Genomic DNA, 72,089 nt, shown 5'->3' with positions numbered 1-72,089 from the left:
GACAGTAAAAAGTGTCAGTTTACTTGTACTTAAGTCGGCATTGTGCCTTTTGTATTTAATTCCGATGCAATTTCTGTGTTTCATCGTCAATAAGAAGGTCAGAGGGATACAGTAAACCTGAAGTGAAGCATCGGAATCTATAACTAGTGTCACAGGAATGGTTCAAAGCATAGACACTAAGAAGGGTCAGTTTTCCTATAATTAAGGCGGCATTGTGCCTTTTGTACTTAATTCGGATGCAATTTCTGTGTTTCATCGTCAATAAGATGGTCTGAGGGATACAGTAAACCTGAAGTGAAGCATCGGAATGTATAACTAGTGGCACAGGAATGGTTCAAAACATAGACAGTAAGAAGAGTCAGTCTTCTTGTACTTAAGTCGGCATTGTGCATTTGGTATTTAATTCCGACGCAATTTCTGTGTTTCATCGTCAATAAGAAGGTCAGAGGGTTACAGTAAACTTGAAGTGATGCATTGGAATCTATAATTAGCGTCACAGGAATGTTTCAAAACATAGACAGTAAGAAGAGTCAATCTTCTTGCACTTAAGCCGGCATTGTGCCTTTTGTACTTAATGCCGATGAAATTTCTGTGTTTGATCGTCAACAAGAAGGTCAGAGGGATACAGTAAACCTGAAGTGAAGCAACCGAATCTATAACTAGTGTCACAGGAATGGTGCAAGACATAGACAGTAAGAAGAGTCAATCTTTTTGTACTTAAGTCTTCATTGTGCCTTTCGTATTTAATTCCGATGCAATTTCTGTGTTTCATCGTCAATAAGAAAGTCAGAGGGATACAGTAAACCTGAAGTGAAGCATCGGAATCTATAACTAGTGTCACAGGAATGGTTAAAACATAGACAGTAAGAAAGGTCAGACTTCTTGTACTTAAGTCAGCATTGTGCCATTTGTATTTGATTCCTATGCAATTTCTGTGTGTCATCGTCAATACGAAGGTCAGAGGGATACAGTAGACCTGAAGTGAAGCATCGGAATCTATAACTAGTGTCACAGGAATGGTTCAAAACATAGACAGTAAGAAGAGTCAGTTGTCTTTTACTTAAGTGGGCATTGTGCCTTTTGTATTTAATTCCGATGCAATTTGTGTGTTTCATCGTCAAAAAGAAGGTCAGAGAGATACAGAAAGCCTGAAGTGGTGCATCCGAATCTATAACTAGTGTCACAGGAATGGTCAAAACATAGACAATAAGAAGAGTTTGTTTCTTTGTACTTATGTCGGCATTGTGCCTTTTGTATTTAACTCCGATGCAATATCTGTGTTTCATCGTCAATAAGAAGATCAGAGGGATACAGTAAACCTGAAGTGATGCATCGGAATCTATAACTAGGGTCACAGGAATGGATCAAAACATAAACAGTTAGAAGCGTCAGTTTTCTTGTACTCAAGTCAGCATTGTGCCTTTTCCATTTAATTCCGATGCAATTTCTGTGTTTCATCGTCAATAAGAAGGTCAGGGGGATACAGTAAACCTGAAGTGAAGCATGGGAATCTATAACTAGTGTCACAGGAATGTTTCAAAGCATAGACAATAAGAAGAGTCAGTTTTCTTGCACTTAAGTCGGGATTGTGCCTTTTGTATTTAATTCCGATGCTATTTCTGTGTTTCATCGACAATATGAAGGTCAGAGGGATACAGTATACCTGAAGTGTAGCATCGCAATCTATAACTAGTGTCACAGGAATGGTTCAAAACTTAGACAGTAAGAAGAGTCAGTTTTCTTGTACTTAAGTCAGCATTGTGCCATTTGTATTTGATTCCGATGCAATTTATGTGTTTCATCGTCAATAAGAAGGTCAGAAGGATACAGTAAACCTGAAGTGAAGTATCGGAATCTATAACTAGTGCCATAGTAATGGTCCAAATCATTGACAGTAAGAAGTGTCAGTTTACTTGTACTTAAGTCGGCATTGTGCCTTTTGTATTTAATTCCGATGCAATTTCTGTGTTTCATCGTCAATAAAAAGGTCAGAGGGATACAGTAAACCTGAATTGAACCATCGGAATCTATAACTAGTGTCACAGGAATGTTTCAAACCATATACAGTAAGAAGAGTCAATCTTCTTGTACTTAAGTCGGCATTGTGCCTTTTGTATTTAATTCGGATGCAATTTCTGTGTTTCATCGTCAATAAGAAGGTCTGAGGAATACAGTAAACCTGAAGTGAAGCATCGGAATCTATAACTAGTGTCACCGGAATGGTTCAAAACATAGACAGTAAGAAGTGTCAGTTTACTTGTATATAAGTCGGCATTGTGCCTTTTGTATTTAATTCCGATGCAATTTCTGTGTTTCATCGTCAATAAGAAGGTCAGAGGGATACAGTAAACCTGAAGTGAAGCATCGGAATCTATAACTAGTGTCACAGGAATGGTTCAAAGCATAGACAGTAAGAAGGGTCAGTTTTCTTATAATTAAGTCGGCATTGTGCCTTTTGTATTTAATTCGGATGCAATTTCAGTGTTTCATCGTCAATAAGATGGTCTGAGGGATACAGAAAACCTGAATTGAAGCAACGGAATCTCAAACTAGTGTCACAGGAATGCTTCAAAACACAGACAGTAGGAAAGGTCAGTCTTCTTGTACTTAAGTCGGCATATTGCCTTTTGTATCTAATTCCGATGCAATATCTGTGTCTCATCGTCAATAAAAAGATCAGAGGGATACAGTAAACCTGAAGTGAAGCATCGGACTCTATTTTTAGTGTCACAGGAATGGTTCAGAACATAGACATTAAGAAGAGCCAGTCTTCTTGTACGTGAGTCGGCAATGTGCCTTTTGTATTTAATTCCGATGCAATTTCTGTGTTTCATCGTCAATAAGAAGGTCGGAGGGATGCAGTAAACGTCAAGTGAAGCATCGGAATCTTTAACTAGTGTCACAGGAATGGTTCAAAACATAGACAGTAGGAAGAGTCAGTCTTCTAGTACTTAAGTCGGCGTTGAGCCTTTTGTATTTAATTCCGATGCAATTTCTGTGTTTCATCGTCAATAAGTAGGTCAGAGGGATACAGTAAACCTGAAGTGAAGCATCGGAATCTATAACTAGTGTCACAGGAATGGTTAAACCATAGACAGTAAGACAGGTCAGACTTCTTGTACTTATGTCGGCATTGTACCATTTGGATATTTATTCCGATGCAATATCTGTGTTTCATCGTCTATAAGAAGATCAGAGGGATACAGTAAACCTGAAGTGAAGCATCGGAATCTATAACTAGTGTCACAGGAATGGTTCAAAAAATAAACAGTAAGAAAAGTCAGGTTACTTGTACTTAAGTCGGCATTGTGCCTTTTGTATTTAATTCCGATGCAATTTCTGTGTTTCATCGTCAATAAGAAGGTCAGAGGGATACAGGTAACCTGAAGTGAAGCATCGGAATCTGTAACAAGTGTCACAGGAATGGTTCAAAACATAGACAATAAGAAGAGTCAGTTTTCTTGTACTTAAGCCGGCATTGTGCCCTTTGTATTTAATTCCGATTCTATTTCTGTGTCTCATCGTCAATATGAAGGTCAGAGGGATGCAGTAAACCTGAAGTAAAGCATCGCAATCTATAACTGGTGTCACAGGAATGGTTCAAAACTTAGACAGTAAGAAGAGTCAGTTTCCTACTACTGATGTCGACATAGTGCCTTTTGTATTTAATTCCGATGCAATTTCTGTGTTTCATCGTCAATAAGATGGTCAGAGGGATACAGTAAACCTGAAGTCAAGCATCGGAATCTAAAACTGGTCTCACAGGAATGGTTCAAAGCATAGACAGTAAGAAGATTCAGTTTTCTTGTACTTAACCCGGCTTTGTGCCTTTTCTATTTAAGTCCGATGCAATTTCTGTGTTTCGTCGTCAATTAGAAGGCCCAAGGGATACAGTAAACCTGAAGTGAAGCATCGGAATCTAAAGCCGGTCTCACAGGAAAGGTTCAAATCATAGACACTAAAAAGAGCCAGTCTTCTTGTACTTGAGACGGCATTGTGCCTTTTGTATTTAATTCCGATGCAAATTCTTTGTTTCATCCTCAATAAGACGGTCAGAGGGATACAGTAAACCTGAAGTGAGGCATCGGAATCTATAACTAGTGTCACAGGAATGGTTCATAACATAGACAGTAAGAAGAGTAAGTTTTCTTGTACTAAAGTCGGCATTGTGCCATTTCTATTTAATTCCGATGCAATTTCTGTGCTTCATCGTCAATAAGAGGGTCAGAGGGATACAGTAAACGTGAAGTGAAGCATCGGAATCTATAACTAGTGCCACAGGAATGGTTCAAAACATAGTGAGTAAGAAGAGTCAGTCTTTTTGTACATAAGTCGGCATTGTGCATTTTGTATTTAATTCCGATGCAATCTCTGTGTTTCATCGTCAATAAGAGGATCAGAGGGATACAGTAAACCTGAAGTGAAGCAACGGAATCTATAACTAAAGTCACAGGAATGCTTCAAAACATAGACAGTAAGAAAGGTCAGTCGTCTTGTACTTAAGTCGGCATTGTGCCTTTTGTATCTAATTCCGATGCAATATCTGTGTTTCACCGTCAATAAGAAGATCAGAGGGATACAGTAAACCTGAAGTGAAGCATCGGAATCTATAACTATTGTCACAGGAATGGTTCAAAGCATAGACAGTAACAAGAGCCAGTCTTCTTGTACTTGGGTCGGCATTGTGCGTTTTGTATTTAATTCCGATGCAATATCTGTGTTTCATCGTCAATAAGAAGGTCAGAGGGATGCAGTAAACCAGAAGTGAAGCATCGGAATCTATAACTAGTGCCACAGGAATGGTTCAAAGCATAGACAGTAAGAAGAGCCAGTCTTCTTGTACTTGAGTCGGCAGTGTGCCTTTTGCATTTAATTCCGATGCAATATCTGTGTTTCATCGTCAATAAGAAGGTCAGAGGGATACAGTAAACCTGAAGTGAAGCATCGGAATCTAAAACCGGTCTCACAGGAAAGGTTCAAATCACAGACACTAAAAAGAGTCAGTCTTCTTGTACATATGTCGGCATTCTGCATTTTGTATTTAATTCCGATTCAATTTCTGTGTTTCCTCGTCAATAAGAAGGTCAGAGGGATACAGTAAACCTGAAGTGAAGCATCGGAATCTAAAACCGGTCTCACAGGAAAGGTTCAAAACATAGACAGTAAGAAGAGTCAGTCTTCTTGTACATATGTCGGCATTCTGCATTTTGTATTTAATTTCGATGCAATATCTGTGTTTCATCGTCAATAAGAAGGTCAGAGGGATGCAGTAAACCTGAAGTGAAGCATCGGAATCTATAACTATTGTCACAGGAATGGTTCAAAACATAGACAGTAAGAAGAGCCAGTCTTCTTGTACTTGAGTCGGCATTGTGCCTTTTGTATTTAATTCCGATGCAATATCTGTGTTTCATCGTCAATAAGAAGGTCAGAGGGATGCAGTAAACCTGAAGTGGAGCATCGGAATCTATAACTAGTGTCACAGGAATGTTTCAAAACACAGACAGTAGGAAAGGTCAGTCTTCCTGTACCTAAGTCGGCTTTGTGCCTTTTGTATCTAATTCCGATGCAATATCTGTGTTTCATCGTCAATAAGAAGATCAGAGGGATTCAGTAAACCTGAAGTGAAGCATCGGAATCTATAACTAGTGTCACAGGAATGGTTAAACCATAGACAGTAAGACAGGTCAGACTTCTTGTACTTATGTCGGCATTGTACCATTTGGATATTTATTCCGATGCAATATCTGTGTTTCATCGTCTATAAGAAGATCAGAGGGATACAGTAAACCTGAAGTGAAGCATCGGAATCTATAACTAGTGTCACAGGAATGGTTCAAAAAATAAACAGTAAGAAACGTCAGGTTACTTGTACTTAAGTCGGCATTGTGCCTTTTGTATTTAATTCCGATGCAATTTCTGTGTTTCATCGTCAATAAGAAGGTCAGAGGGATACAGGTAACCTGAAGTGAAGCATCGGAATCTGTAACAAGTGTCACAGGAATGGTTCAAAACATAGACAATAAGAAGAGTCAGTTTTCTTGTACTTAAGCCGGCATTGTGCCCTTTGTATTTAATTCCGATTCTATTTCTGTGTTTCATCGTCATTATGAAGGTCAGAGGGATACAGTAAACCTGAAGTAAAGCATCGCAATCTATAACTGGTGTCACAGGAATGGTTCAAAACTTAGACAGTAAGAAGAGTCAGTTTCCTACTACTGATGTCGACATAGTGCCTTTTGTATTTAATTCCGATGCAATTTCTGTGTTTCATCGTCCATAAGATGGTCAGAGGGATACAGTAAACCTGAAGTGAAGCATCGGAATCTATAACTAGTGTCACAGGAATGGTTCAAAAAATTAACAGTAAGAAACGACAGATTACTTGTACTTAAGTCGGCATTGTGCCTTTCGTATTTAATTCCGATGCAATTTCTGTGTTTCGTCGTCAATAAGAAGGTCAGAGGGATACAGTTAACCTGAAGTGAAGCATCGGAATCTGTAACTGGTGTCACAGGTATGGTTCAAAACATAGACATTAAGAAGAGTCAGTTTTCTTGTACTTAAGATGGCATTGTGCCTTTTGTATTTAATTCCGATGCTATTTCTGTGTTTCATCGTCATTATGAAGGTCAGAGGGATACAGTAAACCTGAAGTAAAGCATCGCAATCTATAACTAGTGTCACAGGAATGGTACAAAGCTTAGACAGTAAGAAGAGTTAGTTTCCTAGTACTTAAGTCGGCATTGTGCTTTTTGTATTTAATTCCGATGCACTTTCTGTGTTTCATCGTCAACAAGACGGTCGGAGGGATACAGTATACCTGAAGTGAAGAATCTGAATCTATAACTAGTGTCACAGGAATTGTTCAAAACATAGACAGTAAGAAAGGTCAGACTTCTTGTACTTAAGACGGCATTGTGCCATTTGGATTTTAATTCCGATGCAATATCTGTGTTTCATCGTCAATATGATGATCAGAGGGATACAGTAAACCTGAAGTGAGTCATCGGAATCTATAACTAGTGTCACAGGAATGGTTCAAAAAATTAACAGTAAGAAACGTCAGATTACTTGTACTTAAGTTGGCATTGTGCCTTTCGTATTTAATTCCGATGCAATTTCTGTGTTTCGTCGTCAATAAGAAGGTCAGAGGGATACAGTTAACCTGAAGTGAAGCAACGGAATCGATAACTAGAGTCGAAGGAATGTTTCAAAACATAGACAGTAAGAGAGGTCAGTCTTCTTGTACTTAAGTCAGCATTGTGCCTTTTGTATCTAATTCCGATGCAATATCTGTGTTTCATAGTCAATATGAAGATCAGAGGGATACAGTAAACCTGAAGTGAGGCATCGGAATCTATAACTAGTGTCACAGGAATGGTTCAAAACATAGAGAGTAAGAAGAGTCAGTCTTTTTGTACGTAAGTCGGCATTGTGCATTTTGTATTTAATTCCGATGCAATCTCTGTGTTTCATCGTCAATAAGAAAGTCAGAGGGATACAGTAAACCTGAAGTGAAGCAACGGAATCTATAACTAAAGTCACAGGAATGCTTCAAAACATAGACAGTAAGAAAGGTCAGTCTTCTTGTACTTAAGTCGGCATTGTTCCTTTCGTATTTAATTCCGATGCAATTTCTGTGTTCCATCGTCAATAAGAAAGTCAGAGGGATACAGTAAACCTGAAGTGAAGCATCGGAATCTATAACTAGTGTCACAGGAATGGTTAAAACATAGACAGTAAGAAAGGTCAGACTTCTTGTACTTAAGTCGGCATTGTGCCTTTTGGATTTTTATTCCGTTGCAATATCTGTGTTTCATCGTCAATAAGAAGATCAGAGGGATACAGTAAACCTAAAGTGAAGCATCGGAATCTATAACTAGGGTCACAGGAATGGTTCAAAACATAAACAGTAAGAAGCGTCAGTTTTCTTGTACTTAAGTCAGCATTGTGCCTTTTCCATTTAATTCCGATGCAATTTCTGTGTTTCATCGTCAATAAGAAGGTCAGGGGGATACAGTAAACCTGAAGTGAAGCATCGGAATCTATAACTAGTGTCACAGGAATGTTTCAAAGCATAGACAATAAGAAGAGTCAGTTTTTTTGTACTTAAGTCGGCATTGTGCATTTGTATTTAATTCCGATGCTATTTCTGTGTTTCATCGCCAATATGAAGGTCAGAGGGATACAGTATACCTGAAGTGAAGCATCGCAATCAATAACTAGTGTCACAGGAATGGTTCAAAACTTAGACAGTAAGAAGAGTCAGTTTTCTTGTACTTAAGTCAGCATTGTGCCATTTGTATTTGATTCCGATGCAATTTCTGTGTTTCATCGTCTATAAGAAGGTCAGAGGGATACAGTAAACCTGAAGTGAAGTATCGGAATCTATAACTAGTGTCACAGGAATGGTTCAAAGCATAGACAGTAAGAAGAGTCAGTTTTCTTGTACTTAAGTCAGCATTGTGCCATTTGTATTTGATTCCGATGCAATTTCAGTGTGTCATCGTCAATACGAAGGTCAGAGGGATACAGTAGACCTGAAGTGAAGCATCGGAATCTATAACTAGTGTCACAGGAATGGTTCAAAACATAGACAGTAAGACGATTCAGTTTAGTTGTACTTAAGTCGGCTTTGTGCCTTTTGTATTGAATTCTGATGCCATTTCTGTGTTTCATCGTCAATAAGAAGGTCAGAGGGATACAGTAACCCTGAAGTGAAGCAAGGGAATCTATATCTAGTGTCACAGGAATGTTTCAAAACATAGACAGTAATAAGAGTCAGTTTTCTTGTACTTAAGCCGGCATTGTGCCTTTTGTATTTAATGCCGATGAAATTTCAGTGTTTGATCGTCAATAAGAAGGTCATAGGGTTACAGTAAACTTGAAGTGAAGTATCGGAATCTATAACTAGTGTCACAGGAATGGTCCAAATCATTGACAGTAAGTAGTGTCAGTTTACTTGTACTTAAGTCGGCATTGTGCTTTTTGTATTTAATTCCGATGCAATTTCTGTGTTTCATCGTCAATAAAAAGGTCAGAGGGGTACAGTAAACTTGAAGTGAAGCATCGGAATCTATAACTAGTGTCACAGGAATGTTTCAAAACACAGACAGTAAGAAGAGTCAGTTGTCTTTTACTTAAGTGGGCATTGTGCCTTTTGTATTTAATTCCGATGCAATTTGTGTGTTTCATCGTCAAAAAGAAGGTCAGTGGGATACTGAAAGCCTGAAGTGAATCATCGGAATCTAGAACTAGTGTCACAGGAATGGTCAAAACATAGACAATAAGAAGAGTTTGTTTCTTTGTACTTAAGTCGGCATTGTGCCTTTTGTATTTAACTCCGATGCAATGTCTGTGTTTCATCGCCTATATGGAGGTCAGAGGGATACAGTAAACCTGAAGTGAAGCATCGGAATCTATAACTAGTGTCACAGGAATTTTTCAAAACATAGACAGTAAGAAGAGTCAGTTTTCTTGTACATATGTCTGCATTGTGCCTATTGTATTTAATTCCGATGCAATTTCTGTGGTTTATCGTCAATAAGAAGGTCAGAGGGATACAATAAACCTGAAGTTAAGTATCGGAATCTATAACTAGTGTCACAGGAAGGGTTCAAAACATAGACAGTAAGTAGAGTCAGTTTTATTGTACATAAGTCGGCATTGTGCCATTTGTATTTAATTACGATGCAATTTCTGTGTTTCTTCGTCAATATAAAGGTCAGAGGGATACAGTAAACCTGAAGTGAAGCATCGGAATCTATAATTACTGTCACAGGAATAGTTAAAACATAGACAATAAGAAGAGTCAGTTTTCTTGTACTTAAGTCGTCATTGTGCCTTTTGTATTTAATTCCGATGCAATTTCTGTGTTTCATCGTCAATAAGAAGGTCAGAGGGATACAGTAAACCTGAAGTGAAGCATCGGAATCTATAACTAGTGTCACAGGAATGGTTCAAAGCATAGACACTAAGAAGGGTCAGTTTTCCTATAATTAAGGCGGCATTGTGCCTTTTGTACTTAATTCGGATGCAATTTCTGTGTTTCATCGTCAATAAGATGGTCTGAGGGATACAGTAAACCTGAAGTGAAGCATAGGAATCTATAACTAGTGGCACAGGAATGGTTCAAAACATAGACAGTAAGAAGAGTCAGTTTTTGCTTGTACTTAAGTTGGCATTGTGCGATTTTTATTTAATTCCGATGCAATTTCTGTATTTCATCGTCAATAAGAAGGTCAGAGGGATACAATAAACCTGAAGTGAGGCATCGGAATCTATAACTAGTGTCACAGGAATGGTTAAAACATAGAAAGTGAGAAGGGTCAGTTTTCTTGTACATAAGTCGGCATTGTGCATTTTGTATTTAATTCCGATGCAATTTCTGTGTGTCATCGTCAATACGAAGGTCAGAGGGTTACAGTAAACTTGAAGTGAAGCATCGGAATCTATAACTAGTGTCACAATAATGGTTCAAAACATAGACAGTAAAAAGTGTCAGTTTACTTGTACTTAAGTCGGCATTGTGCCTTTTGTATTTAATTCCGATGCAATTTCTGTGTTTCATCGTCAATAAGAAGGTCAGAGAGATACAGTAAACCTGAAGTGAAGCATCGGAATCTATAACTAGTGTCACAGGAATGGTTCAAAGCATAGACACTAAGAAGGGTCAGTTTTCCTATAATTAAGGCGGCATTGTGCCTTTTGTACTTAATTCGGATGCAATTTCTGTGTTTCATCGTCAATAAGATGGTCTGAGGGATACAGTAAACCTGAAGTGAAGCATAGGAATCTATAACTAGTGGCACAGGAATGGTTCAAAACATAGACAGTAAGAAGAGTCAGTCTTCTTGAACTTAAGTCGGCATTGTGCATTTGGTATTTAATTCCGACGCAATTTCTGTGTTTCATCGTCAATAAGAAGGTCAGAGGGTTACAGTAAACTTGAAGTGATGCATTGGAATCTATAATTAGCGTCACAGGAATGTTTCAAAACATAGACAGTAAGAAGAGTCAATCTGCTTGTACTTAAGCCGGCATTGTGCCTTTTGTACTTAATGCCGATGAAATTTCTGTGTTTGATCGTCAACAAGAAGGTCAGAGGGATACAGTAAACCTGAAGTGAAGCAACCGAATCTATAACTAGTGTCACAGGAATGGTTCAAAACATAGACAGTAAGAAGAGTCAATCTTTTTGTACTTAAGTCTTCATTGTGCCTTTCGTATTTAATTCCGATGCAATTTCTGTGTTTCATCGTCAATAAGAAAGTCAGAGGGATACAGTAAACCTGAAGTGAAGCATCGGAATCTATAACTAGTGTCACAGGAATTTTTAAAACATAGACAGTAAGAAAGGTCAGACTTCTTGTACTTAAGTCAGCATTGTGCCATTTGTATTTGATTCCGATGCAATTTCTGTGTGTCATCGTCAATACGAAGGTCAGAGGGATACAGTAGACCTGAAGTGAAGCATCGGAATCTATAACTAGTGTCACAGGAATAGTTCAAAACATAGACAGTAAGAAGAGTCAGTTGTCTTTTACTTAAGTGGGCATTGTGCCTTTTGTATTGAATTCCGATGCAATTTGTGTGTTTCATCGTCAAAAAGAAGGTCAGAGAGATACAGAAAGCCTGAAGTGGTGCATCCGAATCTATAACTAGTGTCACAGGAATGGTCAAAACATAGACAATAAGAAGAGTTTGTTTCTTTGTACTTATGTCGGCATTGTGCCTTTTGTATTTAACTCCGATGCAATATCTGTGTTTCATCGTCAATAAGAAGATCAGAGGGATACAGTAAACCTGAAGTGAAGCATCGGAATCTATAACTAGGGTCACAGGAATGGATCAAAACATAAACAGTAAGAAGCGTCAGTTTTCTTGTACTTAAGTCAGCATTGTGCCTTTTCCATTTAATTCCGATGCAATTTCTGTGTTTCATCGTCAATAAGAAGGTCAGGGGGATACAGTAAACCTGAAGTGAAGCATGGGAATCTATAACTAGTGTCACAGGAATGTTTCAAAGCATAGACAATAAGAAGAGTCAGTTTTCTTGTACTTAAGTCGGCATTGTGCATTTTGTATTTAATTCCGATGCAATCTCTGTGTTTCATCGTCAATAAGAAAGTCAGAGGGATACAGTAAACCTGAAGTGAAGCAACGGAATCTATAACTAAAGTCACAGGAATGCTTCAAAACATAGACAGTAAGAAAGGTCAGTCTTCTTGTACTTAAGTCAGCATTGTGCCTTTTGTATCTATTTCCGATGCAATATCTGTGTTTCATCGTAAATAAGAAGATCAGAGGGATACAGTAAACCTGAAGTGAAGCATCGGAATCTATAACTATTGTCACAAGAATGGTTCAAATCATAGACAATAAGAAGAGCCAGTCTTCTTGTACTTGAGTCGGCAGTGTGCCTTTTGTATTTAATTGCGATGCAATATCTGTGTTTCATCGTCAATAAGAAGGTCAGAGGGATACAGTAAACCTGAAGTGAAGCATCGGAATCTATAACTAGTGTCACAGGAGTGGTTCAAAACATAGACAGTAGGAAGAGTCAGTCCTCTAGTACTGAAGTCGGCATTGTGCCTTCTGTATTTAATTCCGATGCAATTTCTGTGTTTCATCGTCAATAAGACGGTCGGAGGGATACAGTAAAAATGAAGTGAAGCATCTGAATCTATAACTAGTGGCATAGGAATGGTTCAAAACATAGGCAGTAAGAAGAGTCAGTTTTCTTGTACTTAAGTCGGCATTGTGCATTTTGTATTTAATTCCGATGCAATTTCTGTGCTTTATTGTCAATAAGAAGGTCTGAGGGATACAGTAAACCTGAAGTGAAGCATCGGAATCTATAACTAGTGTCACAGGAATGGTTCAAAACATAGACAGTAAGAAGAGTCAGTCTTTTTGTACTTAAGTCGGCATTGTGCCTTTCGTATTTAATTCCGATGCAATTTCTGTGTTTCATCGTCAATAAGAAAGTCAGAGGGATACAGTAAACCTGAAGTGAAGCATCGGAATCTATAACTAGTGTCACAGGAATGGTTAAAACATAGACAGTAAGAAAGGTCAGACTTCTTGTACTTAAGTCGGCATTGTGCCTTTTGGATTTTTATTCCGTTGCAATATCTGTGTTTCATCGTCAATAAGAAGATCAGAGGGATACAGTAAACCTAAAGTGAAGCATCGGAATCTATAACTAGGGTCAAAGGAATGGTTCAAAACATAAACAGTAAGAAGCGTCAGTTTTCTTGTACTTAAGTCAGCATTGTGCCTTTTCCATTTAATTCCGATGCAATTTCTGTGTTTCATCGTCAATAAGAAGGTCAGGGGGATACAGTAAACCTGAAGTGAAGCATCGGAATCTATAACTAGTGTCACAGGAATGTTTCAAAGCATAGACAATAAGAAGAGTCAGTTTTTTTGTACTTAAGTCGGCATTGTGCATTTGTATTTAATTCCGATGCTATTTCTGTGTTTCATCGCCAATATGAAGGTCAGAGGGATACAGTATACCTGAAGTGAAGCATCGCAATCAATAACTAGTGTCACAGGAATGGTTCAAAACTTAGACAGTAAGAAGAGTCAGTTTTCTTGTACTTAAGTCAGCATTGTGCCATTTGTATTTGATTCCGATGCAATTTCTGTGTTTCATCGTCTATAAGAAGGTCAGAGGGATACAGTAAACCTGAAGTGAAGTATCGGAATCTATAACTAGTGTCACAGGAATGGTTCAAAGCATAGACAGTAAGAAGAGTCAGTTTTCTTGTACTTAAGTCAGCATTGTGCCATTTGTATTTGATTCCGATGCAATTTCAGTGTGTCATCGTCAATACGAAGGTCAGAGGGATACAGTAGACCTGAAGTGAAGCATCGGAATCTATAACTAGTGTCACAGGAATGGTCCAAATCATTGACAGTAAGAAGTGTCAGTTTACTTGTACTTAAGTCGGCATTGTGCTTTTGTATTTAATTCCGATGCAATTTCTGTGTTTCATCGTCAATAAAAAGGTCAGAGGGGTACAGTAAACTTGAAGTGAAGCATCGGAATCTGTAACTAGTGTCACAGGAATGTTTCAAAACACAGACAGTAAGAAGAGTCAGTTGTCTTTTACTTAAGTGGGCATTGTGCCTTTTGTATTTAATTCCGATGCAATTTGTGTGTTTCATCGTCAAAAAGAAGGTCAGTGGGACACTGAAAGCCTGAAGTGAATCATCGGAATCTATAACTAGTGTCACAGGAATGGTCAAAACATAGACAATAAGAAGAGTTTGTTTCTTTGTACTTAAGTCGGCATTGTGCCTTTTGTATTTAACTCCGATGCAATGTCTGTGTTTCATCGCCTATATGGAGGTCAGAGGGATACAGTAAACCTGAAGTGAAGCATCGGAATCTATAAATAGTGTCACAGGAATTTTTCAAAACATAGACAGTAAGAAGAGTCAGTTTTCTTGTACATATGTCTGCATTGTGCCTATTGTATTTAATTCCGATGCAATTTCTGTGGTTCATCGTCAATAAGAAGGTCAGAGGGATACAATAAACCTGAAGTTAAGTATCGGAATCTATAACTAGTGTCACAGGAAGGGTTCAAAACATAGACAGTAAGTAGAGTCAGTTTTATTGTACATAAGTCGGCATTGTGCCATTTGTATTTAATTACGATGCAATTTCTGTGTTTCTTCGTCAATATAAAGGTCAGAGGGATACAGTAAACCTGAAGTGAAGCATCGGAATCTATAATTACTGTCACAGGAATAGTTAAAACATAGACAATAAGAAGAGTCAGTTTTCTTGTACTTAAGTCGTCATTGTGCCTTTTGTATTTAATTCCGATGGAAATTTGTGTGTCATCGTCAGTACGAAGGTCAGAGGGATACAGTAAACCTGAAGTGAAGCATCGGAATCTATTACTAGTGTCACAGGAATGGTTCAAAACATCGGCAGTTAGAAGAGCCGGTTGTCTTGTACTTAAGTAGGCATTGTGCCTTTTATATTTCATTCCGAAGCAATTTCTGTGTTTCATCGTCAATAAGAAGGTCAGAGGTATACAGTAAACCTGAGGTGAAGTATCGGAATCTATACTAGTGTCACAGGAATGGTTCAAATCATGGACAGTAAGAAAAGTCAGTTTTCTTGTACTTAAGTCGGCATTGTGCCATTTGTATTTAATTCCGATGCAATTTCTGTGTATCATCGTCAATAAGAAGGTCAGAGGGATACAGTAAACCTGAAGTGAAGCATTGGAATCTATACTAGTGTCACAGGAATGGTTCAGAACATAGACAGTAAGAAGAGTCAGTTTTTGCTTGTACTTAAGTTGGCATTGTGCGATTTTTATTTAATTCCGATGCAATTTCTGTATTTCATCGTCAATAAGAAGGTCAGAGGGATACAATAAACCTGAAGTGAGGCATCGGAATCTATAACTAGTGTCACAGGAATGGTTAAAACATAGAAAGTGAGAAGGGTCAGTTTTCTTGTACATAAGTCGGCATTGTGCATTTTGTATTTAATTCCGATGCAATTTCTGTGTGTCATCGTCAATACGAAGGTCAGAGTGATACAGTAAACCTGAAGTGAAGCATCGGAATTTAAAACTAGTGTCACAGGAATGGTTCAAAAAATAGACAGTAAGAGGATTCAGTTTACTTGTACTTAAGTCGGCATTGTGCCTTTTGTATTGAATTCCGATGCAATTTCTGCGTTTCATTGTCAATAAGAAGGTCAGAGGGATACAGTAAACCTGAAGTGAAGCATAGGAATCTATAACTAGTGTCACAGAAATGGTTCAAAACATAGACAGTTAGAAGAGTCAGTCTTCTTGTACTTAAGTCGGCATTGTGCCTTTTGTATTTAATTCCGACGCAATTTTTGTGTTTCATCGTCAATAAGAAGGTCAGAGGGTTACAGTAAACTTGAAGTGAAGCATCGGAATCTATAACTAGTGTCACAATAATGGTTCAAAACATAGACAGTAAAAAGTGTCAGTTTACTTGTACTTAAGTCGGCATTGTGCCTTTTGTATTTAATTCCGATGCAATTTCTGTGTTTCATCGTCAATAAGAAGGTCAGAGGGATACAGTAAACCTGAAGTGAAGCATCGGAATCTATAACTAGTGTCACAGGAATGGTTCAAAGCATAGACACTAAGAAGGGTCAGTTTTCCTATAATTAAGGCGGCATTGTGCCTTTTGTACTTAATTCGGATGCAATTTCTGTGTTTCATCGTCAATAAGATGGTCTGAGGGATACAGTAAACCTGAAGTGAAGCATCGGAATCTATAACTAGTGGCACAGGAATGGTTCAAAACATAGACAGTAAGAAGAGTCAGTCTTCTTGTACTTAAGTCGGCATTGTGCATTTGGTATTTAATTCCGACGCAATTTCTGTGTTTCATCGTCAATAAGAAGGTCAGAGGGTTACAGTAAACTTGAAGTGATGCATTGGAATCTATAATTAGCGTCACAGGAATGTTTCAAAACATAGACAGTAAGAAGAGTCAATCTTCTTGTACTTAAGCCGGCATTGTGCCTTTTGTACTTAATGCCGATGAAATTTCTGTGTTTGATCGTCAACAAGAAGGTCAGAGGGATACAGTAAACCTGAAGTGAAGCAACCGAATCTATAACTAGTGTCACAGGAATGGTTCAAAACATAGACAGTAAGAAGAGTCAATCTTTTTGTACTTAAGTCTTCATTGTGCCTTTCGTATTTAATTCCGATGCAATTTCTGTGTTTCATCGTCAATAAGAAAGTCAGAGGGATACAGTAAACCTGAAGTGAAGCATCGGAATCTATAACTAGTGTCACAGGAATTTTTAAAACATAGACAGTAAGAAAGGTCAGACTTCTTGCACTTAAGTCAGCATTGTGCCATTTGTATTTGATTCCGATGCAATTTCTGTGTGTCATCGTCAATACGAAGGTCAGAGGGATACAGTAGACCTGAAGTGAAGCATCGGAATCTATAACTAGTGTCACAGGAATAGTTCAAAACATAGACAGTAAGAAGAGTCAGTTGTCTTTTACTTAAGTGGGCATTGTGCCTTTTGTATTGAATTCCGATGCAATTTGTGTGTTTCATCGTCAAAAAGAAGGTCAGAGAGATACAGAAAGCCTGAAGTGGTGCATCCGAATCTATAACTAGTGTCACAGGAATGGTCAAAACATAGACAATAAGAAGAGTTTGTTTCTTTGTACTTATGTCGGCATTGTGCCTTTTGTATTTAACTCCGATGCAATATCTGTGTTTCATCGTCAATAAGAAGATCAGAGGGATACAGTAAACCTGAAGTGAAGCATCGGAATCTATAACTAGTGTCACAGGAATGGTTCAAAGCATAGACAGTAAGAAGGGTCAGTTTTCTTATAATTAAGTCGGCATTGTGCCTTTTGTATTTAATTCGGATGCAATTTCTGTGTTTCATCGTCAATAAGATGGTCTGAGGGATACAGTAAACCTGAAGTGAGGCATCGGAATCAATAACTAGTGGCACAGGAATGGTTCAAAACATAGACAGTAAGAAGAGTCAGTCTTCTTGTACTTAAGTCGGCATTGTGCATTTTGTATTTAATTCCGACGCAATTTCTGTGTTTCATCGTCAATAAGAAGGTCAGAGGGTTACAGTAAACTTGAAGTGATGCATCGGAATCTATAACTAGTGTCACAGGAATGTTTCAAGACATAGACAGTAAGAAGAGTCAGTTTTCTTGTACTTAAGCCGCTATTGTGCCTTTTGTACTTAATGCCGATGAAATTTCTGTGTTTGATCGTCAACAAGAAGGTCAGAGGGATACAGTAAACCTGAAGAGAAGCATCCGAATCTATAACTAGTGTCACAGGAATGGTTCAAAACATAGACAGTAAGTAGAGTCAGTTTTATTGTACTTAAGTCGGCATTGTGCCACTTGTATTTAATTCCGATGCAATTTCTGTGTTTCTTCGTCAATATAAAGGTCAGAGGGATACAGTAAACCTGAAGTGAACTATCGGAATCTATTACTAGTGTCACAGGAATGGGTCAAAACATCGACAGTTAGAAGAGCCGGATGTCTTGTACTTAAGTAGGCATTGTGCCTTTTGTATTTAATTCCGAAGCAATTTCTGTGTTTCATCGTCAATAAGAAGGTCAGAGGTATACAGTAAACCTGAGGTGAAGTATCGGAATCTATACTAGTGTCACAGGAATGGTTCAAATCATGGACAGTAAGAAAAGTCAGTTTTCTTGTACTTAAGTCGGCATTGTGCCATTTGTATTTAATTCCGATGCAATTTCTGTGTTTCATCGTCAATAAGAAGGTCAGAGGGATACAGTAAACCTGAAGTGAAGCATCGGAATCTATACTAGTGTCACAGGAATGGTTCAGAACATAGACAGTAAGAAGAGACAGTTTTTGCTTGTACTTAAGTTGGCATTGTGCCATTTTTATTTAATTCCGATGCAATTTCTGTATTTCATCGTCAATAAGAAGGTCAGAGGGATACAGTAAACCTGAAGTGAGGCATCGGAATCTATAACTAGTGTCACAGGAATGGTTAAAACATAGAAAGTGAGAAGGGTCAGTTTTCTTGTACTTAAGTCGGCATTGTGCATTTTGTATTTAATTCCGATGCAATTTCTGTGTGTCATCGTCAATACGAAGGTCAGAGTGAAACAGTAAACCTGAAGTGAAGCATCGGAATTTAAAACTAGTGTCACAGGAATGGTTCAAAAAATAGACAGTAAGAGGATTCAGTTTACTTGTACTTAAGTCGGCATTGTGCCTTTTGTATTGAATTCCGATGCAATTTCTGCGTTTCATCGTCAATAACAAGGTCAGAGGGATACAGTAAACCGTAAGTGAAGCATAGGAATCTATAACTACTGTCACAGAAATGGTTCAAAACATAGACAGTAAGAAGAGTCAGTCTTTTTGTACTTAAGTCGGCATTGTGCCTTTCGTATTTAATTCCGATGCAATTTCTGTGTTTCATCGTCAATAAGAAAGTCAGAGGGATACAGTAAACCTGAAGTGAAGCATCGGAATCTATAACTAGTGTCACAGGAATGGTTAAAACATAGACAGTAAGAAAGGTCAGACTTCTTGTACTTAAGTCGGCATTGTGCCTTTTGGATTTTTATTCCGATGCAATATCTGTGTTTCATCGTCAATAAGAAGATCAGAGGGATACAGTAAACCTGAAGTGAAGCATCGGAATCTATAACTAGGGTCACAGGAATGGTTCAAAACATAAACAGTAAGATGCGTCAGTTTTCTTGTACTTAAGTCAGCATTGTGCCTTTTCCAATTAATTCCGATGCAATTTCTGTGTTTCATCGTCAATAAGAAGGTCAGGGGGATACAGTAAACCTGAAGTGAAGCATCGGAATCTATAACTAGTGTCACAGGAATGTTTCAAAGCATAGACAATAAGAAGAGTCAGTTTTATTGTACTTAAGTCGGCATTGTGCATTTGTATTTAATTCCGATGCTATTTCTGTGTTTCATCGACAATATGAAGGTCAGAGGGATACAGTATACCCGAAGTGAAGCATCGCAATCTATAGCTAGTGTCACAGGAATGGTTCAAAACTTAGACAGTAAGAAGAGTCAGTTTTCTTGTACTTAAGTCAGCATTGTGCCATTTGTATTTGATTCCGATGCAATTTCTGTGTTTCATCGTCAATAAGAAGGTCAGAGGGATACAGTAAACCTGAAGTGAAGTATCGGAATCTATAACTAGTGTCACAGGAATGGTTCAAAGCATAGACAGTAAGAAGAGTCAGTTTTCTTGTACTTAAGTCAGCATTGTGCCATTTGTATTTGATTCCGATGCAATTTCTGTGTGTCATCGTCAATACGAAGGTCAGAGGGATACAGCAGACCTGAAGTGAAGCATCGGGATCTATAACTAGTGTCACAGGAATGGTTCAAAACATAGACAGTAAGACGATTCAGTTTACTTGTACTTAAGTCGGCTTTGTGCCTTTTGTATTGAATTCCGATGCCATTTCTGTGTTTCATCGTCAATAAGAAGGTCAGAGGGATACAGTAAACCTGAAGTGAAGCAAGGGAATCTATAACTAGTGTCACAGGAATGTTTCAAACATAGACAGTAATAAGAGTCAGTTTTCTTGTACTTAAGCCGGCATTGTGCCTTTTGTATTTAATGCCGATGAAATTTCTGTGTTTGATCGTCAATAAGAAGGTCTGAGGAATACAGTAAACCTGAAGTGAAGCATCGGAATCTATAACTAGTGTCACAGGAATGGTTCAAAGCATAGACAGTAAGAAGGGTCAGTTTTCTTATAATTAAGTCGGCATTGTGCCTTTTGTATTTAATTCGGATGCAATTTCTGTGTTTCATCGTCAATAAGATGGTCTGAGGGATACAGTAAACCTGAAGTGAGGCATCGGAATCAATAACTAGTGGCACAGGAATGGTTCAAAACATAGACAGTAAGAAGAGTCAGTCTTCTTGTACTTAAGTCGGCATTGTGCATTTTGTATTTAATTCCGACGCAATTTCTATGTTTCATCGTCAATAAGAAGGTCAGAGGGTTATAGTAAACTTGAAGTGATGCATCGGAATCTATAACTAGTGCCACAGGAATGTTTCAAGACATAGACAGTAAGAAGAGTCAGTTTTCTTGTACTTAAGCCGCTATTGTGCCTTTTGTACTTAATGCCGATGAAATTTCTGTGTTTGATCGTCAACAAGAAGGTCAGAGGGATACAGTAAAACTGAAGTGAAGCATCCGAATCTATAACTAGTGTCACAGGAATGGTTCAAAACATAGACAGTAAGTAGAGTCAGTTTTATTGTACTTAAGTCGGCATTGTGCCACTTGTATTTAATTCCGATGCAATTTCTGTGTTTCTTCGTCAATATAAAGGTCAGAGGGATACAGTAAACCTGAAGTGAACTATCGGAATCTATTACTAGTGTCACAGGAATGGGTCAAAACATCGACAGTTAGAAGAGCCGGATGTCTTGTACTTAAGTAGGCATTGTGCCTTTTGTATTTAATTCCGAAGCAATTTCTGTGTTTCATCGTCAATAAGAAGGTCAGAGGTATACAGTAAACCTGAGGTGAAGTATCGGAATCTATACTAGTGTCACAGGAATGGTTCAAATCATGGACAGTAAGAAAAGTCAGTTTTCTTGTACTTAAGTCGGCATTGTGCCATTTGTATTTAATTCCGATGCAATTTCTGTGTTTCATCGTCAATAAGAAGGTCAGAGGGATACAGTAAACCTGAAGTGAAGCATCGGAATCTATACTAGTGTCACAGGAATGGTTCAGAACATAGACAGTAAGAAGAGACAGTTTTTGCTTGTACTTAAGTTGGCATTGTGCCATTTTTATTTAATTCCGATGCAATTTCTGTATTTCATCGTCAATAAGAAGGTCAGAGGGATACAGTAAACCTGAAGTGGGGCATCGGAATCTATAACTAGTGTCACAGGAATGGTTAAAACATAGAAAGTGAGAAGGGTCAGTTTTCTTGTACTTAAGTCGGCATTGTACATTTTGTATTTAATTCCGATGCAATTTCTGTGTGTCATCGTCAATACGAAGGTCAGAGTGAAACAGTAAACCTGAAGTGAAGCATCGGAATTTAAAACTAGTGTCACAGGAATGGTTCAAAAAATAGACAGTAAGAGGATTCAGTTTACTTGTACTTAAGTCGGCATTGTGCCTTTTGTATTGAATTCCGATGCAATTTCTGCGTTTCATCGTCAATAACAAGGTCAGAGGGATACAGTAAACCGTAAGTGAAGCATAGGAATCTATAACTACTGTCACAGAAATGGTTCAAAACATAGACAGTAAGAAGAGTCAGTCTTTTTGTACTTAAGTCGGCATTGTGCCTTTCGTATTTAATTCCGATGCAATTTCTGTGTTTCATCGTCAATAAGAAAGTCAGAGGGATACAGTAAACCTGAACTGAAGCATCGGAATCTATAACTAGTGTCACAGGAATGGTTAAAACATAGACAGTAAGAAAGGTCAGACTTCTTGTACTTAAGTCGGCATTGTGCCTTTTGGATTTTTATTCCGATGCAATATCTGTGTTTCATCGTCAATAAGAAGATCAGAGGGATACAGTAAACCTGAAGTGAAGCATCGGAATCTATAACTAGGGTCACAGGAATGGTTCAAAACATAAACAGTAAGAAGCGTCAGTTTTCTTGTACTTAAGTCAGCATTGTGCCTTTTCCATTTAATTCCGATGCAATTTCTGTGTTTCATCGTCAATAAGAAGGTCAGGGGGATACAAAAAACCTGAAGTGAAGCATCGGAATCTATAACTAGTGTCTCAGGAATGTTTCAAAGCATAGACAATAAGAAGAGTCAGTTTTATTGTACTTAAGTCGGCATTGTGCATTTGTATTTAATTCCGATGCTATTTCTGTGTTTCATCGACAATATGAAGGTCAGAGGGATACAGTACACCCGAAGTGAAGCATCGCAATCTATAGCTAGTGTCACAGGAATGGTTCAAAACTTAGACAGTAAGAAGAGTCAGTTTTCTTGTACTTAAGTCAGCATTGTGCCATTTGTATTTGATTCCGATGCAATTTCTGTGTTTCATCGTCAATAAGAAGGTCAGAGGGATACAGTAAACCTGAAGTGAAGCAAGGGAATCTATAACTAGTGTCACAGGAATGTTTCAAAACATAGACAGTAATAAGAGTCAGTTTTTTTGTACTTAAGCCGGCATTGTGCCTTTTGTATTTAATGCCGATGAAATTTCTGTGTTTGATCGTCAATAAGAAGGTCATAGGGTTACAGTAAACTTGAAGTGAAGTATCGGAATCTATAACTAGTGTCACAGGAATGGTCCAAATCGTTGACAGTAAGAAGTGTCAGTTTACTTGTACTTAAGTCGGCATTGTGCTTTTTGTATTTAATTCCGATGCAATTTCTGTGTTTCATCGTCAATAAAAAGGTCAGAGGGATACAGTAAACCTGAATTGAACCATCGGAATCTATAACTAGTGTCACAGAAATGTTTCAAACCATAGACAGTATGAAGAGTCAATCTTCTTGTACTTTAGTCGGCATTGTGCCTTTTGTATTTAATTCGGATGCAATTTCTGTGTTTCATCCTCATTAAGAAGGTCTGAGGGATACAGTAAACCTGAAGTGAAGCATCGGAATCAATAACTAGTGACACAGGAATGGTTCAAACATAGACAGTAAGAAGCGTCAGTCTCCTTGTACTTAAGTCGGCATTGTGCCTTTTGTATGTAAATCCGACGCAATTTCTGTGTTTCATCGTCAATAAGAAGGTCAGAGGGTTACAGTAAACTTGACGTGAAGCATCGGAATCTATAACTAGTGTCACAGGAACGTTTCAAAACAGAGACAGTAAGAAGAGTCAGTTTTCTTGTAGTTAAGCCGGCATTGTGCCTTTTGTATTTAATGCCGATGAAATTTCTGTGTTTGATCGTCAATAAGAAGGTCAGAGGGATACAGTTAACCTGAAGTGAAGCATCGGAATCTATAACTAGTGTCACAGGAATAGTTCAAAACATAGACAGTAAGAAGAGTCAGTTTTCTTGTACATATGTCTGCATTGTGCCTATTGTATTTAATTCCGATGCAATTTCTGTGTTTCATCGTCAATAAGAAGGTCAGAGGGATACAATAAACCTAAAGTGAAGTATCGGAATCTATAACTAGTGTCACAGGAAGGGTTCAAAACATAGACAGTAAGTAGAATCAGTTTTATTGTACTTAAGTCGGCATTGTGCCATTTGTATTTAATTACGATGCAATCTCTGTGTTTCTTCGTCAATATAAAGGTCAGAGGGATACAGTAAACCTGAAGTGAAGCATCGGAATCTATAATTAGTGTCACAGGAATAGTTAAAACATAGACATAAAGAAGAGTCAGTTTTCTTGTACTTAAGTCGACATTGTGCCTTTTGTATTTAATTCCGATGCAAATTTGTGTGTCATCGTCAGTACGAAGGTCAGAGGGATACAGTAAACCTGAAGTGAAGCATCGGAATCTATTACTAGTGTCACAGGAATGGTTCAAAACATCGACAGTTAGAAGAGCCGGTTGTCTTGTACTTAAGTAGGCATTGTGCCTTTTGTATTTCATTCCGAAGCAATTTCTGTGTTTCATCGTCAATAAGAAGGTCAGAGGTATACAATAAACCTGAGGTGAAGTATCGGAATCTATACTAGTGTCACAGGAATAGTTCAAATCATAGACAGTAAGAAAAGTCAGTTTTCTTGTACTTAAGTTGGCATTGTGCCATTTGTATTTTATTCCGATGCAATTTCTGTGTTTCATCGTCAATAACAAGGTCAGAGGGATACAGTAAACCTGAAGTGAAGCATCGGAATCTATACTAGTGTCACAGGAATGGTTCAGAACATAGACAGTAAGAAGAGTCAGTTTTTGCTTGTACTTAAGTGGCATTGTGCCATTTTTATTTAATTCCGATGCAATTTCTGTATTTCATCGTCAATAAGAAGGTCAGAGGGATACAGTAAACGTGAAGTGAGGCATCGGAATCTATAACTAGTGTCACAGGAATGGTTAAAACATAGAAAGTGAGAAGGGTCAGTTTTCTTGTACTTAAGTCGGCATTGCACATTTTGTATTTAATTCCGATCCAATTTCTGTGTGTCATCGTCAATACGAAGGTCAGAGTGATACAGTAAACCTGAAGTGAAGCATCGGAATTTAAAACTAGTGTCACAGGAATGGTTAAAAAAATAGACAGTAAGAGGATTCAGTTTACTTGTACTTAAGTCGGCATTGTGCCTTTTGTATTGAATTCCGATGCAATTTCTGCGTTTCATCGTCAATAAGAAGGTCAGAGGGATACAGTAAACCTGAAGTGAAGCATAGGAATCTATAACTAGTGTCACAGAAATGGTTCAAAACATAGACAGTAAGAAGAGTCAGTCTTCTTGTACTTAAGTCGGCATTGTGCCTTTTGTATTTAATTCCGACGCAATTTCTGTGTTTCATCGTCAATAAGAAGGTCAGAGGGTTACAGTAAACTTGAAGTGAAGCATCGGAATCTATAACTAGTGTCACAGGAATGGTTCAAAGCATAGACACTAAGAAGGGTCAGTTTTCTTATAATTAAGGCGGCATTGTGCCTTTTGTATTTAATTCGGATGCAATTTCTGTGTTTCATCGTCAATAAGATGGTCTGAGGGATACAGTAAACCTGAAGTGAAGCATCGGAATCTATAACTAGTGGCACAGGAATGGTTCAAAACATAGACAGTAAGAAGAGTCAGTCTTCTTGTACTTAAGTCGGCATTGTGCATTTGGTATTTAATTCCGACGCAAATTCTGTGTTTCATCGACAACAAGAAGGTCAGAGGGATACAGTAAACCTGAAGTGAAGCATCCGAATCTATAACTAGTGTCACAGGAATGGTTCAAAACATAGACAGTAAGAAGAGTCAATCTTTTTGTACTTAAGTCTTCATTGTGCCTTTCGTATTTAATTCCGATGCAATTTCTGTGTTTCATCGTCAATAACAAAATCAGAGGGATACAGTAATCCTGAAGTGAAGCATCATAATCTATAACTAGTGTCACAGGAGTGGTTAAAACATAGACAGTAAGAAAGGTCAGACTTCTTGTACTCAAGTCAGCATTGTGCCATTTGTATTTGATTCCGATGCAATTTCTGTGTGTCATCGACAATACGAAGGTCAGAGGGATACAGTAGACGTGAAGTGAAGCATCGGAATCTATAACTAGAATCACAGGAATGGGTCAAAACATAGACAGTAAGACGATTCATTTTCTTGTACTTAAGTCGGCATTGTGCCTTTTGTATTGAATTCCGATGCCATTTCTGTGTTTCATCGTCAATAAGAAGGTCAGAGGGATACAGTAAACCTGAAGTGAAGCAAGGGAATCTATAACTAGTGTCACAGGAATGTTTCAAAACATAGACAGTAATAAGAGTCAGTTTTCTTGTACTTAAGTCGGCATTGTGCCTTTTGTATTTAATGCCGATGAAATTTCTGCGTTTGATCGTCAATAAGAAGGTCATAGGGTTACAGTAAACTTGAAGTGAAGTATCGGAATCTATAACTAGTGTCACAGGAATGGTCCAAATCATTGACAGTAAGAAGTGTCAGTTTACTTGTACTTAAGTCGGCATTGTGCATTTTGTATTTAATTCCGATGCAATTTCTGTGTTTCATCGTCAATAAGAAGGTCAGAGGGATACAGTAAACCTGAATTGAACCATCGGAATCTATAACTAGTGTCACAGGAATGTTTCAAACCATAGACAGTAAGAAGAGTCAATCTTCTTGTCCTTAAGTCGGCATTGTGCCATTTTTATTTAATTCCGATGCAATTTCTGTATTTCATCGTCAATAAGAAGGTCAGAGGGATACAGTAAACCTGAAGTGAGGCATCGGAATCTATAACTAGTGTCACAGGAATGGTTAAAACATAGAAAGTGAGAAGGGTCAGTTTTCTTGTACTTAAGTCGGCATTCTGCATCTTGTATTTAATTCCGATGCAATTTCTGTGTGTCATCGTCAATACGAAGGTCAGAGTGATACAGTAAACCTGAAGTGAAGCATCGGAATTTAAAACTAGTGTCACAGGAATTGTTCAAAAAATAGACAGTAAGAGGATTCAGTTTACTTGTACTTAAGTCGGCATTGTGCCTTTTGTATTGAATTCCGATGCAATTTCTGCGTTTCATCGTCAATAAGAAGGTCAGAGGGATACAGTAAACCGTAAGTGAAGCATAGGAATCTATAACTAGTGTCACAGAAATGGTTCAAAACATAGACAGTAAGAAGTGTCAGTCTTATTGTACTTAAGTCGGCATTGTGCCTTTTGTATTTAATTCCGACGCAATTTCTGTGTTTCATCGTCAATAAGAAGGTCAGAGGGTTACAGTAAACTTGAAGTGAAGCATCGGAATCCATATCTAGTGTCACAGGAATGGTTCAAAACATAGACAGTAAGAAGTGTCGGTTTACTTGTACTTAAGTCGGCATTGTGCCTTTTGTATTTAGTTCCGATGCAATTTCTGTGTTTCATCGTCAATAAGAAGGTCAGAGGGATACAGTAAACCTGAAGTGAAGCATCGGAATCTATAACTAGTGTCACAGGAATGGTTCAAAGCATAGACACTAAGAAGGGTCAGTTTTCTTATAATTAAGTCGGCATTGTGCCTTTTGTATTTAATTCGGATGCAATTTCTGTGTTACATCGTCAATAAGATGGTCTGAGGGATACAGTAAACCTGAAGTGAAGCATCGGAATCTATAACTAGTGGCACAGGAATGGTTCAAAACATAGACAGTAAGAAGAGTCAGTCTTCTTGTACCTAAGTCGGCATTGTGCATTTGGTATTTAATTCCGACGCAATTTCTGTGTTTCATCGTCAATAAGAAGGTCAGAGGGTTACAGTAAACTTGAAGTGATGCATCGGAATCTATAACTAGTGTCACAGGAATGTTTCAAAACATAGACAGTAAGAAGAGTCAATCTTCTTGTACTTAAGCCGGCATTGTGCCTTTTGTACTTAATGCCGATGAAATTTCTGTGTTTGATCGTCACCAAGAAGGTCAGAGGGATACAGTAAACCTGATGTGAAGCATCCGAATCTATAACTAGTGAAACAGGAATGGTTCAAAACATAGACAGTAAGAAGAGTCAATCTTTTTGTACTTAAGTCGGCATTGTGCCTTTCGTATTTAACTCCGACGCAATTTCTGTGTTTCATCGTCAATAAGAAGGTCAGAGGGTTACAGTAAACTTGAAGTGAAGCATCGGAATCCATAACTAGTGCCACAGGAATGGTTCAAAACATAGACAGTAAGAAGTGTCGGTTTACTTGTACTTAAGTCGGCATTGTGCCTTTTGTATTTAGTTCCGATGCAATTTCTGTGTTTCATCGTCAATAAGAAGGTCAGAGGGATACAGTAAACCTGAAGTGAAGCATCGGAATCTATAACTAGTGTCACAGGAATGGTTCAAAGCATAGACACTAAGAAGGGTCAGTTTTCTTATAATTAAGTCGGCATTGTGCCTTTTGTATTTAATTCGGATGCAATTTCTGTGTTACATCGTCAATAAGATGGTCTGAGGGATACAGTAAACCTGAAGTGAAGCATCGGAATCTATAACTAGTGTCACAGGAATGGTTAAAACATAGACAGTAAGAAAGGTCAGACTTCTTGTACTTATGTCAGCATTGTGCCATTTGTATTTGATTCCGATGCAATTTCTGTGTGTCATCGTCAATACGAAGGTCAGAGGGATACAGTAGACCTGAAGTGAAGCATCGGAATCTATAACTAGTGTCACAGGAATGGTTCAAAACATAGACAGTAAGAAGAGTCAGTTTTCTTTTACTTAAGTGGGCATTGTGCCTTTTGTATTTAATTCCGATGCAATTTGTGTGTTTCATCGTCAAAAAGAAGGTCAGAGAGATACAGAAAGCCTGAAGTGAAGCATCGGAATCTATAACTAGTGTCACAGGAATGGTCAAAACATAGACAATAAGAAGAGTTTGTTTCTTTGTACTTAAGTCGGCATTGTGCCTTTTGTATTTAACTCCGATGCAATATCTGTGTTTCATCGTCAATAAGAAGATCAGAGGGATACAGTAAACCTGAAGTGAAGCATCGGAATCTATAACTAGGGTCACAGGAATGGATCAAACATCAACAGTAAGAAGCGTCAGTTTTCTTGTACTTAAGTCAGCATTGTGCCTTTTCCATTTCATTCCGATGCAATTTCTGTGTTTCATCGTCAATAAGAAGGTCAGGGGGATACAGTAAACCTGAAGTGAAGCATCGGAATCTATAACTAGTGTCACAGGAATGTTTCAAAGCATAGACAATAAGAAGAGTCAGTTTTCTTGTACTTAAGTCGGCATTGTGCCTTTTGTATTTAATTCCGATGCTATTTCTGTGTTTCATCGGCAATATGAAGGTCAGAGGGATACAGTATACCTGAAGTGAAGCATCGCAATCTATAACTAGTGTCACAGGAATGGTTCAAAACTTAGACAGTAAGAAGAGTCAGTTTTCTAGTACTTAAGTCAGCATTGTGCCATTTGTATTTGATTCCGATGCAATTTCTGTGTTCCATCGTCAATAAGAAGGTCAGAGGGTTACAGTAAACCTGAAGTGAAGTATCGGAATCTATAACTAGTGTCACAGGAATGGTTCAAAACATAGACAGTAAGAAGAGTCAGTTTTCTTGTACTTAAGTCAGCATTGTGCCATTTGTATTTGATTCCGATGCAATTTCTGTGTGTCATCGTCAATACGAAGGTCAGAGGGATACAGTAGACATGAAGTGAAGCATCGGAATCTATAACTAGTGTCACAGGAATGGTTCAAAACATAGACAGTAAGACGATTCAGTTTACTTGTACTTATGTCGGCATTGTGCCTTTTGTATTGAATTCCGGTGCCATTTCTGTGTTTCATCGTCAATAAGAAGGTCAGAGGGATACAGTAAACCTGAAGTGAAGCAAAGGAATCTAAAACTAGTGTCACAGGAATGTTTCAAAGCATAGACAGTAATAAGAGTCAGTTTTCTTGTACTTAAGCCGGCATTGTGCCTTTTGTATTTAATGCCGATGAAATTTCTGTGTTTGATCGTCAATAAGAAGGTCATAGGGTTACAGTAAACTTGAAGTGAAGTATCGGAATCTATAACTAGTGTCACAGGAATGGTCCAAATTATTGACAGTAAGAAGTGTCAGTTTACTTGTTCTTAAGTCGGCATTGTGCCTTTTGTATTTATTTCCGATGCAATTTCTGTGTTTCATCGTCAATAAAAAGGTCAGAGGGATACAGTAAACCTGAATTGAACCATCGGAATCTATAACTAGTGTCACAGGAATGTTTCAAACCATAGACAGTAAGAAGAGTCAATCTTCTTGTACTTATGTCGGCATTGTGCCTTTTGTATTTAATTCGGATGCAATTTCTGTGTTTCATCGTCAATAATAAGGTCTGAGGAATACAGTAAACCTGAAGTGAAGCATCAGAATCAATGACTAGTGACACAGGAATGGTTCAAACATAGAGAGTAAGAAGCGTCAGTCTCCTTGTACTTAAGTCGGCATTGTGCCTTTTGTATGTAATTCCGACGCAATTTCTGTGTTTCATCGTCAACAAGAAGGTCAGAGGGTTACAGTAAACTGGAAGTGAAGCATCGGAATCTATAACTAGTGTCACAGGAATGGTTCAAATCATAGACAGTAAGAAGTGTCAGTTTACTTGTACTTAAGTCGGCATTGTGCCTTTTGTATTTAATTCCGATGCAATATCTGTGTTTCATCGTCAATAAGAAGGTCAGAGGGATACAGTAAACCTGAAGTGAAGCATCGGAATCTATAACTAGTGTCACAGGAATGGTTCAAAGCATAGACAGTAAGAAGGGTCAGTTTTCTTATAATTAAGTCGGCATTGTGCCTTTTGTATTTAATTCGGATGCAATTTCTGTGTTTCATCGTCAATAAGATGGTCTGAGGGATACAGTAAACCTGAAGTGAAGCATCTGAATCTATAACTAGTGGCACAGCAATGGTTCAAAACATAGACAGTAACAAGAGTCACTCTTCTTGTACTTAAGTCGGCATTGTGCATTTTGTATTTAATTCCGACGCAATTTCTGTGTTTCATCGTCAATAAGAAGGTCAGAGGGTTACAGTAAACTTGAAGTGATGCATCGGAATCTATAACTAGTGTCACAGGAATGTTTCAAAACATAGACAGTAAGAAGAGTCGGTTTTCTTGTACTTAAGCCGGCATTGTGCCTTTAGTACTTAATGCCGATGAAATTTCTGTGTTTGATCGTCAACAAGAAGGTCAGAAAGATACAGTAAACCTGAAGTGAAGCATCCGAATCCATAACTAGTGTCACAGGAATGGTTCAAAACATAGACAGTAAGTAGAGTCAGTTTTATTGTACTTAAGTCGGCATTGTGCCACTTGTATTTAATTCCGATGCAATTTCTGTGTTTCTTCGTCAATATAAAGGTCAGAGGGATACAGTAAACCTGAAGTGAAGCATCGGAAACTATAATTAGTGTCACAGGAATAGTGAAAACATAGACAATAAGAAGAGTCAGTTTTCTTGTACTTAAGTCGTCATTGTGCCTTTTGTATTTAATTCCGATGCAAGTTTGTGTGTCATCGTCAGTACGAAGGTCAGAGGGATACAGTGTACCTGAAGTGAAGCATCGGAATCTATTACTAGTGTCACAGGAAAGGTTCAAACATCGACAGTTAGAAGAGCCGGATGTCTTGTACTTAAGTAGGCATTGTGCCTTTTGTATTTAGTTCCGAAGCAATTTCTGTGTTTCATCGTCAATAAGAAGGTCAGAGGTATACAGTAAACCTGAGGTGAAGCATCGGAATCTATACTAGTGTCACAGGAATGGTTCAAATCATGGACAGTAAGGAAAGTCAGTTTTCTTGTACTTAAGTCGGCATTGTGCCATTTGTATTTAATTCCGATGCAATTTCTGTGTTTCATCGTCAATAAGAAGGTCAGAGGGATACAGTAAACCTGAAGTGAAGCATCGGAATCTATACTAGTGTCACAGGAATGGTTCAGAACATAGACAGTAAGAAGAGACAGTTTTTGCTTGTACTTAAGTTGGCATTGTGCCATTTGTATTTAATTCCGATGCAATTTCTGTGTGTCATCGTCAATACGAAGGTCAGAGTGATACAGTAAACCTGAAGTGAAGCATCGGAATTTAAAACTAGTGTCACAGGAATGGTTCAAAAAATAGACAGTAAGAGGATTCAGTTTACTTGTACTTAAGTCGGCGTTGTGCCTTTTGTATTGAATTCCGATGCAAATTCTGCGTTTCATCGTCAATAAGAAGGTCAGAGTGATACAGTAAACCTGAAGTGAAGCTTAGGAATCTATAACTAGTGTCACAGGAATGGTTCAAAACATAGACAGTAAGAAGTGTCAGTTTACTTGTACTTAAGTCGGCATTGTGCCTTTTGTAATTAACTCCGATGCAATTTCTGTGTTTCATCGTCAATAAGAAGGTCAGAGGGATACAGTAAACCTAAAGTGAAGCATCGGAATCTATAACTAGTGTCACAGGAATGGTTCAAAACATAGACAGTAAGAAGGGTCAGTTTTCTTATAATTAAGTCGGCATTGTGCCTTTTGTATTTAATTCGGATGCAATTTCTGCGTTTCATTGTCAATAACATGGTCTGAGGGATACAGTAAACCTGAAGTGAAGCATCGGAATCTATAACTAGTGGCACAGGAATGGTTCAAAACATAGACAGTAAGAAGAGTCAGTCTTCTTGTACTTAAGTCGGCATTGTGCATTTTGTATTTAATTCCGACGCAATTTCTGTGTTTCATCGTCAATAAGAAGGTCAGAGGGTTACAGTAAACTTGAAGTGATGCATCGGAATCTATAACTAGTGTCACAGGAATGTTTCAAAACATAGACAGTAAGAAGAGTCAGTTTTCTTGTACTTAAGCCGGCATTGTGCCTTTTGTACTTAATGCCGATGAAATTTCTGTGTTTGATCGTCAACAAGAAGGTCAGAGGGATACAGTAAACCAGAAGTGAAGCATCCGAATCTATAACTAGTGTCACAGGAGTGGTTCAAAACATAGACAGTAAGAGGAGTCAGTTGTCTTGTACTTAAGCGGGCATTGTGCCTTTTGTATTTAATTCCGAAGCAATTTCTGTGTTTCATCGTCAATAACAAGGTCAGAGGTACACAGTAAACCTGAGGTGAAGTATCGGAATCTATACTAGTGTCACAGGAATGGTTCAAATCATGGACAGTAAGGAAAGTCAGTTTTCTTGTACTTAAGTCTTCATTGTGCCATTTGTATTTAATTCCGATGCAATTTCTGTGTTTCATCGTCAATAAGAAGGTCAGAGGGATACAGTAAACCCGAAGTGAAGCATCGGAATCTATAACTAGTGTCACAGGAATGGTTCAAAGCATAGACAGTAAGAAGAGTCAGTTGTCTTGTACTTAAGTAGGCATTGTGCTTTTTGTATTTAATTCCGATGCAATTTCTGTGTTTCATCGTCAATAAGAAGGTCAGAGGGATACAGTAAACCTGAAGTGAAGTATCGGAATCTATACTAGTGTCACAGGAATGGTTCAGAACATAGACCGTAAGAAGAGTCTGTTTTCTTGTACATAAGTTGGCATTGTGCCATTTGTATTTAATTCCGATGCAATTTCTGTATTTCATCGTCAATAAGAAGGTCAGAGGGATACAGCAAACCTGAAGTGAGGCATCGGAATCTATAACTAGTGTTACAGGAATGGTTAAAACATAGAAAGTGATAAGGGTCAGTTTTCTTGTACTTAAGTTCGCATTGTGCATTTTGTATTTAATTCTGATGCAATTTCTGTGTGTCATCGTCAATACGAAGGTCAGAGGGATACAGTGAACCTGAAGTGAAGCATCGGAATTTAAAACTAGTGTCACAGGAATGGTTCAAAAAATAGACAGTAAGAGGATTCAGTTTACTTGTACTTAAGTCGGCGTTGTGCCTTTTGTATTGAATTCCGATGCAATTTCTGTGTTTCATCGTCAATAAGAAGGTCAGAGGGATACAGTAAACCTGAAGTGAAGCATAGGAACCTATAACTGGTGTCACAGAAATGGTTCAAAACATAGACAGTAAGAAGAGTCAGTTTTCTTGTATTTAAGCCGGCATTGTGCCTTTTGTACTTAATGCCGATGAAATTTCTGTGTTTGATCGTCAACAGGAAGGTCAGAGGGATACAGTAAACCAGAAGTGAAGCATCCGAATCTATAACTAGTGTCACAGGAATGGTTCAAAACATAGACAGTAAGAGGAGTCAGTTGTCTTGTACTTAAGCGGGCATTGTGCCCTTTACATTTAATTCCGAAGCAATTTCTGTGTTTCATCGTCAATAAGAAGGTCAGAGGTATACAGTAAACCTGAGGTGAAGTATCGGAATCTATACTAGTGTCACAGGAATGGTTCAAATCATGGACAGTAAGAAAAGTCAGTTTTCTTGTACTTAAGTCTTCATTGTGCCATTTGTATTTAATTCCGATGCAATTTCTGTGTTTCATCGTCAATAAGAAGGTCAGAGGGATACAGTAAACCTGAAGTGAAGCATCGGAATCTATAACTAGTGTCTCAGGAATGGTTCAAAGCATAGACAGTAAGAAGAGTCAGTTGTCTTGTACTTAAGTAGGCATTGTGCTTTTTGTATTTAATTCCGATGCAATTTCTGTGTTTCATCGTCAATAAGAAGGTCAGAGGGATACAGTAAACCTGAAGTGAAGTATCGGAATCTATACTAGTGTCACAGGAATGGTTCAGAACATAGACAGTAAGAAGAGACTGTTTTCTTGTACTTAAGTTGGCATTGTGCCATTTGTATTTAATTCCGATGCAATTTCTGTATTTCATCGTCAATAAGAAGGTCAGAGGGATACAGTAAACCTGAAGTGAGGCATCGGAATCTATAACTAGTGTTACAGGAATGGTTAAAACATAGAAAGTGATAAGGGTCAGTTTTCTTGCACTTAAGTTGGCATTGCGCATTTTGTATTTAATTCTGATCCAATTTCTGTGTGTCATCGTCAATACGAAGGTCAGAGGGATACAGTGAACCTGAAGTGAAGCATCGGAATTTAAAACTAGTGTCACAGGAATGGTTCAAAAAATAGACAGTAAGAGGATTAAGTTTACTTGTACTTAAGTCGGCGTTGTGCCTTTGGTATTGAATTCCGATGCAATTTCTGTGTTTCATCGTCAATATGAAGGTCAGAGGGATACAGTAAACCTGAAGTGAAGCATAGGAATCTATAACTAGTGTCACAGAAATGGTTCAAAACATAGACAGTAAGAAGAGTCAGTCTTCTTGTACTTAAGTCGGCATTGTGCCTTTTGTATTTAACTCCGACGCAATTTCTGTGTTTCATCGTCAATAAGAAGGTCAGAGGGTTACAGTAAACTTGAAGTGAAGCATCGGAATCTATAACTAGTGTCACAGGAATGGTTCAAAACATAGACAGTAAGAAGTGTCAGTTTACTTATACTTAAGTCGGCATTGTGCCTTTTGTATTTAATTCCGATGCAATTTCTGTGTTTCATCGTCAATAAGAAGGTCAGAGGGATACAGTAAACCTGAAGTGAAGCATCGGAATCTATAACTAGTGTCACAGGAGTGGTTCAAAGCATAGACAGTCAGAAGAGTCAGTTTTCTTATAATTAAGTCGGCATTGTGCCTTTTGTATTAATTTCGGATGCAATTTCTGTGTTTCATCGTCAATAAGATGGTCTGAGGGATACAGTAAACCTGAAGTGAAGCATCGGAATCTATAACCAGTGGCACAGGAATTGTTCAAAACATAGACAGTAAGAAGAGTCAGTCTTCTTGTACTTAAGTCGTCATTGTGCATTTTGTATTTAATTCCGACGCAATTTCTGTGTTTCATCGTCAATAAGAAGGTCAGAGGGTTACAGTAAACTTGAAGTGATGCATCGGAATCTATAACTAGTGTCACAGGAATGTTTAAAACATAGACAGTAAGAAGAGTCAGTTTTCTTGTACTTAAGCCGGCATTGTGCCTTTTGTACTTAATGCCGATGAAATTTCTGTGTTTGATCGTCAATAAGAAGGTCAGAGGGATACAGTAAACCTGAAGTGAAGTATCGGAATCTTTAACTAGAGTCAGAGGAATGGTTCGAATCATAGACAGTAAGAAGCGTCAGTTCTCTTGTACTTAAGTCGGCATTGTGCCTTTTGTATTTAATTCCGATACAATTTCTGTGTTTCATCGTCAATACGAAGGTTAGAGGGATACAGTAAACCTGAAGTGAAGCATCGGAATATATAACTAATGTCACAGGAATGGTTCAAAACATAGACAGTAAGAAGTGTCAGCTTACTTGTACTTAAGTTGGCATTGTGCTTTTTGTATTTAATTCCGATGCAATTTCTGTGTTTCATCGTCAATAAGAATTTCAGAGTGATACAGAAAACCTGAAGTGAAGCATCGGAATCTATAACTAGTGTCACAGGAATGGTTCAAAGCATAGACAGTAAGAAGAGTCAGTCTTCTTGTACTTAAGTCGGCATTGTGCATTTTGTATTTAATTCCGAAGCAATTTCTGTGGTTCATCGTCAATAAGAAGGTCAGAGGTAACAGTAAACCTGAGGTGAAGTATCGGAATCTATACTAGTGTCACAGGAATGGTTAAAATCATGGACAGTAAGAAAAGTCAGTTTTCTTGTACTTAAGTCGGCATTGTGATATTTGTATTTAATTCCGATGCAATTTCACTGTTTCATCGTCAATAAGAAGGTCAGAGGGATACAGTAAACCTGAAGTGAAGCATCTGAATCTATACTAGTGTCACAGGAATGGTTCAGAACATAGACAGTAAGAAGAGTCAGTTTTCTTGTACTTAAGTTGGCATTGTGCCATTTGTATTTAATTCCGATGCAATTTCTGTATTTCATCGTCAATAAGAAGGTCAGAGGGATACAGTATACCTGAAGTGAGGCATCGGAATCTATAACTAGTGTCACAGGAATGGTTAAAACATAGAAAGTGAGAAGGGTCAGTTTTCTTGTACTTAAGTCGGCATTGTGCATTTTGTATTTAATTCCGATGCAATTTCTGTGTGTCATCGTCAATACGAAGGTCAGAGTGAGACTGTAAACCTGAAGTAAAGCATCGGAATTTAAAACTAGTGTCACAGGAATGGTTCAAAAAATAGACAGTATGAGGATTCAGTTTACTTGTACTTAAGTCGGCATTGTGCCTTTTGTATTGAATTCCGATGCAATTTCGGCTTTTCATCGTCAACAAGAAGGTCAGAGGGATACAGTAAAGCTGAAGTGAAGCATAGGAATCTATAACTAGTGTCACAGAAATGGTCCAAAACATAGACAGTAAGAAGAGTCAGTCTTCTTGTACTTAAGTCGGCATTGTGCCTTTTGTATTTAATTCCGACGCAATTTCTGTGTTTCATCATCAATAAGAAGGTCAGAGGGTTACAGTAAACTTGAAGTGAAGGATCGGAATCTATAACTAGTGTCACAGGAATGGCTCAAAACATAGACAGTAAGAAGTGTCAGTTTACTTGTACTTAAGTCGGCATTGTGCCTTTTGTATTTAATTCCGATGCCATTTCTGTGTTTGATCGTCAATACGAAGGTCAGAGGGATACAGTAAACCTGAAGTGAAGCATCGGAATCTATAACTAGTGTCACAGGAATGGTTCAAAGCATAGACAGTAAGAAGAGTCAGTTTTCTTATAATTAAGTTGGCATTGTGCCTTTTGTATTTAATTCGGATGCAATTTCTGTGTTTCATCGTCAATAAGATGGTCTGAGGGATACAGTAAACCTGAAGTGAAGCATCGGAATCTATAACCAGTGGCACAGGAATGGTTCAAAACATAGACAGTAAGCAGAGTCAGTCTTCTTGTACTTAAGTCGTCATTGTGCATTTTGTATTTAATTCCGACGCAATTTCTGTGTTTCATCGTCAATAAGAAGGTCAGAGGGTTACAGTAAACTTGAAGTGATGCATCGGAATCTATAACTAGTGTCACAGGAATGTTTAAAACATAGACAGTAAGAAGAGTCAGTTTTCTTGTACTTAAGCCGGCATTGTGCCTTTTGTACTTAATGCCGATGAAATTTCTGTGTTTGATCGTCAATAAGAAGGTCAGAGGGATACAGTAAACCTGAAGTGAAGTATCGGAATCTTTAACTAGAGTCAGAGGAATGGTTCGAATCATAGACAGTAAGAGGCGTCAGTTCTCTTGTACTTAAGTCGGCATTGTGCCTTTTGTATTTAATTCCGATACAATTTCTGTGTTTCATCGTCAATAAGAAGGTTAGAGGGATACAGTAAACCTGAAGTGAAGCATCGGAATATATAACTAATGTCACAGGAATGGTTCAAAACATAGACTGTAAGAAGTGTCAGCTTACTTGTACTTAAGTTGGCATTGTGCTTTTTGTATTTAATTCCGATGCAATTTCTGTGTTTCATCGTCAATAAGAATTTCAGAGTGATACAGAAAACCTGAAGTGAAGCATCGGAATCTATAACTAGTGTCACAGGAATGGTTCAAAGCATAGACAGTAAGAAGAGTCAGTCTTCTTGTACTTAAGTCGGCATTGTGCATTTTGTATTTAATTCCGAAGCAATTTCTGTGGTTCATCGTCAATAAGAAGGTCAGAGGAAACAGTAAACCTGAGGTGAAGTATCGGAATCTATACTAGTGTCACAGGAATGGTTCAAATCATGGACAGTAAGAAAAGTCAGTTTTCTTGTACTTAAGTTGGCATTGTGCCATTTGTATTTAATTCCGATGCAATTTCTGTATTTCATCGTCAATAAGAAGGTCAGAGTGATACAGAAAACCTGAAGTGAAGCATCGGAATCTATAACTAGTGTCACAGGAATGGTTCAAAGCATAGACAGTAAGAAGAGTCAGTCTTCTTGTACTTAAGTCGGCATTGTGCATTTTGTATTTAATTCCGAAGCAATTTCTGTATTTCATCGTCAATAAGAAGGTCAGAGGGATACAGTAAACCTAAAGTGAGGCATCGGAATCTATAACTAGTGTCACAGGAAAGGTTAAAACATAGAAAGTGAGAAGGGTCAGTTTTCTTGTACTTAAGTCGGCATTGTGCATTTTGTATTTAATTCCGATGCAATTTCTGTGTGTCATCGTCAATACGAAGGTCAGAGTGAGACTGTAAACCTGAAGTAAAGCATCGGAATTTAAAACTCGTGTCACAGGAATGGTTCAAAAAATAGACAGTATGAGGATTCAGTTTACTTGTACTTAAGTCGGCATTGTGCCTTTTGTATTGAATTCCGATGCAATTTCGGCGTTTCATCGTCAACAAGAAGGTCAGAGGGATACAGTAAACCTGAAGTGAAGCATAGGAATCTATAACTAGTGTCACAGAAATGGTCCAAAACATAGACAGTAAGAAGAGTCAGTCTTCTTGTCCTTAAGTCGGCATTGTGCCTTTTGTATTTAATTCCGACGCAATTTCTGTGTTTCATCATCAATAAGAATGTCAGAGGGTTACAGTAAACTTGAAGTGAAGGATCGGAATCTATAACTAGTGTCACAGGAATGGCTCAAAACATAGACAGTAAGAAGTGTCAGTTTACTTGTACTTAAGCCGGCATTGTGCCTTTTGTATTTAATTCCGATGCCATTTCTGTGTTTGATCGTCAATACGAAGGTCAGAGGGATACAGTAAACCTGAAATGAAGCATCGGAATCTATAACTAGTGTCACAGGAATGGTTCAAAGCATAGACAGTAAGAAGAGTCAGTTTTCTTATAATTAAATTGGCATTGTGCCTTTTGTATTTAATTCGGATGCAATTTCTGTGTTTCATCGTCAATAAGATGGTCTGAGGGATACAGTAAACCTGAAGTGAAGCATCGGAATCTATAACTAGTGTCACAGGAATGGTTCAAAACATAGACAGTAAGAAGAGTCAGTTTTCTTATAATTAAGTCGGCATTGTGCCTTTTGTATTAATTTCGGATGCAATTTCTGTGTTTCATCGTCAATAAGATGGTCTGAGGGATACAGTAAACCTGAAGTGAAGCATCGGAATCTATAACCAGTGGCACAGGAATGGTTCAATACATAGACAGTAAGAAGAGTCAGTTTTCTTGTACTTAAGCCGGCATTGTGCCTTTTGTACTTAATGCCGATGAAATTTCTGTGTTTGATCGTCAATAAGAAGGTCAGAGGGATACAGTAAACCTGAAGTGAAGTATCGGAATCTTTAACTAGTGTCAGAGGAATGGTTCGAATCATAGACAGTAAGAAGCGTCAGTTTTCTTGTACTTAAGTCGGCAATGTGCCTTTTGTATTTAATTCCGCTGCAATTTCTGTGTTTCATCGTCAATAAGAAGGTCAGAGGGATACAAGAAACCTGAAGTGAGGCATCGGAATCTATAACTAGTGTCACAGGAATGGTTCAAAACATAGACAGTAAGAGGAGTCAGTTGTCTTGTACTTAAGCGGGCTTTGTGCTTTTGTATTTAATTCCGATACTATTTCTGTGTTTCATCTTCAATAAGAAGGTTAGAGGGATACAGTAAACCTGAAGTGAAGCATCGGAATATATAACTAATGTCACAGGAATGGTTCAAAGCATAGACAGTAAGAAGTGTCAGCTTACTTGTACTTAAGTCGGCATTGTGCCTTTTGTATTTAATTCCGATGCAATTTCTGTGTTTCATCGTCAATAAGAAGGTCAGAGGGATACAGTAAACCTGAAGTGAAGCATCGGAATCTATAACTAGTGTCACAGGAATGGTTCAAAACATAGACAGTAAGAAGAGTCAGTCTTCTTGTACCTAAGTCGGCATTGTGGATTTTGTATTTAATTCCGAAGCAATTTCTGTGTTTCATCGTCAATAAGAAGGTCAGAGGTATACAGTAAACCTGAGGTGAAGTATCGGAATCCATACTAGTGTCACAGGAATGGTTCAAATCATGGACAGTAAGAAAAGTCAGTTTTCTTGTACTTAAGTCGGCATTGTGCCATTTGTGATTAATTCCGATGCCATTTCTGTGTTTCATCGTCAATAAGAAGGTCAGAGGGATACAGTAAACCTGAAGTGAAGCATCGGAATCTATACTAGTGTCACAGGAATGGTTCAGAACACAGACAGTAAGAAGAGTCAGTTTTCTTGTACTTAAGTTGGCATTGTGCCATTTGTATTTAATTCCGATGCAATTTCTGTATTTCATCGTCAATAAGAAGGTCAGAGGGATACAGTAAACCTGAAGTGAGGCATCGGAATCTATAACTAGTGTCACAGGAATGGTTAAAACATAGAAAGTGAGAAGGGTCAGTTTTCTTGTACTTAAGTCGGCATTGTGCATTTTGTATTTAATTCCGATGCAATTTCTCTGTGTCATCGTCAATACGAAGGTCAGAGTGAGACAGTAAACCTGAAGTAAAGCATCGGAATTTAAAACTAGTGTCACAGGAATGGTTCAAAAAATAGACAGTAAGAGGATTCAGTTTACTTGTACTTAAGTCGGCATTGTGCCTTTTGTATTGAATTCCGATGCAATTTCTGCGTTTCATCGTCAATAAGAAGGTCAGAGGGATACAGTAAACCTGAAGTGAAGCATAGGAATCTATAACTAGTGTCACAGAAATGGTTCAAAACATAGACAGTAAGAAGAGTCAGTTTTCTTGTACTTCAGTCGGCATTGTGCCTTTTGAATTTAATTCCGACGCAATTTCTGTGTTTCATCGTCAATACGAAGGTCAGAGGGTTACAGTAAACTTGAAGTGAGGGATCGGAATCTATAACTAGTGTCACAAGAATGGTTCAAATCATAGACAGTAAGAAGAGTCAGTTTTCTTATAATTAAGTCGGCATTGTGCCTTTTGTATTTAATTTTGATGCAATTTCTTTGTTTCATCGTCAATAAGATGGTCTGAGGGATACAGTAAACCTGAAGTGAAGCATCGGAATCTATAACTAGTGGCACAGGAATGGTTCAAAACATAGACAGTAAGAAGAGTCAGTCTTCTTGTACTTAAGTCGGCATTGTGCATTTTGTATTTAATTCAGACGCAATTTCTGTGTTTCATCGTCAATAAGAAGGTCAGAGGGTTACAGTAAACTTGAAGTGATGCATCGGAATCTATAACTAGTGTCACAGGAATGTTTCAAAACATAGACAGTAAGAAGAGTCAGATTTCTTGTACTTAAGCCGGCATTGTGCCTTTTGTACTTAATGCCGATGTAATTTCTGTGTTTGATCGTCAATAAGAAGGTCAGAGGGATACAGTAAACCTGAAGTGAAGCATCCGAATCTATAACTAGTGTCACAGGAATGGTTCAAAACATAGACAGTAAGAGGAGTCAGTTGTCTTGTACTTAAGGGGGCATTGTGCCTTTTGTATTTAATTCCGAAGCAATTTCTGTGTTTCATCGTCAATAAGAAGGTCAGAGGTATACAGTAAACCTGAGGTGAAGTATCGGAATCTATACTAGTGTCACAGGAATGGTTCAAATCATGGACTGTAAGAAAAGTCAGTTTTCTTGTACTTAAGTCTTCATTGTGCCATTTGTATTTAATTCCGATGCAATTTCTGTGTTTCATCGTCAATAACAAGGTCAGAGGGATACAGTAACCCTGAAGTGAAGCATCGGAATCTATAACTAGTGTCACAGGAATGGTTCAAAACATAGACAGTAAGAAGAGTCTTATTTCTTGTACTTAAGTCGGCATTGTGCCTTTTGCATTTAATTCCGATGCAATTTCTGTGTTTCATCGTCAATAAGAAGGTCAGAGGGATACAGTAAACCTGAAGTGAAGCATAGGAATCTATAACTAGTGTCACAGAAATGGTTCAAAACATAGACAGTAAGAAGAGTCAGTCTTCTTGTACTTAATTCGGCATTGTGCCTTTTGTATTTAATTCCGACGAAATTTCTGTGTTTCATCGTCAATAAGAAGGTCAGAGGGTTACAGTAAACTTGAAGTGAAGCATCGGAATCTATAACTAGTGTCACAGGAATGGTTCAAAACATAGACAGTAAGAAGAGTCAGTTTTCTTGTACTTAAGCCGGCATTGTGCCTTTTGTACTTAATGCCGATGAAATTTCTGTGTTTGATCGTCATTAAGAAGGTCAGAGGGATACAGTAAACCTGAAGTGAAGTATCGGAATCTTTAACTAGTGTCAGAGGAATGGTTCGAATCATAGACAGTAAGAAGCGTCAGTTTTCTTGTACTTAAGTCGGCAATGTGCCTTTTGTATTAATTCCGCTGCAATTTCTGTGTTTCATCGTCAATAAGAAGGTCTAAGGGATACAGTAAACCTGAAGTGAGGCATCGGAATCTATAACTAGTGTCACAGGAATGGTTCAAAACATAGACAGTAAGAGGAGTCAGTCGTCTTGTACTTAAGCCGGCATTGTGCCTTTTGTATTTAATTCCGATACAATTTCTGTGTTTCATCGTCAATAAGAAGGTTAGAGGGATACAGTAAACCTGAAGTGAAGCATCGGAATATATAACTAGTGTCACAGGAATGGTTCAAACATAGACAGTAAGAAGTGTCAGCTTACTTGTACTTAAGTCGGCATTGTGCCTTTTGTATTTAATTCCGATGCAATTTCTGTGTTTCATCGTCAATAAGAAGGTCAGAATGATACAGAAAACCTGAAGTGAAGCATCGGAATCTATAACTAGTGTCACAGGAATGGTTGAAAAAATAGACAGTAAGAGGATTCAGTTTACTTGTACTTAAGTCGGCATAGTGCTTTTTGCATTGAATATCGATGCAATTTCTGTGTTTCATCGTGAATAAGAAGGTCAGAGGGATACAGTAAACCTGAAGTGAAGCATAGGAATCTATAACTAGTGTCACAGGAGTGGTTCAAAACATAGACAGTAGGAAGAGTCAGTCTTCTAGTACTTAAGTCGGCATTGTGCCTTTTGTATTTAATTCCGACGCAATTTCTGTGTTTCATCGTCAATAAGAAGGTCAGAGGGTTACAGTAAACTTGAAGTGAAGCATCGGAATCTATAACTAGTGTCACAGGAGTGGTTCAAAGCATAGACAGTAAGAAGAGTCAGTTTTCTTATAATTAAGTCGGAATTGTGCCTTTTGTATTTAATTCGGATGCAATTTCTGTGTTTCATCGTCAATAAGATGGTCTGAGGGATACAGTAAACCTGAAGTGAAGCATCGGAATCTATAACTAGTGGCACAGGAATGGTTCAAAACATAGACAGTAAGAAGAGTCAGTCTTCTTGTACTTAAGTCGGCATTGTGCATTTTGTATTTAATTCCGACGCAAATTCTGTGTTTCATCGTCAATAAGAAGGTGAGAGGGTTACAGTAAACTTGAAGTGATGCATCGGAATCTATAACTAGTGTCACAGGAATGTTTCAAAACATAGACAGTAAGAAGAGTCAGTTTTCTTGTACTTAAGCCGGCATTGTGCCTTTTGTATTTAATTCCGAAGCAATTTCTGTGTTTCATCGTCAATAAGAAGGTCAGAGGTATACAGTAAACCTGAGGTGAAGTATCGGAATCTATACTAGTGTCACAGGAATGGTTCAATTCGTGGACAGTGAGAAAAGTCAGTTTACTTGTACTTAAGTCTTCATTGTGCCATTTGTATTTAATTCCGATGCAATTTGTGTGTTTCATCGTCAATAAGAAGGTCAGAGGGATACAGTAAACCTGAAGTGAAGCATCGGAATCTATAACTAGTGTCACAGGAATGGTTCAAAACATAGACAGTAAGAAGAGTCTTATTTCTTGTACTTAAGTCGGCATTGTGCCTTTTGCATTTAATTCCGATGCAATTTCTGTGTTTCATCGTCAATAAGAAGGTCAGCGGGATACAATAAACCTGAAGTGAAGTATCGGAATCTATAACTAGTGTCACAGGAATGGTTCAAAGCATAGACAGTAAGAAGAGTCAGTTGTCTTGTACTTAAGTAGGCATTGTGCTTTTTGTATTTAATTCCGATGCAATTTCTGTGTTTCATCGTCAATAAGAAGGTCAGAGGGATACAGTAAACCTGAAGTGAAGTATCGGAATCTATTCTAGTGTCACAGGAATGGTTCAGAACATAGACAGTAAGAAGAGTCAGATTTCTTGTACTTAAGTTGGCATTGTGCCATTTGTATTCAATTCCGATGCAATTTCTGTATTTCATCGTCAATAAGAAGGTCAGAGGGATACAGTAAACCTGAAGTGAGGCATCGGAATCTATAACTAGTGTTACAGGAATGGTTAAAACATAGAAAGTGAGAAGGGTCAGTTGTCTTGTACTTAAGTCGGCATTGTGCATTTTGTATTTAATTCCGATGCAATTTCTGTGTGTCATCGTCAATACGAAGGTCAGAGGGATACAGTAAACCTGAAGTGAAGTATCGGAATCTATACTAGTGTCACAGGAATGGTTCAAAACATAGACAGTAAGAAGAGTCAGTCTTCTTGTACCTAAGTCGGCATTGTGGATTTTGTATTTAATTCCGAAGCAATTTCTGTGTTTCATCGTCAATAAGAAGGTCAGAGGTATACAGTAAACCTGAGGTGAAGTATCGGAATCCATACTAGTGTCACAGGAATGGTTCAAATCATGGACAGTAAGAAAAGTCAGTTTTCTTGTACTTAAGTCGGCATTGTGCCATTTGTGATTAATTCCGATGCCATTTCTGTGTTTCATCGTCAATAAGAAGGTCAGAGGGATACAGTAAACCTGAAGTGAAGCATCGGAATCTATACTAGTGTCACAGGAATGGTTCAGAACACAGACAGTAAGAAGAGTCAGTTTTCTTGTACTTAAGTTGGCATTGTGCCATTTGTATTTAATTCCGATGCAATTTCTGTATTTCATCGTCAATAAGAAGGTCAGAGGGATACAGTAAACCTGAAGTGAGGCATCGGAATCTATAACTAGTGTCACAGGAATGGTTAAAACATAGAAAGTGAGAAGGGTCAGTTTTCTTGTACTTAAGTCGGCATTGTGCATTTTGTATTTAATTCCGATGCAATTTCTCTGTGTCATCGTCAATACGAAGGTCAGAGTGAGACAGTAAACCTGAAGTAAAGCATCGGAATTTAAAACTAGTGTCACAGGAATGGTTCAAAAAATAGACAGTAAGAGGATTCAGTTTACTTGTACTTAAGTCGGCATTGTGCCTTTTGTATTGAATTCCGATGCAATTTCTGCGTTTCATCGTCAATAAGAAGGTCAGAGGGATACAGTAAACCTGAAGTGAAGCATAGGAATCTATAACTAGTGTCACAGAAATGGTTCAAAACATAGACAGTAAGAAGAGTCAGTTTTCTTGTACTTCAGTCGGCATTGTGCCTTTTGAATTTAATTCCGACGCAATTTCTGTGTTTCATCGTCAATACGAAGGTCAGAGGGTTACAGTAAACTTGAAGTGAAGGATCGGAATCTATAACTAGTGTCACAAGAATGGTTCAAATCATAGACAGTAAGAAGAGTCAGTTTTCTTATAATTAAGTCGGCATTGTGCCTTTTGTATTTAATTTTGATGCAATTTCTTTGTTTCATCGTCAATAAGATGGTCTGAGGGATACAGTAAACCTGAAGTGAAGCATCGGAATCTATAACTAGTGGCACAGGAATGGTTCAAAACATAGACAGTAAGAAGAGTCAGTCTTCTTGTACTTAAGTCGGCATTGTGCATTTTGTATTTAATTCAGACGCAATTTCTGTGTTTCATCGTCAATAAGAAGGTCAGAGGGTTACAGTAAACTTGAAGTGATGCATCGGAATCTATAACTAGTGTCACAGGAATGTTTCAAAACATAGACAGTAAGAAGAGTCAGATTTCTTGTACTTAAGCCGGCATTGTGCCTTTTGTACTTAATGCCGATGTAATTTCTGTGTTTGATCGTCAATAAGAAGGTCAGAGGGATACAGTAAACCTGAAGTGAAGCATCCGAATCTATAACTAGTGTCACAGGAATGGTTCAAAACATAGACAGTAAGAGGAGTCAGTTGTCTTGTACTTAAGGGGGCATTGTGCCTTTTGTATTTAATTCCGAAGCAATTTCTGTGTTTCATCGTCAATAAGAAGGTCAGAGGTATACAGTAAACCTGAGGTGAAGTATCGGAATCTATACTAGTGTCACAGGAATGGTTCAAATCATGGACTGTAAGAAAAGTCAGTTTTCTTGTACTTAAGTCTTCATTGTGCCATTTGTATTTAATTCCGATGCAATTTCTGTGTTTCATCGTCAATAACAAGGTCAGAGGGATACAGTAACCCTGAAGTGAAGCATCGGAATCTATAACTAGTGTCACAGGAATGGTTCAAAACATAGACAGTAAGAAGAGTCTTATTTCTTGTACTTAAGTCGGCATTGTGCCTTTTGCATTTAATTCCGATGCAATTTCTGTGTTTCATCGTCAATAAGAAGGTCAGAGGGATACAGTAAACCTGAAGTGAAGCATAGGAATCTATAACTAGTGTCACAGAAATGGTTCAAAACATAGACAGTAAGAAGAGTCAGTCTTCTTGTACTTAATTCGGCATTGTGCCTTTTGTATTTAATTCCGACGAAATTTCTGTGTTTCATCGTCAATAAGAAGGTCAGAGGGTTACAGTAAACTTGAAGTGAAGCATCGGAATCTATAACTAGTGTCACAGGAATGGTTCAAAACATAGACAGTAAGAAGAGTCAGTTTTCTTGTACTTAAGCCGGCATTGTGCCTTTTGTACTTAATGCCGATGAAATTTCTGTGTTTGATCGTCATTAAGAAGGTCAGAGGGATACAGTAAACCTGAAGTGAAGTATCGGAATCTTTAACTAGTGTCAGAGGAATGGTTCGAATCATAGACAGTAAGAAGCGTCAGTTTTCTTGTACTTAAGTCGGCAATGTGCCTTTTGTATTAATTCCGCTGCAATTTCTGTGTTTCATCGTCAATAAGAAGGTCTAAGGGATACAGTAAACCTGAAGTGAGGCATCGGAATCTATAACTAGTGTCACAGGAATGGTTCAAAACATAGACAGTAAGAGGAGTCAGTCGTCTTGTACTTAAGCCGGCATTGTGCCTTTTGTATTTAATTCCGATACAATTTCTGTGTTTCATCGTCAATAAGAAGGTTAGAGGGATACAGTAAACCTGAAGTGAAGCATCGGAATATATAACTAGTGTCACAGGAATGGTTCAAACATAGACAGTAAGAAGTGTCAGCTTACTTGTACTTAAGTCGGCATTGTGCCTTTTGTATTTAATTCCGATGCAATTTCTGTGTTTCATCGTCAATAAGAAGGTCAGAATGATACAGAAAACCTGAAGTGAAGCATCGGAATCTATAACTAGTGTCACAGGAATGGTTCAAAAAATAGACAGTAAGAGGATTCAGTTTACTTGTACTTAAGTCGGCATAGTGCTTTTTGCATTGAATATCGATGCAATTTCTGTGTTTCATCGTGAATAAGAAGGTCAGAGGGATACAGTAAACCTGAAGTGAAGCATAGGAATCTATAACTAGTGTCACAGGAGTGGTTCAAAACATAGACAGTAGGAAGAGTCAGTCTTCTAGTACTTAAGTCGGCATTGTGCCTTTTGTATTTAATTCCGACGCAATTTCTGTGTTTCATCGTCAATAAGAAGGTCAGAGGGTTACAGTAAACTTGAAGTGAAGCATCGGAATCTATAACTAGTGTCACAGGAGTGGTTCAAAGCATAGACAGTAAGAAGAGTCAGTTTTCTTATAATTAAGTCGGAATTGTGCCTTTTGTATTTAATTCGGATGCAATTTCTGTGTTTCATCGTCAATAAGATGGTCTGAGGGATACAGTAAACCTGAAGTGAAGCATCGGAATCTATAACTAGTGGCACAGGAATGGTTCAAAACATAGACAGTAAGAAGAGTCAGTCTTCTTGTACTTAAGTCGGCATTGTGCATTTTGTATTTAATTCCGACGCAAATTCTGTGTTTCATCGTCAATAAGAAGGTGAGAGGGTTACAGTAAACTTGAAGTGATGCATCGGAATCTATAACTAGTGTCACAGGAATGTTTCAAAACATAGACAGTAAGAAGAGTCAGTTTTCTTGTACTTAAGCCGGCATTGTGCCTTTTGTATTTAATTCCGAAGCAATTTCTGTGTTTCATCGTCAATAAGAAGGTCAGAGGTATACAGTAAACCTGAGGTGAAGTATCGGAATCTATACTAGTGTCACAGGAATGGTTCAATTCGTGGACAGTGAGAAAAGTCAGTTTACTTGTACTTAAGTCTTCATTGTGCCATTTGTATTTAATTCCGATGCAATTTGTGTGTTTCATCGTCAATAAGAAGGTCAGAGGGATACAGTAAACCTGAAGTGAAGCATCGGAATCTATAACTAGTGTCACAGGAATGGTTCAAAACATAGACAGTAAGAAGAGTCTTATTTCTTGTACTTAAGTCGGCATTGTGCCTTTTGCATTTAATTCCGATGCAATTTCTGTGTTTCATCGTCAATAAGAAGGTCAGCGGGATACAATAAACCTGAAGTGAAGTATCGGAATCTATAACTAGTGTCACAGGAATGGTTCAAAGCATAGACAGTAAGAAGAGTCAGTTGTCTTGTACTTAAGTAGGCATTGTGCTTTTTGTATTTAATTCCGATGCAATTTCTGTGTTTCATCGTCAATAAGAAGGTCAGAGGGATACAGTAAACCTGAAGTGAAGTATCGGAATCTATTCTAGTGTCACAGGAATGGTTCAGAACATAGACAGTAAGAAGAGTCAGATTTCTTGTACTTAAGTTGGCATTGTGCCATTTGTATTCAATTCCGATGCAATTTCTGTATTTCATCGTCAATAAGAAGGTCAGAGGGATACAGTAAACCTGAAGTGAGGCATCGGAATCTATAACTAGTGTTACAGGAATGGTTAAAACATAGAAAGTGAGAAGGGTCAGTTGTCTTGTACTTAAGTCGGCATTGTGCATTTTGTATTTAATTCCGATGCAATTTCTGTGTGTCATCGTCAATACGAAGGTCAGAGGGATACAGTAAACCTGAAGTGAAGCATCGGGATTTAAAACTAGTGTCACAGGAATGGTTCAAAAAATAGACAGTAAGAGGATTCAGTTTACTTGTACTTAAGTCGGCATAGTGCTTTTTGCATTGAATATCGATGCAATTTCTGTGTTTCATCGTGAATAAGAAGGTCAGAGGGATACAGTAAACCTGAAGTGAAGCATAGGAATCTATAACTAGTGTCACAGGAGTGGTTCAAAACATAGACAGTAGGAAGAGTCAGTCTTCTAGTACTTAAGTCGGCATTGTGCCTTTTGTATTTAATTCCGACGCAATTTCTGTGTTTCATCGTCAATAAGAAGGTCAGAGGGTTACAGTAAACTTGAAGTGAAGCATCGGAATCTATAACTAGTGTCACAGGAGTGGTTCAAAGCATAGACAGTAAGAAGAGTCAGTTTTCTTATAATTAAGTCGGAATTGTGCCTTTTGTATTTAATTCGGATGCAATTTCTGTGTTTCATCGTCAATAAGATGGTCTGAGGGATACAGTAAACCTGAAGTGAAGCATCGGAATCTATAACTAGTGGCACAGGAATGGTTCAAAACATAGACAGTAAGAAGAGTCAGTCTTCTTGTACTTAAGTCGGCATTGTGCATTTTGTATTTAATTCCGACGCAAATTCTGTGTTTCATCGTCAATAAGAAGGTGAGAGGGTTACAGTAAACTTGAAGTGATGCATCGGAATCTATAACTAGTGTCACAGGAATGTTTCAAAACATAGACAGTAAGAAGAGTCAGTTTTCTTGTACTTAAGCCGGCATTGTGCCTTTTGTATTTAATTCCGAAGCAATTTCTGTGTTTCATCGTCAATAAGAAGGTCAGAGGTATACAGTAAACCTGAGGTGAAGTATCGGAATCTATACTAGTGTCACAGGAATGGTTCAATTCGTGGACAGTGAGAAAAGTCAGTTTACTTGTACTTAAGTCTTCATTGTGCCATTTGTATTTAATTCCGATGCAATTTGTGTGTTTCATCGTCAATAAGAAGGTCAGAGGGATACAGTAAACCTGAAGTGAAGCATCGGAATCTATAACTAGTGTCACAGGAATGGTTCAAAACATAGACAGTAAGAAGAGTCTTATTTCTTGTACTTAAGTCGGCATTGTGCCTTTTGCATTTAATTCCGATGAAATTTCTGTGTTTCATCGTCAATAAGAAGGTCAGCGGGATACAATAAACCTGAAGTGAAGTATCGGAATCTATAACTAGTGTCACAGGAATGGTTCAAAGCATAGACAGTAAGAAGAGTCAGTTGTCTTGTACTTAAGTAGGCATTGTGCTTTTTGTATTTAATTCCGATGCAATTTCTGTGTTTCATCGTCAATAAGAAGGTCAGAGGGATACAGTAAACCTGAAGTGAAGTATCGGAATCTATTCTAGTGTCACAGGAATGGTTCAGAACATAGACAGTAAGAAGAGTCAGTTTTCTTGTACTTAAGTTGGCATTGTGCCATTTCTATTTAATTCCGATGCAATTTCTGTATTTCATCGTCAATAAGAAGGTCAGAGGGATACAGTAAACCTGAAGTGAGGCATCGGAATCTATAACTAGTGTTACAGGAATGGTTAAAACATAGAAAGTGAGAAGGGTCAGTTGTCTTGTACTTAAGTCGGCATTGTGCATTTTGTATTTAATTCCGATGCAATTTCTGTGTGTCATCGTCAATACGAAGGTCAGAGGGATACAGTAAACCTGAAGTGAAGCATCGGGATTTAAAACTAGTGTCACAGGAATGGTTCAAAAAATAGACAGTAAGAGGATTCAGTTTACTTGTACTTAAGTCGGAATTGTGCCTTTTGTATAGAATTCCGATGCAATTTCTGTGTTTCATCGTCAATAAGAAGGTCAGAGGGATACAGTAAACCTGAAGTGAAGCATAGGAATCTATAACTAGTGTCACAGAAATGGTTTAAAACATAGACAGTAAGAAGAGTCAGTCTTCTTGTACTTAAGTCGGCATTGTGAATTTTGTATTTAATTCCGACGCAATTTCTGTGTTTCATCGTCAATAAGAAGGTCAGAGGGTTACAGTAAACTTGAAGTGAAGCATCGGAATCTATAACTAGTGTCACAGGAATGGCTCAAAACATAGACAGTAAGAAGTGTCAGTTTGCTTGTACTTAAGTCGGCATTGTGCCTTTTGTATTTAATTCCGATGCAATTTCTGTGTTTCATCGTCAATAAGAAGGTCAGAGGGATACAGTAAACCTGAAGTGAATCATCGGAATCTATAACTAGTGTCACAGGAATGGTTCAAAGCATAGACAGTAAGAAGAGTCAGTTTCCTTATAATTAAGTCGGCATTGTGCCTTTTGTATTTAATTCGGATGCAATTTCTGTGTTTCATCGTCAATAAGATGGTCTGTGGGATACAGTAAACCTGATGTGAAGCATCGGAATCTATAACTAGTGGCACAGGAATGGTTCAAAACATAGACAGTAGGAAGAGTCAGTTTTCTTGTACTTAAGCCGGCATTGTGCCTTTTGTACTTAATGCCGATGAAATTTCTGTGTTTGATCGCCAATAAGAAGGTCAGAGGGATACAGTAAACCTGAAGTGAAGTATCGGAATCTTTAACTAGTGTCAGAGGAATGGTTCGAATCATAGACAGTAAGATGCGTCACTTTTCTTGTACTTAAGTCGGCTATGTGCCTTTTGTATGCAATTCCGCTGCAATTTTTGTGTTTCATCGTCAATAAGAAGGTCAGAGCGATACAGTAAACCTGAAGTGAGGCATCGGAATCTACAACTAGTGTCACAGAAATGGTTCAAAACATAGACAGTAAGAGGAGTCAGTTGTCTTGTACATAAGCGGGCATTGTGCCTTTTGTATTTAATTCCGATACAATTTCTGTGTTTCATCGTCAATAAGAAGGTTAGAGGGATACAGTAAACCTGAAGTGAAGCATCGGAATATATAACTAGTGTCACAGGAATGGTTCAAAACATAGACAGTAAGAAGTGTCAGCTTACTTGTACTTAAGTCGGCATTGTGCCTTTTGTATTTAATTCCGATGCAATGTCTGTGTTTCATCGTCAATAAGAAGGTCAGAGTGATACAGAAAACCTGAAGTGAAGCATCGGAATCTATAACTAGTGTCACAGGAATGGTTCAAAACATAGACAATAAGAAGAGTTTGTTTTTTTGGTACTTATGTCGGCATTGTGCCTTTTGTATTTAATTCCGATGCAATTTCTGTGTTTCATCTGTAATATGAAGGTCAGAGGGATACAGTAAACCTGAAGTGAAGCATCGGAATCTATAACTAGTGTCACAGGAATGGTTCTAAACATAGACAGTAAGACGAGTCAGATTTATTGTACTTAAGTCGGCATTGTGCCTTTTGTATTTAATTCCGATGCAATTTCTGTGTTTCATCGTCACTAAGAAGGTCAGAGGGATCCATTAAAGCTGAAGTGAAGTATCGGAATCTATAACTAGTGTCCCAGGAATGGTTCAAAACATAGACAGTAAGAAGAGTCAGTTTTCTTGTACTTAAGTCGGCATTGTGCCATTTATATTAAATTCCGATGCAATTTCTGTGTTTCATCGTCAATAAGAAGGTCGGAGGGATACAGTAAAGCTGAAGTGAAGCATCGGAATCTATAACTAGTGTCACAGGAAAAGTTAAAACATAGACAGTAAAAAGAGTCAGTTTTCTTGTACTTAAGTCGGCATTGTAACTTTTGTATTTAGTTCCGATGCAATTTTGTGTGTCAACGTCAATACGAAGGTCAGAGGGATACAGTAAACCTGAAGTGAAGCATTGGAATCTATAACTAGTGTCACAGGAAATGGTTCAAAACATAGACAGTAAGAAGAGTCATTTTACTTGTACTTAGGTCGGCATTGTGCCTTTTGTATTGAATTCCGATGCAATTTCTGTATTTTGCCGTCAATAAGAAGGTCACAGGGATACAGTAAATATGAAGTGAAGCATCGGAATCTATAACTAGTGTCACAGGAATGTTTCAAATCATAGACAGTAAGAAGAGTCAGTTTTCTTGTACTTAAGCCGGCATTGTGCCTTTTGTATTTAACGCCGAAGAAATTTCTGTGTTTCATCGTCAATAGGAAGGTCAGAGGGATACAGTAAACCTGAAGTGAAACATCGGAATCTATAACTAGTGTCACAGGAATGGTTCAAAACATCGACAGTAAGAAGAGTCAGTTGTCTTGTACTTAAGTAGGCATTGTGCCATTTGTATTTAATTCCGATGCTATTTCTGTGTTTCATCGTCAATAAGAAGGTCAGATGGAATCAGTATACCTGAAGTGAAGCATCGGAAACTATAACTAGTGTCACAGGAATGGTTCGAAACATAGACAGTATGAAGTGTCAGTTTACTTGTACTTAAGTCGGCATTGTGCCTTTTGTATTTGATTCCGATGCAATTTCTGTGTTTCATCGTCAATATGAAGGTCGGAGGGATACAGAAAACCTGAAGTGAAGCATCGGAATCTATAACTAGTGTCACAGGAATGGTTCAAACCATCGAAAATAAGAAGAGTTTGTTTTTTTGTACTTAAGTCGGCATTGTGCCATTTGTATTTAATTCCGATGCAATTTCTGTATGTCATCGTCAATATGAAGGTCAGAGGGATACAGAAAACCTGAAGTGAAGTATAGGAATCTATACTAGTGTCACAGGAATGGTTCAAAACATAGACAGTAAGAAGAGTCAGTTTTCTTGTACTTAAGTCGGCATTGTGCCATTTGCATTTAATTCCGATGAATTTTCTGTGTTTCATCGCCAATAAGAAGGTCAGAGGGACACAGTATACCTGAAGTGAAGCTACGGAATCTATAACTAGTGTCAGAGGAATGGTTCAAATCATAGACAGTAAGAAGCGTCACTTTTCTTGTACTGAAGTCGGCATTGTGCCTTTTGTATTTAATTCCGATGCAATTTCTGTGTTTCATCGTCAATAAGAAGATCAGAGGGATACAGTAAACCTGAAGTGAAGCAACGGAATCTATAACTACAGTCACAGAAAAGGTTCAAAACATAGACAGTAAGAAGAGTCAGTTTACTTGTACTTACTTCGGCATTGTGCCTTTTGTATTTAATTCCGATGCAATTTCTGTGTTTCATGGTCAATAAGAAGGTCAGAGGGATACAGTAAACCTGAAGTGAAGCATCGGAATCTATAACTAGTGTCACAGGAATTGTTCTAAACTTAGACAGTAGGAAGAGTCAGTCTTGTTGTACTTAAGTAGGCATTGTGCCTTTTGTATTTAATTCCGATGCAATTTCTGTGTTTCATCGTCAATAAGAAGCTCCAAGGGATACAGTAAACCTGGAGTGAGGCATCGGAATCTATAAGTAGTGTCACAGGAATGGTTCAAATCTTAGACAGTAGGAAGAGCTAGTCTTCTTGTACTTAAGTCGGCATTGTGCCTTTTGTATTTAATTCCGATGCAATTTCTGTGTTTCATCGTCAATATGAAGGTCCATGGGATACAATAAACCGGAAGTGAAGTATCGGAATCTATAACTAATGTCACAGGAATGGTTCAATGCATAAACAGTAAGAAGTGTCAGTTTTCTTCTAATTAAGTCGGCATTGTGACTTTTGTATTTAATTCCGAAGCAATTTCTGTGTTTCATCGTCAATAAGAAAGTCGGTGGGTTACAGTAAACCTGAAAATAAGCATCGGAATCTATAACTGCTGTCACAGGAATGGTTCATACATAGACAGTAAGAGGAGTCAGTTCTCTTGTACTTAAGTCAGCATTGTGCCTTTTGTATTTAATTATGATTAATTTTCTGTGTTTCATCGCCAATACGAAGGTCAGGGGGATACAGTAAACCTGAAGTGAAGCATCGGAATCTATAACTAGTGTCACAGGAATGGTTAAAAACATACACAGTAAGCAGAGTCAGTTTTTTTGTACTTAAGGCGGCATTGTGCCTTTCGTATTTAATTCTGATGCAATTTCAGTGTTTCATCGTCAATTAGAAGGTCAGAGGGATACAGTAAACCTGAAGTGAAGCATCGGAATTCAAAACCGGTCTCACAGGAGAGGTTCAAATCATAGACAGTAAGAAGAGCCAGTCTTCTTGTACTTGAGTCGGCATTGAGCCTTTTGTATTGAATTCCCATGCAATTACTGTGTTTCATCGTCAATAAGAAGGTCAGAGGGATACAGTAAACCTGAAGTGAAGCAGCGGAATCTATAACTAGAGTCACAGGAAAGGTTCACAACATACACAGTAAGAAGAGTCAGTTTACTTGTACTTACTTCGGCATTGTGCCTTTTGTATTTAATTCCGATGCAATTTCTGTGTTTCATCGTCAATAGGAAGGTCAGAAGGATACAGTAAACCTCAAGTGAAGCATCGGAATCTATAACTAGTGTCACAGGAATTTTCCTGAACTTAGACAGTAGGAAGAGTCAGTCTTCTTGTACTTAAGTCAACATTGTGCCTTTTGTATTTAATTCCGATGCAATTTCTGTGTTTCATCGTCAATAAGAAGGTCAGAGGGATACAGTAAACCTGAAGTGAAGCATCGGAAACTATAACTAGTGTCACATGAATGGTTCAAAACATAGACAGTAAGAAGAGTCAGTTTTCTTGTACTTAAATCGACATTGTTACTTTTCTATTTAAATCCGATGCAATTTCTGTGTTTCATCGTCAATACGAAGGTCAGAGGGATACAGCAAACCTGAAGTGAAGCATCGGAATCTATAACTAGTGTCTCAGGAATGGTTCAAAACGTAGACAGTAGGATGAGCCAGCCTTCTTGTACTTGAGTCGGCATTGTGCCTTTTGTATTTCTTTCCGAAGCAATTTCTGTGTTTCATCGTCAATAAGAGGGTCAGAGGGATACAGTAAACCTGAAGTGAGGCATCGGAATCTATAACTGGTGTCACAGGAATGGTTCTAATCATAGACACTAAGAAGTGTCAGTTTTCTTGTACTTACGACGGCATTATGCGTTTTGTATTTAATTCCGATGAGATTTCGGTGTTTCGTCGTCGATAAGAAGGTCCAAGGGATACAGTAAACCTGAAGTGAAGCATCGGAATCCAAAACCAGTCTCACAGGAAAGGTTCAAGACATAGACAGTAAGAAGAGCCTGTCTACTTGTACTTGAGTCGGCATTGAGCCTTTTGTATTGAATTCCCATGCAATTACTGTGTTTCATTGTCAATAAGAAGGTCAGAGGGATACACTGAAAATGAAGTGAAGCAACGGAATCTATAAATAGTGCCACAGGAATAGTTCAAAACATAGGCAGTAAGAGGAGTCAGTTTTCTTGTATTTATGTCGGCATTGTGCCTTTTGTATTTAATTATGATGTAATTTCTGTGTTTCATCGTCAATAAGAAGGTTAGAGGGATACAGTAAACCTGAAGTGAAGCATCGGAATCTATAACTAGTGATACGGGAAAGGTTCAAAACATAGACACTAAGAAGAGTCAGTTTTCTTGTACTTAAGTCGGCAGTGTGCGTTTTGTATTTAATTCCGATGCAACTGCTGTTTTTCATCGTCAATAAGAAGGTCAGAGGGATACAGTAAACCTGAAGTGAAGCATCGGAATCTATAACTAGAGTCACAGGAATGGTTAAAATCATACACAGTAAGAAAAGTCAGTTTTCTTGTACTTAAGTTTGCAATGTGCGTTTTCTATTTAATTCCGATGCAATTTCTGGATTTCATCGTCAATAAAAAGGTCGGAGGGATACAGTAAAGCTGAAGTGAAGCATCGGAATCTATAACTAGTGTCACAGGAAAAGTTAAAACATAGACAGTAAAAAGAGTCAGTTTTCTTGTACTTAAGTCGGCATTGTAACTTTTGTATTTAGTTCCGATGCAATTTTGTGTGTCAACGTCAATACGAAGGTCAGAGGGATACAGTAAACCTGAAGTGAAGCATTGGAATCTATAACTAGTGTCACAGGAAATGGTTCAAAACATAGACAGTAAGAAGAGTCATTTTACTTGTACTTAGGTCGGCATTGTGCCTTTTGTATTGAATTCCGATGCAATTTCTGTATTTTGCCGTCAATAAGAAGGTCACAGGGATACAGTAAATATGAAGTGAAGCATCGGAATCTATAACTAGTGTCACAGGAATGTTTCAAATCATAGACAGTAAGAAGAGTCAGTTTTCTTGTACTTAAGCCGGCATTGTGCCTTTTGTATTTAACGCCGAAGAAATTTCTGTGTTTCATCGTCAATAGGAAGGTCAGAGGGATACAGTAAACCTGAAGTGAAACGTCGGAATCTATAACTAGTGTCACAGGAATGGTTCAAAACATCGACAGTAAGAAGAGTCAGTTGTCTTGTACTTAAGTAGGCATTGTGCCATTTGTATTTAATTCCGATGCTATTTCTGTGTTTCATCGTCAATAAGAAGGTCAGATGGAATCAGTATACCTGAAGTGAAGCATCGGAAACTATAACTAGTGTCACAGGAATGGTTCAAAACATAGACAGTATGAAGTGTCAGTTTACTTGTACTTAAGTCGGCATTGTGCCTTTTGTATTTGATTCCGATGCAATTTCTGTGTTTCATCGTCAATATGTAGGTCGGAGGGATACAGAAAACCTGAAGTGAAGCATCGGAATCTATAACTAGTGTCACAGGAATGGTTCAAACCATCGAAAATAAGAAGAGTTTGTTTTTTTGTACTTAAGTCGGCATTGTGCCTTTTGTATTTAATTCCGATGCAATTTCTGTATGTCATCGTCAATATGAAGGTCAGAGGGATACAGAAAACCTGAAGTGAAGTATAGGAATCTATACTAGTGTCACAGGAATGGTTCAAAACATAGACAGTAAGAAGAGTCAGTTTTCTTGTACTTAAGTCGGCATTGTGCCATTTGCATTTAATTCCGATGAATTTTCTGTGTTTCATCGCCAATAAGAAGGTCAGAGGGACACAGTATACCTGAAGTGAAGCTACGGAATCTATAACTAGTGTCAGAGGAATGGTTCAAATCATAGACAGTAAGAAGCGTCACTTTTCTTGTACTGAAGTCGGCATTGTGCCTTTTGTATTTAATTCCGATGCAATTTCTGTGTTTCATCGTTAATAAGAAGATCAGAGGGATACAGTAAACCTGAAGTGAAGCAACGGAATCTATAACTACAGTCACAGAAAAGGTTCAAAACATAGACAGTAAGAAGAGTCAGTTTACTTGTACTTACTTCGGCATTGTGCCTTTTGTATTTAATTCCGATGCAATTTCTGTGTTTCATGGTCAATAAGAAGGTCAGAGGGATACAGTAAACCTGAAGTGAAGCATCGGAATCTATAACTAGTGTCACAGGAATTGTTCTAAACTTAGACAGTAGGAAGAGTCAGTCTTGTTGTACTTAAGTAGGCATTGTGCCTTTTGTATTTAATTCCGATGCAATTTCTGTGTTTCATCGTCAATAAGAAGCTCCAAGGGATACAGTAAACCTGGAGTGAGGCATCGGAATCTATAAGTAGTGTCACAGGAATGGTTCAAATCTTAGACAGTAGGAAGAGTTAGTCTTCTTGTACTTAAGTCGGCATTGTGCCTTTTGTATTTAATTCCGATGCAATTTCTGTGTTTCATCGTCAATATGAAGGTCCATGGGATACAATAAACCGGAAGTGAAGTATCGGAATCTATAACTAATGTCACAGGAATGGTTCAATGCATAAACAGTAAGAAGTGTCAGTTTTCTTCTAATTAAGTCGGCATTGTGACTTTTGTATTTAATTCCGAAGCAATTTCTGTGTTTCATCGTCAATAAGAAAGTCGGTGGGTTACAGTAAACCTGAAAATAAGCATCGGAATCTATAACTGCTGTCACAGGAATGGTTCAAAACATAGACAGTAAGAGGAGTCAGTTCTCTTGTACTTAAGTCAGCATTGTGCCTTTTGTATTTAATTATGATGAATTTTCTGTGTTTCATCGCCAATACGAAGGTCAGAGGGATACAGTAAACCTGAAGTGAAGCATCGGAATCTATAACTAGTGTCACAGGAATGGTTAAAAACATACACAGTAAGCAGAGTCAGTTTTTTTGTACTTAAGGCGGCATTGTGCCTTTCGTATTTAATTCTGATGCAATTTCAGTGTTTCATCGTCAATTAGAAGGTCAGAGGGATACAGTAAACCTGAAGTGAAGCATCGGAATTCAAAACCGGTCTCACAGGAGAGGTTCAAATCATAGACAGTAAGAAGAGCCAGTCTTCTTGTACTTGAGTCGGCATTGAGCCTTTTGTATTGAATTCCCATGCAATTACTGTGTTTCATCGTCAATAAGAAGGTCAGAGGGATACAGTAAACCTGAAGTGAAGCAGCGGAATCTATAACTAGAGTCACAGGAAAGGTTCACAACATACACAGTAAGAAGAGTCAGTTTACTTGTACTTACTTCGGCATTGTGCCTTTTGTATTTAATTCCGATGCAATTTCTGTGTTTCATCGTCAATAGGAAGGTCAGAAGGATACAGTAAACCTCAAGTGAAGCATCGGAATCTATAACTAGTGTCACAGGAATTTTCCTGAAGTTAGACAGTAGGAAGAGTCAGTCTTCTTGTACTTAAGTCAACATTGTGCCTTTTGTATTTAATTCCGATGCAATTTCTGTGTTTCATCGTCAATAAGAAGGTCAGAGGGATACAGTAAACCTGAAGTGAAGCATCGGAAACTATAACTAGTGTCACATGAATGGTTCAAAACATAGACAGTAAGAAGAGTCAGTTTTCTTGTACTTAAATCGACATTGTTACTTTTCTATTTAAATCCGATGCAATTTCTGTGTTTCATCGTCAATACGAAGGTCAGAGGGATACAGCAAACCTGAAGTGAAGCATCGGAATCTATAACTAGTGTCTCAGGAATGGTTCAAAACGTAGACAGTAGGATGAGCCAGCCTTCTTGTACTTGAGTCGGCATTGTGCCTTTTGTATTTCTTTCCGAAGCAATTTCTGTGTTTCATCGTCAATAAGAGGGTCAGAGGGATACAGTAAACCTGAAGTGAGGCATCGGAATCTATAACTGGTGTCACAGGAATGGTTCTAATCATAGACACTAAGATGTGTCAGTTTTCTTGTACTTACGACGGCATTATGCGTTTTGTATTTAATTCCGATGAGATTTCGGTGTTTCGTCGTCGATAAGAAGGTCCAAGGGATACAGTAAACCTGAAGTGAAGCATCGGAATCCAAAACCAGTCTCACAGGAAAGGTTCAAGACATAGACAGTAAGAAGAGCCTGTCTACTTGTACTTGAGTCGGCATTGAGCCTTTTGTATTGAATTCCCATGCAATTACTGTGTTTCATTGTCAATAAGAAGGTCAGAGGGATACACTGAAAATGAAGTGAAGCAACGGAATCTATAAATAGTGCCACAGGAATGGTTCAAAACATAGGCAGTAAGAAGAGTCAGTTTTCTTGTATTTATGTCGGCATTGTGCCTTTTGTATTTAATTATGATGTAATTTCTGTGTTTCATCGTCAATAAGAAGGTTAGAGGGATACAGTAAACCTGAAGTGAAGCATCGGAATCTATAACTAGTGATACGGGAAAGGTTCAAAACATAGACACTAAGAAGAGTCAGTTTTCTTGTACTTAAGTCGGCAGTGTGCGTTTTGTATTTAATTCCGATGCAACTGCTGTTTTTCATCGTCAATAAGAAGGTCAGAGGGATACAGTAAACCTGAAGTGAAGCATCGGAATCTATAACTAGAGTCACAGGAATGGTTAAAATCATACACAGTAAGAAAAGTCAGTTTTCTTGTACTTAAGTTTGCAATGTGCGTTTTCTATTTAATTCCGATGCAATTTCTGGATTTCATCGTCAATAAAAAGGTCGGAGGGATACAGTAAACCTGAAGTGAAGCATCGGAATCTATAACTAGTGTCACAGGAATGGTTCAAAACATGGACAGTAAGAAGAGTTAGTTTTCTTGTACTTAAGTCGACATTGTGACTTTTGTATTTAATTCCGATGCAATTTCTGTGTTTGATCGTCAATAAGAAGGTCCAAGGGATACAGTAAACCTGAAGTCAAGCATCGGAATCTATAGCTGGTCTCACAGGAAAGGTTCAAAACATAGACAGTAAGATGAGCCGATCTTCCTGTACTTGAGTCGTCAAAGTGCCTTTTGTGTTTATTTCCGATGCAATTTCTGTGTTTCATCGTCAATACGAAGGTCAGAAGGATACAGTAAACCTGAAGTGAAGCATCGGAATCTATAACTAGTGTCACAGGAATGGTTCTAATCATAGACACACGAAAATGTGTGTTTTCTTGTACTTAGGTCGGCATTGTGCGTTTTGGATTTAATTCCGATGCAATTTCTGTGTTTCGTCGTCGATAAGAAGGTCCAAGGTATACAGTAAACCTGAAGTGAAGCATCGGAATCCAAAACCGGTCTCACTGGAAAGGTTCAAGACATAGACAGTAAGAAGAGCCTGTCTACTTGTACTTGAGTCGGCATTGAGCCTTTTGTATTGAATTCCCATGCAATTACTGTGTTTCATCGTCAATAAGAAGGTCAGAGGGATACAGTAGACCTGAAGTGAAGCAACGGAATCTATAACTAGTGTCACAGGAATGGTTCAAAACATAGACAGTAATAAGAGTCAGTTTTCTTGTACCTAAGTCGGCATTCTGCGTTTTGTATTTAATTCCGATGCAACTGCTGTTTTTCATCGTCAAGAAGACGGTCAGAGGGATACAGTAAACCTGAAGTGAAGCTTCGGAATCTATAACTAGAGTCACAGGAATGGTTAAAAACATACACAGGAAGAAGAGTCAGTTTCCTTGTACTTAAGTTGGCATTGTGCGTTTCCTATTTAATTCCGATGCAATTTCTGTGTTTCATCGTCAATAAGAAGGTCCAAGGGATACAGTAAACCTGAAGTCAAGCATCGGAATCTAAAACTGGTCTCACAGGAATGGTTCAAAACATAGACAGTAAGAAGAGCCAGTTTTCTAGTACTTGAGTCGACATTGTGCATTTTGTATTTAATTCCGATGCAATTTCTGTGTTTCATCGTCAATAAGAAGGTCCGAGGGGTACAGTAAACCTGAAGTGAAGCATCGGAATCTATAACTAGTGTCACAGGAATGGTTCAAAACATAGACAGTAGGGGGAGTCAGTTTTCTTGTACTTAACCCGGCATTGTGCCTTTTCTATTTAATTCCGATGCAGTTTCTGTGTTTCGTCGTCAATAAGACGGTCCAAGGGATACAGTAAACCTGAAGTGAAGCATCGGAATCTAAAACCGGTCTCACAGGAAAGTATCATAACATAGACTGTAAGAAGAGCCAGTCTTATGGCACATGAGTCGGCATTGTGCCTTTTGTATTTAATTCCGATGCAATTTCTGTGTTTCATCGTCAATAAGACGGTCAGATGGATAGAGTAAACCTGAAGTGAAGCATCGGAATCTATAACTATTGTCACAGGTATGGTTCAAAACATACACAGTTAGAAGAGTCAGTTTGCTTGTACTTAAGTCGGCATTGTGCCTTTTCTATTTCATTCCGATGCAATTACTGTATTTCGTCGTCAATAAGTAGGGCCAAGCGATACAGTAAACCTCAAGAGAAGCATCGGAATCTAAAACCGCTCTCACAGGAAAGGTTCAAATCATAGACAGTAAGAAGAGCCAGTTTTCTAGTACTTGAGTCGGCATTGTGCATTTTGTATTTAATTCCGATGCAATTTCTGTGTGACGTCGTCAATAGGAAGGTCAGAGGGATGCAGTAAACCTGAAGTGAAGCATCGGAATCTATAACTAGTGTCACACGAATGCTTCTAAACAAAGACAGTAAGAAAGGTCAGTCTTCTCGTACCTAAGACGGCAGTGTGCCTTTTGTATCCAGTTCGGATGCAATATCTGGGTTTCATCGTCAATAAGAATGTCAGAGGGATACAGTAAACCTGAAGTGAAGTATCGAAATCTATAACTAGTGTCACAGGAATAGTTCAAATCGTAGCCAGATAGAAGCGTCAGTTTTCTTGTACTTGAGTCGGCATTGTGCCTTTTGTATTTAATTCCAATGCAATTCTTGTGTTTCATCGTCAATAGGAAGTTCAGAGGGATGCAATAAACCTGAAGTGAAGCATCGGAATCTATAACTAGTGTCACAGGAATGGTTCTAAACATAGACAGTAGGAAGAGTCAGTCTTCCTGTACTTGAGTCGCCAAAGTGCCTTTTGTGTTTATTTCCGATGCAATTTCTGTGTTTCATCGTCAATAAGAAGGTCAGAGGGATACAGTAAACCTGAAGTGAAGCATCGGAATCTATAACTAGTGTCACAGGAATGGTTCTAATCATAGACACACGAAAATGTGTGTTTTCTTGTACTTAGGTCGGCATTGTGCGTTTTGGATTTAATTCCGATGCAATTTCTGTGTTTCGTCGTCGATAAGAAGGTCCAAGGTATACAGTAAACCTGAAGTGAAGCATCGGAATCCAAAACCGGTCTCACTGGAAAGGTTCAAGACATAGACAGTAAGAAGAGCCTGTCTACTTGTACTTGAGTCGGCATTGAGCCTTTTGTATTGAATTCCCATGCAATTACTGTGTTTCATCGTCAATAAGAAGGTCAGAGGGATACAGTAGACCTGAAGTGAAGCAACGGAATCTATAACTAGTGTCACAGGAATGGTTCAAAACATAGACAGTAATAAGAGTCAGTTTTCTTGTACCTAAGTCGGCATTCTGCGTTTTGTATTTAATTCCGATGCAACTGCTGTTTTTCATCGTCAAGAAGACGGTCAGAGGGATACAGTAAACCTGAAGTGAAGCTTCGGAATCTATAACTAGAGTCACAGGAATGGTTAAAAACATACACAGGAAGAAGAGTCAGTTTCCTTGTACTTAAGTTGGCATTGTGCGTTTCCTATTTAATTCCGATGCAATTTCTGTGTTTCATCGTCAATAAGAAGGTCCAAGGGATACAGTAAACCTGAAGTCAAGCATCGGAATCTAAAACTGGTCTCACAGGAATGGTTCAAAACATAGACAGTAAGAAGAGCCAGTTTTCTAGTACTTGAGTCGACATTGTGCATTTTGTATTTAATTCCGATGCAATTTCTGTGTTTCATCGTCAATAAGAAGGTCCGAGGGGTACAGTAAACCTGAAGTGAAGCATCGGAATCTATAACTAGTGTCACAGGAATGGTTCAAAACATAGACAGTAGGGGGAGTCAGTTTTCTTGTACTTAACCCGGCATTGTGCCTTTTCTATTTAATTCCGATGCAATTTCTGTGTTTCGTCGTCAATAAGACGGTCCAAGGGATACAGTAAACCTGAAGTGAAGCATCGGAATCTAAAACCGGTCTCACAGGAAAGTATCATAACATAGACTGTAAGAAGAGCCAGTCTTATGGCACATGAGTCGGCATTGTGCCTTTTGTATTTAATTCCGATGCAATTTCTGTGTTTCATCGTCAATAAGACGGTCAGATGGATAGAGTAAACCTGAAGTGAAGCATCGGAATCTATAACTATTGTCACAGGTATGGTTCAAAACATACACAGTTAGAAGAGTCAGTTTGCTTGTACTTAAGTCGGCATTGTGCCTTTTCTATTTCATTCCGATGCAATTACTGTATTTCGTCGTCAATAAGTAGGGCCAAGCGATACAGTAAACCTCAAGAGAAGCATCGGAATCTAAAACCGCTCTCACAGGAAAGGTTCAAATCATAGACAGTAAGAAGAGCCAGTTTTCTAGTACTTGAGTCGGCATTGTGCATTTTGTATTTAATTCCGATGCAATTTCTGTGTGACGTCGTCAATAGGAAGGTCAGAGGGATGCAGTAAACCTGAAGTGAAGCATCGGAATCTATAACTAGTGTCACACGAATGCTTCTAAACAAAGACAGTAAGAAAGGTCAGTCTTCTCGTACCTAAGACGGCAGTGTGCCTTTTGTATCCAGTTCGGATGCAATATCTGGGTTTCATCGTCAATAAGAATGTCAGAGGGATACAGTAAACCTGAAGTGAAGTATCGAAATCTATAACTAGTGTCACAGGAATAGTTCAAATCGTAGCCAGATAGAAGCGTCAGTTTTCTTGTACTTGAGTCGGCATTGTGCCTTTTGTATTTAATTCCAATGCAATTCTTGTGTTTCATCGTCAATAGGAAGTTCAGAGGGATGCAATAAACCTGAAGTGAAGCATCGGAATCTATAACTAGTGTCACAGGAATGGTTCTAAACATAGACAGTAGGAAGAGTCAGTCTTCCTGTACTTGAGTCGCCAAAGTGCCTTTTGTGTTTATTTCCGATGCAATTTCTGTGTTTCATCGTCAATAAGAAGGTCAGAGGGATACAGTAAACCAGAAGTGAAGCATCGGTATCTATAACTAGTGCCACAGGAGTGGTTCAAAGCATAGACAGTAAGAAGCGTCAGGTTTCTTGTACTGAAGTCGGCATTGTGCCTTTTGTATATAATTCCGATGCAATTTCTGTGTTTCATCGTCAATAAGAAGGTCAGAGGGATACAGTAAACCTGAAGTGAAGCATCGGAATCTATAACTGGAGTCACAGGAAAGGTTCAAAACATAGACATTAAGAAGAGTCAGTTTACTTGTACTTACTTCGGCATTGTGCTTTTTTATTTAATTCCGATGCAATTTCTGTGTTTCATCGTCAATACGAAGGTCAGAGTGATACAGTAAACCTGAAGTGAAGCATCGGAATCTATAACTAGTGTCACAGGAATTGTTCTGAACTTAGACAGTAGGAAGAGTCAGTCTTCTTGTACTTAAGTCGGCATTGTGCCTTTTGTATTTAATTCCGATGCAATTTCTGTGTTTCATCGTCAATAAGAAGGTCCAAGGGATACAGTAAACCTGAAGTGAAGTATCGGAATCTATAACTAATGTCACAGGAATGGTTCAATGCATAAACAGTAAGAAGTGTCAGTTTTCTTATAATTAAGTCGACATTGTGACTTTTGTATTTAATTCCGATGCAATTTCTGTGTTTCGTCGTCAATAAGAAAGTCAGAGGGATACAGTAGACCTGAAGTGAAGCATCGGAATCTCTAACTGCTGTCACAGGAATGGTTCAAAACATAGACAGTAAGAAGAGTCAGTTTTCTTGTACTTAAGTCGACATTGTGACTTTTCTATTTAAATCCGATGCAATTTCTGTGTTTCATCGTCAATAAGAAGGTCAGAGGGATACAGTAAACCTGAAGTGAAGCATCGGAATCTATAACTAGTGTCACAGGAATGGTTCAAAACGTAGACAGTAAGATGAGCCAGCCTTCTTGTACTTGAGTCGGCATTGTGCCTTTTGTATTTAATTCCGAAGCAATTTCTGTGTTTCATCGTCATTAAGAGGGTCAGAGGGATACAGTAAACCTGAAGTGAAGCATCGGAATCCAAAACCGGTCTCACAGGAAAGGTTCAAGACATAGACAGTAAGAAGAGCCTGTCTACTTGTACATGAGTCGGCATTGAGCCTTTTGTATTGAATTCCCATGCAATTACTGTGTTTCATTGTCAATAAGAAGGTCAGAGGGATACAGTAAACCTGAAGTGAAGCAACTTAATCCATAAATAGTGTCACAGGAATGGTTCAAAAATAGACAGTAAGAAGAGTCAGTTTTCTTGTACTTACGACGGCATTGTGCCTTTTGTATTTAATTCCGATGCAATTTCAGTGTTTCATCGTCAATAAGAAGGTCAGAGGAATACAGTAAACCTGAAGTGAAGTATCGGAATCTATAACTAGTGTCAGAGGAATGGTTCAAATCATAGACAGTAAGAAGGGTCAGTTTTCTTGTACTAAAGTCGGCATTGTGCCTTCTGTATTTAATTCCGATGCATTTTCTGTGTTTCATCGTCAATAAGAAGGTCAGAGGGATACAGTAAACCTGAAGTGAAGCATCGGAATCAATAATTAGTGTCACAGGAATGGTTCAAAACATAGACAGTAAGAAGAGTCAGTTTTCTTGTATTTATGTCGGCATTGTGCCTTTTGTATGTAATTATGATGTAATTTCTGTGTTTCATCGTCAATAAGAAGGTTAGAGGGATACAGTAAACCTGAAGTCAAGCATCGGAATCTAAAACTAGTCTCACAGGAAAGGTTCAAAACATAGACAGTAAGAAGGGCCGATCTTCCTGTACTTGAGTCGTCAAAGTGCTTTTTGTGTTTATTTCGGATGCAATTTCTGTGTTTCATTGTCAATACGAAGGTCAGAGGGATACAGTAAACCTGAAGTGAAGCATCGGTATCTATAACTAGTGTCACAGGAATGGTTCAAGACATAGTAAGAAGAGTCAGTTTTCTTGTACTTAAGTCGGCATTGTGCCTTTTGTATTTAATTCAATTGCAATTTCTGGGTTTCATCGTCAATAAGAAGGTCAGAGGGATACAATAAACATGAAGTGAAGTATCGGCATCTATAACTAGTGTCACAGGAATGGTTCAAAGCATAGACAGTAAGAAGCGTCAGTTTTCTTGTACTGAAGTCGGCATTGTGCCTTTTGTATTTAATTCCGATGCAATTTCTGTGTTTCAGCGTCAATAAGAAGGTCAGAGGGATACAGTAAACCTGAAGTGAAGCATCGGAATCTATAACTAGAGTCACAGGAATGGTTCAAAACATAGACAGTAAGAAGAGTCAGTTTACTTGTACTTACTTCGGCATTGTGCCTTTTGTATTTAATTCCGATGCAATTTCTGTGTTTCATCGTCAATAGGAAGGTCAGAGGGATACAGTAAACCTGAAGTGAAGCATCGGAATCTATACCTAGTAACACAGGAATTTTTCTGAACTTAGACAGTAGGAAGAGTCAGTCTTCTTGTACTTAAGTCGGCATTGTGCCTTTTGTATTTAATTCCGATGAAATTTCTGTGTTTCATCGTCAATAAGAAGGTCCAAGGGATACAGTAAACCTGGAGTGAGGCATCGGAATCTATAACTAGTGTCACAGGAATGGTTCAAATCTTAGACAGTAGGAAGAGTTAGTCTTCTTGTACTTAAGTCGGCATTGTGCCTTTTGTACTTAATTCCGATGCAATTTCTGTGTTTCATCGTCAATTTGAAGGTCCAAGGGATACAGTAAACCTGAAGTGAAGTATCGGAATCTATAATTAATGTCACAGGAATGGTTCAATGCATAAACAGTAAGAAGTGTCAGTTGTCTTATAATTAAATCGGCATTGTGACTTTTGTATTTAATTCCGATGCAATTTCTGTGTTTCATCGCCAATACGAAAGTCGGAGGGATACAGTAAACCTGAAAAGAAGCATCGGAATCTATAACTAGTGTCACAGGAATGGTTCAGATCATAGACAGTAAGTAGAGTCAGTTTTCTTGTACTTACGTCAGCATTGTGCCTTTCGTATTTAATACCGATGCAATTTCTGTGTTTCATCGTCAATAAGAAAGTCAGAGGGATACAGTAGACCTGAAGTGAAGCATCGGAATCTCTAACTGCTGTCACAGGAATGGTTCAAAACATAGCCAGTAAGAAGAGTCAGTTCTCTTGTACTTAAGTCGGCATTGTCCCTTTTGTATTTAATTCTGATGCAATTTCTGTGTTTCATTGTCAATAAGACGGTCAGAGGGATACAGTAAACCTTAAGTGAAGCATCGGAAACTATAACTAGTGTCACATGAATAGTTCAAAACATAGACAGTAAGAAGAGTCAGTTTTCTTGTACTTAAGTCGACATTGTGACTTTTCTATTTAAATCCGATGCAATTTCTGTGTTTCATCGTCAATACGAAGGTCAGAGGGATACAGTAAACCTGAAGTGAAGCATCGGAATCTATAACTAGTGTCACAGGAATGGTTAAAAACGTAGACAGTAAGATGAGCCAGCCTTCTTGTACTTGAGTCGGCATTGTGCGTTTTGTATTTCATTCCGAAGCAATTTCTGTGTTTCATCGTCCATAAGGGGGTCAGAGGGATACACTAAACCTGAAGTGAGGCATCGGAATCTATAACTAGTGTCACAGGAATGGTTCTAATCATAGACACTAAGAAGTGTCAGTTTTCTTGTACTTACGACGGCATTATGCGTTTTGTATTTAATTCCGATGCAATTTCGGTGTTTCGTCGTCGATAAGAAGTTCCAAGGGATACAGTAAACCTGAAGTGAAGCATCGGAATCCAAAACCGGTCCCACAGGAAAGGTTCAAGACATAGACAGTAAGAAGAGCCAGTCTACTTGTACTTGAGTCGGCATTAAGCCTTTTGTATTGAATTCCCATGCAGTTACTGTGTTTCATTGTCAATAAGAAGGTCAGAGGGATACAGCGAACCTGAAGTGAAGCAACGGAATCTATAAATAGTGTCACAGGAATGGTTCAAAACATAGACAGTAAGAAGAGTCAGTTTTCTTGTACTTAAGTCGGCATTGTGCGTTTTGTATTTAATTCCGATGCAACTGCTGTTTTTCATCGTCAATAAGAAGGTCAGAGGGATACAGTAAACCTGAAGTGAAGCTTCGGAATCTATAACTAGAGTCACAGGAATGGTTAAAAACATACACAGGAAGAAGAGTCAGTTTCCTTGTACTTATGTTGGCATTGTGCGTTTCCTATTTAATTCCGATGCAATTTCTGTGTTTCATCGTCAATAAGAAGGTCCAAGGGATACAGTAAACCTGAAGTCAAGCATCGGAATCTAAAACTGGTCTCACAGGAATGGTTCAAAACTTAGACAGTAAGAAGAGCCAGTTTTCTAGTACATGAGTCGGCATTGTGCATTTTGTATTTAATTCCGAAGCAATTTCTGTGTTTCATCGTCAATAAGAAGGTCCGAGGGATACAGCAAACCTGAAGTGAAGCATCGGAATCTATAACTAGTGTCACAGGAATGGTTCAAAACATAGACAGTAGGGGGAGTCAGTTTTCTTGTACTTAACCCGGCATTGTGCCTTTTCTATTTAATTCCGATGCAATTTCTGTGTTTCGTCGTCAATAAGACGGTCCAAGGTATACAGTAAACCTGAAGTGAAGCATCGGAATCTAAAACCGGTCTCACAGGAAAGTATCATAACATAGACTGTAAGAAGAGCCAGTCTTCTGGCACATGAGTCGGCATTGTCCCTTTTGTATTTAATTCCGATGCAATTTCTGTGTTTCATCGTCAATAAGACGGTCAGATGGATAGAGTAAACCTGAAGTGAAGCATCGGAATCTATAACTATTGTCACAGGTATGGTTCAAAACATACACAGTTAGAAGAGTCAGTTTGCTTGTACTTAAGTCGGCATTGTGCCTTTTCTATTTCATTCCGATGCAATTTCTGTATTTCGTCGTCAATAAGTATGGCCAAGCGATACAGTAAACCTCAAGAGAAGCATCGGAATCTAAAACCGCTCTCACAGGAAAGGTTCAAATCATAGACAGTAAGAAGAGCCAGTTTTCTAGTACTTGAGTCGCCATTGTGCATATTGTATTTAATTCCGATGCAATTTCTGTGTGACGTCGTCAATAGGAAGGTCAGAGGGATGCAGTAAACCTGAAGTGAAGCATCGGAATCTATAACTAGTGTCACACAAATGCTTCTAAACAAAGACAGTAAGAAAGGTCAGTCTTCTCGTACCTAAGACGGCAGTGTGCCTTTTGTATCCAGTTCGGATGCAATATCTGGGTTTCATCGTCAATAAGAATGTCAGAGGGATACAGTAAACCTGAAGTGAAGTATCGAAATCTATAACTAGTGTCACAGGAATAGTTCAAATCGTAGCCAGATAGAAGCGTCAGTTTTCTTGTACTTGAGTCGGCATTGTGCCTTTTGTATTTAATTCCAATGCAATTCCTGTGTTTCATCGTCAATAGGAAGTTCAGAGGGATGCAGTAAACCTGAAGTGAAGCATCGGAATCTACAACTAGTGTCACAGGAATGGTTCTAAACATAGACAGTAGGAAGAGTCAGTCTTCCTGTACTTGAGTCGCCAAAGTGCCTTTTGTGTTTATTTCCGATGCAATTTCTGTGTTTCATCGTCAATAAGAAGGTCAGAGGGATACAGTAAACCTGAAGTGAAGCATTGGTATCTATAACTAGTGCCACAGGAATGGTTCAAAGCATAGACAGTAAGAAGCGTCAGTTTTCTTGTACTGAAGTCGGCATTGTGCCTCTTGTATTTAATTCCGATGCAATTTCTGTGTTTCATCGTCAATAAGAAGGTCAGAGGGATACAGTAAACCTGAAGTGAAGCATCGGAATCTATAACTGGAGTCACAGGAAAGGTTCAAAACATAGACATTAAGAAGAGTCAGTTTACTTGTACTTACTTCGGCATTGTGCCTTTTGTATTTAATTCCGATGCAATTTCTGTGTTTCATCGTCAATACGAAGGTCAGAGGGATACGGTAAACCTGAAGTGAAGCATCGGAATCTATAACTAGTGTCACAGGAATTGTTCTGAACTTAGACAGTAGGAAGAGTCAGTCTTCTTGTACTTAAGTCGGCATTGTGCCTTTTGTATTTAATTCCGATGCAATTTCTGTGTTTCATCGTCAATAAGAAGGTCCA

This window comes from Schistocerca americana, chromosome 3 (assembly GCF_021461395.2).
Source record: "Schistocerca americana isolate TAMUIC-IGC-003095 chromosome 3, iqSchAmer2.1, whole genome shotgun sequence".
Taxonomy (NCBI): Eukaryota; Metazoa; Arthropoda; class Insecta; order Orthoptera; family Acrididae; genus Schistocerca; species Schistocerca americana.
The sequence above is the reverse complement of the archived record's forward strand: the minus strand, read 5'-3'. Positions refer to the sequence as shown.